We start from the raw sequence: 72089 nt of genomic DNA, 5'->3' as shown, positions 1-72089 counted from the left end.
AGATAGTATCTCTATTGGCTAGCGTAATAGTGACATCAATGGGTTCTAACTCAGCAGGTGCAATCTCATATTTGATTTCATCATACAGAGAACGGGGTATTGCCCTAACACTAGCTCCCATATCACATAAACCATGGTAACAGTGATCTCCTATCTTTACAGAAACAACAGGCAGGCCAACTACAGGCCCGTATTTGTCTTTCACGTGAGGTTTAGCAATTCTAGCGGAGTCCTCACATAATTTGGTAACATGCCCATCTATGTCTTCAGCTAAGAGATCTTTGATAATAGCAACACTAGGTTCAACTCTAATCACCTCAGGGGGTGCAAGTGGTCTAATGTAACCCCTACGTATCACAGTTGGAGCTTTAGAATAATCCTTTATCCTAGCAGGGTATGGTGGTTTCTCAGTGTAAGCACAAGGAATAACAGGATCACTAAAAGCAATGACTTTCTCCTCAACTAGATTGGTTTTGGCTATGTTGCTTTCTAATGGAGGATGATATTTAAACCACTTCTCTTTGGGAAGATCAACATGAGCAGCAAAAGATTCACATAGAGAAGCTACTATCTCAGAGTCAAGTCCATACTTTGCGGTAAAATCTCTAGAAGTGTTTGTCTCAACAAAAGCATTAACGCAATCAAACTAGAAATTCATACCTGACTCCTTACCTTCCTCCAGCTCGCAATCTTCAGAGTTGCGTTTGATTCTTTCCAATAAATTCCACTTGTGATCAATATCCTTCTTCATAAAAGAACCGGTACAAGAAGTGTCAAGCATGGTACGATCTTGGTGAGAAAGCCGAGCATAAAAATTTTGAGTGATAATTTATCTCGAGAGCTCATGATTGGGGCCTGAATATAGCATTGAAGCCTCCCCCAAGCTTGAGCTATGCTTTCCCTGTCACGAGGCCAAAAGTTATAAATAAAGTTCCGATCACGATGTACTAAATGCATAGGATAGAACTTTTGATGAAATTCCAATTTCAACCAATTGCAGCCCCATGATCCAGTATCATCACATAGCCTATACCATGTCAACGCCTTATCCTTCAAAGATAAAGGAAAGACTTTCTTCTTTACCTCATCCTCGGGCAAACCTGCAAGCTTAAATAAACCACAAACTTCATCTACATAGATCAGATGGAAGTCTGGATGTGAAGATCCATCTCCTGTGAAAGGATTAGCCAGCAGTTTCTCAAGCATACCCGAAGGGATTTCATACAAGATAATTTCAGTAGGTACCTCAGGTTGAGGAACAACTCCTCGTGCTTCCGTTCGTGGTGAAGATACCCCGAACAAACTCCTCAAAGGAACAGTCTCCACAGTGACAAGTGACAATAAATTTCAGCATAGTATAATAATGTTTCCTTACCAATTTCCACTTACCAAAGGCGCTTCACTCGCCGGCAATGGCGCCATAAAAGAGTCTTGATGACCCACAAGTATAGGGGATCAATCGTAGTCCTTTCGATAAGTAAGAGTGTCGAACCCAACGAGGAGCAAAAGGCTGTGCCAAACGGATTTCAGCAAGGTAATAACTGAAGCACTGAAAGTAGCGGTAACAAGTGATGGTGTAGCAAGGTGAAACGTAACAAGTGAAAAGTAACAAGTAACAAGTAGTAGAAACAGTGCAGCAAGTGGCCCAATCCCTTTTGTAGCAAGGGACAAGCCTGAACAAAGTCTTACAGGAGGAAAAACGCTCCCGAGGACACACATGAATTTCTGTCATGCTAGTTTCATCATGTTCATATGATTCACGTTCCTCACGAAGCAACGAATAGAATCGGGTTTAAGCTTCTGTCACTCCAGCAACCCATCATCTACTTACTACTTCCCAATACCTTCCTCTAGGCCCAAATATGGTGAAGTGTTATGTAGTCGATGTTCACATAACACCACTAGAGGAAAAGACAACATACAACATACCAAAATACCGAACGAATATCAAATTCACATGACTATTATCAGCATGACTTATCCCATGTCCTCAGGAACAAAAGTAAATACTCACAAAGCATAATCATAATCATGATCAGAGGTGTAATGAATAGCATCAAGTATCTGAACATAAACTCTTCCACCAAGTAATCCAACTAGCATCAACTACAAAGAGTAATCAACACTACTAGCAACCTTACAAGTACCAATCGGAGTTGCGTGACGAAGATTGGTTACAAGAGATGAACTAGGGATTGGAGAGGAGATGATGCTGATGAAGATGTTGATGAAGATGCCTCCCCTCCGACGAGAGGAGTGTTGGTGATGACGATGGCGACGATTTCCCCCTCCGGGAGAGAAGTTTCCCCGGTAGGATCGTCCTGCCGGAGCTCTAGATTGGATGTGCTCAAGTTCCGCCTCGTGGCGGCGGCGAAACCATGAAAAAGCTCCCGAATGATTTTTTCTGGACCAAGACCCTTCATATAGCAAAAGAGGGGGGCTAGTGGGCCGTCAGGGAGCCCATAAGCCCCCACTCCGCCACCAGGGGGTGGCGGTGGCAGGGCTTGTGGCACCCTGGCAGCCCCCCTCTGGTACTTCTTTCGCCCAGTATTTTTTATATAATCCCAAAAAAATCCACGTAACTTTTCAGGGCATTTGGAGATGTGCAGAATAGTGGACTAAGATTTGCTCCTTTTCCAGTCCAGAATTCCAGCTGCCTGAATTCTCCTTCTCCAAATAAACCTTGCAAAATAAGAGAGAAAAGGCATAAATATGGTACCACAAAGTAATATAACAACCCATAAAGCAATAAATATCAACATGAAAGCATGATGCAAAAATGGACGTATCACCCCTCTAATAAATTTGGCAACTCCTACAACAATACTGATGGAAATTACAATAGAGTACCATCTGATCTAGAGAGTAATATCAAAGAGTTTATCAAATCGCAAAAGATTTTCAATGCGTCCATAGAGGAAAAACTACTCAAAATTGACGATTTGGCTAGGAGCGTTGATAGAATGTCTAGTGATATTGATGCCTTGAAAGTTAGATGTGCTCCTCCCAAAATCAATATGGATGAAACTTTAAAAGCTATGCGTGTTTCCATGAGTGAGAGAAAAGAAAGAACCGCCCAAATTCATGCTAGACATGAATGGCTTAAAAGGGCGTGTTCTCGTGATAAGAATCACGAAGATCTTAAAGTGCTTGGTGTGACTCCCATTGTATCTTTGTTTTCTTGTGTCAAACCTAATGATGATGGGGCTAGATATGAATCCACTTTGGTTGAAAAACGCCCCAATGATTTGGAGTCCATCTATCTTGATGCTAAAAGCATTGAGAGTGGAGTAGAAGATATTAAAACTTTGAGTAGTAATGAAACTACTACTTTGGATTTCAAGGAATTCAATTATGATAGTTTCTCCTTAATTGAATGCATTTCCTTGGTGCAATCCATGCTAATCTCTCCACACGCTTATAGCCAAAACAAGGCCTTTACCGATCATATCATCAATGCTATGATAAAATCTCTTGAAGAGAAACTTGAATTGGAAGTCTCTATCCCTAGAAAGTTCATGATGAGTGGGAACCTACTATCAAAATCAAAATTAAAAACAATGAATGTAATGCGTTGTGTGATTTGGGTGCTAGTGTTTCCGCGATTCCAAAGTCTTTATGTGATGTTCTCGGTTTTAATGAGATTGAAGAGTGTTCTCTGAATTTGCATCTTGCGGATTCTACTGTCAAGAAACCCGTGGGAAGGATCAATGATGTTCTTATTATTGCAAATAGGAACTATGTACCCGTGGATTTCATTGTGCTTGACATTGATTGCAATCCTACATGCCCTATCATTCTTGGTAGACCTTTCCTAAGGACCATCGGTGCTATCATCAATATGAAGGAAGGGAATATTATATTTCAATTTCCTTTGAAGAAGGGAATGGAGCATTTTCCTAGAAAGAAAACAAGATTGCCTAATGAATCCATGATGAGGGCTACTTATGGTTTGAGCACCAAAGACGACGATACGTGATTCTATCGCCTTATGCCTAGCTAAGGACGTTAAACAATAGCGCTTGTTCGGAGGCAACCCAATGAATTTATCTTCTTATTTCTGTTTTGTTGCGTCCACACCATCATAATTCCGTAATGATTGTGTCTTTTGTGTTTCATTTTGTGTTTGAGCCAGGCAAAACCTTTATGACTAGTCTTGCTGATGGTTGTTTGATCCTGCTGGAAAAAGACAGAAACTTTTCGCTCACGAGATTATTTTTAATTTTTATTCATAAAGATATTGTGAGTTGATTCTTTTTGCTGCTGGTTGATATGCCTTTTTCCCAGGCATTCATAATTTTTCAAATTTTTTGAGGTACCAGAAGTATACGAAGTATACAGATTGCTACAGACTGGTCTGTTTCTGACAGATTCTGTTTTTGTTGAGTTGGTTGCTTGTTTTGATGAAACTACGGATATTATCGGGGGGTACTACCCATGGAAAAGTGAGAATACAGTAATCTAACATCAATATAAATAGAAATCAAGTTTGCTATAATACATAAAGAGGTGGTAGTTTGTTTTCTTGTGCTAATGGTATCACGAGTTTCTGTTTAAGTTTTGTGTTGTGAAGTTTTCAAGTTTTGGGTGATGTTCTCATGGACAAAGGGATAAAGAGTGGAAAGAGATCAAGCTTGGGCATCCCAAGCCAAATTCAAGGACCCCCAAAAGCCTAAGCTTGTGGATGCCCCGGGAAGGCATCCCCTCTTTCGTCTTCAATCCATCGGTAACATTACTTGGAGCTATATTTTTATTCACCACATGATATGTGTTTTGCTTGGAGCGTCTTGTATCATAGGAGTATTTTATTTTTGTTGTGTCACAATCATCCTTTCTGCACACCTTTTGACAGAGACATGCACTCATCGTGAATTTGCTAGAATGCTCATTGTGCTTCACTTATATCTTTTGAGCTAGACAATTTTGCTCTATGTGCTTCACTTAGATCTTTTAGAGCACGGCGGTGCGTGACTTGGTAGTTGGTTTGTGCTATGAAAGTAGTCCCAAAGGTGATAGGTACCCAAAGAGGATACAAAAACTTCCATCTTCATGTGCATTGAGTATAAAGAGAAGTTTGATTCTTCTCAATCAGTTTTGAGACGTGGATTCGGTAATATTAAGAGTTATGTTAGTAGGATGTTGTGAATCTAGAAATACTTGTGTTGAAGTTAGTGATTCCCGTAACATGCACGTATGGTGAACCGCTATGTTAGGAAGTCGTAGCATAATTGATCTATTGATTGTCATCCTTTGTGTTGCGGTCGGGATCGCGCAATGGTTAACACCTACCAACCCTTCCCCTAGGAGTATCCGTTTAGCACTTTGTTTCGATTACTAATAAAAACTTTCGCAACAAGTATGTGAGTTCTTTATGACTAATGTGAGTCCATGGTATAGATGCACTTTCACATTCCACCATTTCTAACCTCTCTAGTACCGTGCAATTTTCGCCGGTGCACAAACCCACCATATGCCTCCCTCCAAACATCCACCATACCTACCTACTATGGCATTTTCATAGCCATTCCAAGATATATTGCCATGCAACTCCCACCGTTCCGTCTCATGACTTGTTCCATCATTGTCATATTGCTTTGCATGATCGTAAGATAGCTAGCATGATGTTTTCATGGCTTGTCCGTTTTTTGATGTCATTGCTACGCTAGATCATTGCACGAAGGCATTCATATAGAGCCATCATCGGTCTAAGTGTTGAGTTGTAAGTAAATAAAAGTGTGATGGTCGTCATTATTAGAGCATTGTCCCATGTGAGGAAAAAAAGAGTCCAAAGATGCCCACCAAAAAAAATAGGCCAAAGAGCCCAAAATAAATATAAATGAGAGTAAAGAGAGAAGGGACAATACTACTATCTCCTTTCCACACTTGTGCTTCATAATAAGCACCATGTTCTTCATGATTGATAGCCTCTCGTTTTGTAACCACCATATACTAGTGGGAATCTTTATTTTATAACTTGGCTTGTATATTCCAATGATGGGCTTCTTCAAAATTGCCCTAGGTCTTTGTGAGCAAGCAAGTTGGATGCACACCCACTAGTTCTCCTTTTTGAGCTTTCACATACTTATAGCTCTAGTGCATCCTTTGTATGGCAATCCCTACTCATTCACATTGATTTCTATTAATGGGCATCTCCATGGCCCTTTTAATACGCCGAGTCAATGTGACCATCTCCTCCTTTTTGTCTCACAACCACCACCACACTCTATTCCACCTATAGTGCTATATCCATGGCTCACGTTCATGTATGGCGTGAGAGTTGAAAAAGGTTTGAGAAAGTAAGAGTGCAAAAACAATTACTTGGCCAATACCGGGGTTGTGCATGATTTAAATTAGTTGTGTGAGGATGATGGAGCATAGCTAGACTATATGATTTTGTAGGGATAACTTTCTTTGGCCTTGTTATTTTGAAAGTTCATGATTAACTTTCTAGTTTGCTTGAAGTATTATTGTTTTCATGTCAATAGCAAATTGTTGTTTTGAATCTTACGGATCTGAACATTCATGTCACATGAAAGAAGTTACAAACGACAACTATGCTAGGTAGCATTCCACATCAAAAAATCAGTCTTTATCACTTCCCTACTCGAGGACGAGCAGGAGTTAAGCTTGGGGATGCTTGATACGTCTCCAACGTATCTATAATTTTTGATGGTTCCATGCGATTATCTTGTCAAACTTTGGATGTTTTGTATGCCTTTTATATCTTTTTTGGGACTAACTTATTAACTCAGTGCCAAGTGCCAGCTCCTATTTTTTCTGTGTTTTTGACCCTTTTCAGAGGAGGATTTTAAACGGTGTCCAAACGGAATAAAACTTCCGAAAAGAGTTTTTCCGGAATAGAAGATACACACGAGACTTGAGAATCAAGACAGGGGCCACCAGGGGACCCCACAAGCACCCTAGGCCCGGCCAGGGGGGCGCCTAGCAGGCTTGTGGGCCCTTTGTGGCTCATCTGCCCTACCTCTTCTGCCTATAAATTAAGAAAAATTCCAAAACTGCGCGAGAGATCCACGAAAATACTTTTGTGCCACCGCAAGCTTCTGTCTCCGCAAGATCCCATCTGGGGCACGTTCTGGTGCCCTGCTGGAGGGGGGATTCCGATACCGAGGGTTTTTCATCAACACCATGACCTCTCCGATGATGCGTGAGTAGTTCACCATAGACCTTTGGGTCCATAGCTAGTAGCTAGATGGCTTCTTCTCTCTCTTGGATCTTCAATACAAAGTTCTCCATGATCTTCATGGAGATCTATCCGATGTAATCTTCTTTTGCGGTGTGTTTGTCGAGATCCGATGAATTGATAATTTATGATCAGATTATCTACGAATCTTATTTGAGTTTCTTCTGATCTCTTTTATGCATGATTTCATATCCTTGTAATTCTCTTCGAGTTGTGGGTTTTGTTTGGCCAACTTGATCTATGATTCTTGCAATGGGATAAGTGCTTGGTTTTGGGTTCATACCGTGCGGTAACCTCTCCAAGTGACAGAAGGGGCAGCGAGGCACGCATCATGTTGTTCCATCAAGGGTAAAAAGATGGGGTTTTCATCATTGGTTTGAGTTTATCCCCCTACATCATGTCATCTTGCTTAAGGGTTACTCTGTTCGTCATGAACTCAATACACTAGATGCATGCTGGATAGCGGTCGATGTGTGGAGTAATACTAGTAGATGTAGAAAGTATCGGTCTACTTGTCTCGGACGTGATGCCTATATGTATGATCATTGCCTTAGATATCGTCATGACTTTGTGCGGTTCTATCAATGGTTCGACAGTAATTTGTTCACCCACCGTATTATTTGCTATTTTGAGAGAAGCCTCTAGTGAACACTATGGCCCGCGGGTCTACTTCACACCATATTTCCAGCCTTACACTTTTACTTCGTTGCACTTTCCGCCTTCACATCTCACTTTGCAATCAATCTTGAAGGGATTAACAACCCCTTTGTAGCGTTGGGTGCAAGCTCTTTTGTGTTTGCGCACGTACTATGGACTTGGCGCGATTCTCCTACTCGATTGATACCTTGGTTCTCAAACTGAGGGAAATACCAACTGCTCCTGTGCTGCATCACCCTTTCCTCTTCAAGGGAAAAACCAACACAAGCTCAAGAGGCAGCAGTGCTCGTAGGATGATGAACTCTTTCCCACCCCTTCAGATGTGGGTGGTGAAGCAAAACGAACTAATCACTTCCGCAGGAGAGGTCTCCAGATGAAAGTCATCATCTGAAGAAGTTGTTGGAGACCTGAGGAAATTGCTTCACTAGACACAAGCTAAAATAGGATGAAATGAACTAACATTTCACACGTCCTCAGGTTTACTATTGTGATGAAATTCTTATCTAATGAATTTGGTATCATATTATTCAAGTTTGAAGCATATGAGATTGTAAGTTGTACTAATTGATATGCAGGATGACAAATCGAAGAAAACAGAGTGGGTTCTTGACAGTGGTTGCACAAATCACATCACTAGTGATAAAATATTTTTTGATGAATAGGCCACTAACTCCATCACCACTGAAGCAAATCACTTACGCTGATAAAGGTAAAAGCAAGGTATTGGGACTTGGTAAAGTGGCTATCTCCAAGGACCAGCACATAGACAAACTCATGCTTGCCGAATCCCTTGGGTTTAACCTTATGTCAGTCTCAATGATTTGTGATCTTGATATGATTGTCATCTTTGGAAAATATAGATGTGTAGTCATCACGGAATATGATAAATCCAAATCTTCGTAGACTTTAGGAGAGTAGAATTGTATATTGTTGATTTTTTCCATAGGTCCTCAACCAGCCACATGTTTACTAGCAAAACCCTGAGAAGACTGGCTATGGCACCGATGACTTGGTCATGCACGCATGAGGAATTTGCACACACTGGCGAAGAAGAAGCATTTCATTGGCATCGAATCCGTCAAATTCCTCAAGGACCATCTCTGCGGTGCTTGTGAGCCTGGAAAAATAACCAAATCCAAACACCCCTCGAAGACTATCGAAACTACTATTCGTCCGTTTGAATTGCTTCACATGGATCTGTTTGGACCTACTCATTATGCTACTCTAACTAATGCAACATCTTTATATGGATTTGTCATCGTTGATGACTATTCTTGTTATACTTGGGTACACATCATTCTGTATAAACGTGAAGTGCAGGAAGTCTTCAAACGATTTTCCTCAAGGGCCTCGACAATCTTTGGCGTTAAGATCAAACACATTAGGAGTGATAATGGGACGGAATTAGAAAAATACTAGTCTTGATGATTATCTTGATGAACTTGGTATTACTCATGAATTGTGTGCTCCTTATACTCCTCAACAGAATGGCACCGTTGAATGCAAGAATAGGACTCTGTTTGAAATGGCACGGACCATGCTTGAAGAATATCAGACTCCTCGTCATTTCTGGCCTGAAGCAATCAACACTGCTAGCCACATCATCAACAGGGTATATCTTCACAAATTCCTCAAGAAAACCTCATATGAACTTCTCACTGACAAGAAACCCAATGTAAGTTACTTCAAAGTCTTCGGTGCAAAATGCTGGATTAGAGATCCTCACCATAGCTCAAAATTTACACCTAAAGCACATTAGGGTTTTATGCTTGGTTATGGAAAGGACTCGCACACCTACAGAGTCTTCAACACCTATCACAACAAGGTTGTTGAAACTGTAGATGTGCTGTTCAATGAAACTATCGGCTCGCAAAGAGAGCAAGTGCCTCCTGTGCCAGATAAATTGACTCCCGAGGAAGCCATCAAGCTTAAGGCTACTGAAGATATCATTCCTACTAAGGATAAACCCCTTGTTGAAGAAGTCTTTCCCAACACTCATGAAACTCAAGCACATGCACCTAAGGAAAATGCTACACATCAAATTCCTCAGCCCAACCAAAGTCTTCAACCATCTCATCCAAGGATTGCAAATGAAGTGGAACTTGACAAAATCCTCGATGACATCAATGCGCCAGGTCCTCTCACTCGCTCAAAAGCTTCACATTCAGTTAACTTTTGTGGGCATTCATCTTTTGTGTCTATCACGGAACCCTCAAAAGTTGTTGAAGCCTTCATGGAACCTGAGTGGATTCAAGCCATGCAAGATGAACTTCTTGAGTTCAAGCTAAGTGACGTGTGGGAACTCGTCAAAAGACCAGATCCTCGGAAGCACAATATCATCGGCACCAAGTGGATCTACCGAAACAAGCAAGATGAGGATGGTTAGGTTGTGAGGAACAAGGCACGGCTTGTAGCCCAAGGCTACACACAGGTTGAAGGAATTGACATTGATGAAACTTTTGCACCTGTTGCTAGACTTGAAGCTATTCGAATATTACTTGCTTATGCTAACCGTCACAATATTACCCTATATCAAATGGATGTGAAAAGTGCATTCCTCAATGCTATGCTTGAGGAAGAAGTATATGTTGGTCAACCCCAAGTTTTGAAGACCGGAAGCATCCTGACAAAGTCTTCAAACTCAAAAAGGCACTCTATGGCCTCAAGCAAGCCCCTCGGGCATGGTATGATACATTAAAGGAATTCCTCATGAAGAAAGGCTTCAAACCCGGTTCACTTGATCCCACCCTTTTCAAAAAATGCAATGACAATGAACTATTTGTGTGCCAAATATATTTTGACGACATTATTTTTTGTTGTATTGACAAACGTTACAGTGATGAATTTGCCTACATGATGGGTGAAGAATATCAAATGTCCATGATGGGGGAGCTGAAATTCTTCTTAGGTTTGCAAATTCATCAACAACGCAATGTCATCTTCATATGTCAGGAGAAATACCTCAAGGATGTTCTGAGGAAATTCGGCATGCATGAATGCACAGGCGTCAAGATACCTATGCCTACCACGGCCACCTCTGCACTGACGAAAATGGTATAGATTTTGATCAGCAGGTATATCGCTCTATGATTGACTCTTTAGTGTACCTATGTGCATCTAGGCCAGATATTATGCTTAGTGTTTGCATGTGCGCATGTTTTCAAGAAAAACCGAAGGAATCACACCATAATGCTATGAAACATATTATTCGATATCTAGCTCACACTCCAATCCTAGGATTATGGTACCCCAAGGGCTCAAACCTTCACCTCGTTGGATATTCTGATTCTGATTATGCTCGTGACCGTGTGGATCGCAAGTCAACGTCTGGCACATGTCATTTCCTTGGAAGATCTTTAGTCTGGTAGTCCTCAATGAAGCAGAACTGCGTATCACTCTCCACTACTGAAACTGAATACATTGCTGTCGGATCTTGCTGTGCTTAACTGCTATGGATGAAGCAAACCCTCAGAGACTACGCCATCAACATGAATAATGTGCCTCTCTACTGTGACAATGAGAGTGCAATCAAGATTGCCTACAACCCAGTACAACACTCAAAGACCAAGCACATCTAGATTCGTCAACATTTTCTTCGCGACCATGTACTCAAGGGAAATATCATCATCAACCATGTGAAGAATGATGGCCAACTAGCTGATATCTTCACAAAGCCCTTGGATGAGAGAAGGTTTTTCAAGTTGCGGTGTGAGCTAAATATCCTAGAATCTTCAAATGTATTGTAAACATGCACACATCCTAACACTTATACCAAATTGATGACTTAGATGTGTAACACACAAAGTAACATTTTTCTTCAATCAGTGAAGAAAATAACTCTAAGTGTCAAGAAATTAATGAAAACTTGGGTTCTCAGGGTCCTACGTCAATTGTACGCGGCACCTAAAATCATCATTCTTATACGGTGGGTCACGCCACCACCATACTGACGTGAGAAAAGGTCAGTATAGCCGAGTTAGTGCGTTGGGCACAGCAAAGCTTATCTGGGATAGGTTGTCCGAAGTCAATGAGGAAGTCTCAACACAGCGTGACCCTCGTGTCGATGTTGTTTGCAATCTCTTCAATCGCTTCAAGAGGCTTGACAATGAAAGCTGCCAAGATACCTTTGATCGCCTCACTAACATCTCAAATGAACTGCAAGCATTGGGTGCTAGAGATATCACTGACCATGAAGTTGTGAAGAAACTACTACGATATCTTGATCCATCATTTGATACACTGGTTCTGATGATTCAAGAACGAAGAGAATACAAGATGCTTGATCCTGCTGATATACTTGAGAGACTCAATACTCATGTATTTCAGCAAGAAGAAAAGAAAGATCTGTATGGACCAAGCTACTCAAGACCTCGTGCGCTGAAGACTAAGGCTATTTCCTCATCTGAAGAAGAAGAAGAATCTGATTGCAGTCTTGGTGACCCTGAAGAACTGGGACAGGAACTTTCTATGCCCACGAGGAAATTCCAGAAGTTCACAAAACATGGCCAGTTCGAAAATTCTTCAAGAAAAGACATGAGGAAATCAGAATCTTCATCTGAGGACTACAAGAAAAGAACTTGCCACAAATGCAACAAATCTGGTCACTACATTGTGATTGTCCTCCCTGGGTGAAAGATTCAAGGAAGAAGAAATACAAGGATGAAAGTTCTGATAACTCGAAGAAGAAGAAGAAATCTTCAAAATCCTCATCTTCAAAGTCATGATGGCACAAAACGACTAGTTTCAGAAAGGCTCGGGCACTCATTGGCAAGGAAATGGATTGTGAAGAAGAATCTGAGGAATGTGATAAAGAGGAAGGTTCTGAAGTGGAGTCGGAGCCTGGTGTAGCAAGTCTTGCACTAGCTACCACATTCGTCAGCAAGTCAATCTTCAACCTTGAACAAAATTATAATGCCATCTACACTGCTAATTATGCACATGACTTCGCTCCAACCTATTGCTTTATGGCAAAAGGTTCAAAGGTACCAAACCACACTTCCTCTTCTGATTGTTGTGACTATGAACCTGATGACTATCAAAAACCCAGCTACTATAAACTTGCCAACATTGCCACTAAGCAACAAAGTGCCATTGAAGCTTCAGAAACTGCTAGACAAAAGCGATGATTTGTTGATGAATGAAATGAATCTAACTCAATTCCTCACTAAAGATGTTAAAAGTCTTCAGTCTAGATTTGATAGTCTTCAAGATCGTTATGACACACTCTTGGCTGACCATGAGAAACTTTACTATGAATTTCTTCAAAGGAAGCTTGATCTTGAGAAGTTAAGAATGTCTCATGATGATCTTCGAATGGAAAATGATTCATTGCTTGCTCAACAAATCAGTACCGCTCAGGTTGAATTCATTCCACCATGTCTGAAATGCATCGAGGGTGAAACTGCTAATTCTTCACCAGAATCATCAAATGTTTCTATCTCTACAAATTCTTTAACTGTTCCTGTGGTATCAAATTCTTCACTTGAGGAAACCACAAGTGCTACTGACGAAAAGACAGGGTTGAAGGAATTGTATGTGACATGCATATACAAAAGTTTCAAAGGGCATCAAACTGTAGCGACCCGACACAAGACGAGTCAAGCCTCTGGTGTTTCCGTACCATCCCAAGATCATGCTGGTACACACACAGTACATAATGTATATATTCAAGATTGCAATCACACAGCTTTATTAATCGAAATCTCATAAAGATTACTTTATTACAATAAAGGATTACAATAAAGTGGCTGAAGGCCAACTCATGAGATTATCTAACGAAGACTAAGCGGAAGCATCAGGTAGACGAGTCCATCCGACTCCAAGGGCATGTCGCTGAGCGTAGAACGTAGCCTCACTCCTGGTCGGAAAAGTACTCTGCAACATGATACGTTGCAGCCGTGTAGGTCAGCATATTGAATATGCCGGCAAGTCATCAAAAAGAGGAATAAAATAATCATCAACTATCTCTACATGCATATTTGGCCGGTGGAGCTGAGTTTTGCATAAAGCCAGTTTTATCCTACAACAAGAGGGGTTGAAATCAAAATATTACTACAATGTTTGTTGTTAACGAGATGGTTCCGCCAACCAGTTGTCGTACCCGAATAGTTGTTAACACCCACATCATTATTAAGTTGTGTCGAGAGTTCAGGGGAAATTCAATGCCTTCGGCTCAAGTTGTCCATGACCGTGGACATGGCTAATCGATTAGGTTGGGCACTCTGCAGAGTTTTGCACACGTTCCCCACAAGATTTGATCGCCTCCGGGTTTGTCCTCGCACTTCAGGGTGTTTGAAGACCGGATGATCAAAACATGGTCTTTCAACGGGTCCCTCTGAATCCCTGTCGGTGCCCATCCATTCCTACCGTTCTTCTACATCTGCTAGCACCGCCTGTCCAGAGTCGCCTCGTTGTCCAACCAAGCCAGAGCCCATAATGACTTGTGGCTGTGCAGGTAAGCCTTGAGTCTTGAAGTCTCCGTCCGTCTCTTCGAGCCTGGGTGAAGCTTTCCGCAGGATGACATGGCCTCTCCAGCATCCCGGGCATCCACTGGGTTCTCCACGGAGCCGATCAACCGTCCTTCACCCAGAGTTGCACTGCGTCCGAGGTCTTGAAAATCTTGTCTTAGTCCGGTCTTGGTTATTATATCAACCTCGCATCACTCGTGGTATACACTCATCCGATAACCCGTCTACTCAAGCATAGCATTAAGAAATTGTCGTCCCGGGGCCAAGTATCGGGGTGTTGTGTTCCTACCACATGATACTACAACTTATACTAAAGTTTCCAAGTACCTAGGCAGCATGCAAGTGGGCAAAGAAAGGTGATCTACCATGCATCGAAAACATAGGTAAAATAACATGATCAAAATGACTTGCCTTGATGATAGTTGTCTTGCTCGAGCGCTTCTAAGTAACACGCTTTGCACTCTGGATGATCTACCTATACAAACACAAAGCACACCATAAGCACTTCAATCATGCCACATGTAAAAATAACATCACAAGTAAGGATTTGCGAAAGTCTAAGCAAAAGAATTCAACACGCGCCGGTATGGCAGAAACTTGTTTCTGTTGAAAACACCAGTAAAATACTTTAAAAATTCTGAAACTTCTACCACAGTAAGATTTTATCACTAGAAAACAGTAGCAAAAATAATCAACTCAAAATCATTTTTCAAACTCCTGGAATAGGCAAAACAAGGTTTAAACTAAATCTGCTCTAACTTATATTTAAAAATTTCAAACATAGACAAATTATATGTTTTCAAAAACTACAAGAAATTTTTGAGCTACTGGAAAAAGAATCAATGTCATTGGACTTCGGGATAAAAAGTTGTGGCCAAAACAAAACAGAAAGTTTCTGTTTTTGCAAACAGGCAGAAAATTATAAAACTACTAGTCCTAAAAAGAGGGGTACACGTGGCCTGAGGCTATTGGCTGCGGGGGTGTTTGTTTCATGACTTTGAGCAAACGTCCTAGGCTAAGCAAAGTTCGCTGGTTAATACTTAAGTGAACTAGAAAACCACTGGTTTTCTAAGATAAACCGAAGAGGTACAAAAGATCTAATCTATAGCCATAGGATCAAGATCTAAGGGTTAAAAAGAAACAACATGAAATAACAGAGAGAGAGGGAGGCTACCTTGACTGGCCGTGGTTACTCCGGCGGGAGAAGATGGCCGGCGAGGAGAGGGGAGCTCTGGGGCGGTGGAGACTTCGGGGGAGGAGGCGGCGGCGGGGTCTTCCTCCTCGGGGAGGCTCTCGGGGGGGAGAGGGGGCTCTGGGGTGGCGCTCCCAGGGCGGGGCCGAAGGTGCAGTAGCTTGCACCGGCAGCAGCAGTGGCGAGGGCTTCGGGCGGAGGCGGCGGGGTTGTAGGGTTGGGAACGGGGTGGCTCGAGGAGGGGGAGTATTTATAGGCTGGGAGGGGTGAGTACTATGGAAGGGAGAGGGAGAGAATCGGGAAGAAATCCCGAGGTGGTGCGGCTCGGTTTCGGGTGCAGCAGAGAAGGAAGGGGGAGGGAGGTAGGAGAAGGAAAGTGACGGGGAGGGAGAGATCGGTCGCGGGCCCACTGGCCAGGGAGAGGGAGGGGGAGATGTTGGGGTCGGGCGCCAGGGACATAAGGGATTCGATCCCACGTTACACGGGATCTCGGCCCAAGGCCAATCTAGCGCCCATGCGGGTGCTAAAAAAACAAAAGGTTTCCTAATTCTAAGTTTTTCTCCGAGACAGAAAATAAAACTAAATAAAATGAAAGTAAATCAAAATATTTATATATGGTATTATATATCAAAAAAATCAGAAAAAGAATCTCTACCCGAATAACATTTTTTTAAAGCCAAAATAAAAACTTTTAAAAAATATTTTTTTAGAAATTCCCAATTTGCTTTATTTCTTTTTGCAATTATTTTTGCAAAAGAATTTTGGGTTTTCTTTGCTCAAATATTTCAGAGATTTGCCCGCACTATGGAGGGTCATTTTCCTCCGCTCTCTCTCTTGCGTGCAAGAGAGTTTACTCCGGACATTACTCGTGCGAGGAAAAAAAATAGAAATGCAAATCAAAGACGAAGGAAAATTCACGAGCTAAATTTATTTCAAGCAATATGCATAGATGCTTAGCTACAATGTAAAACATTCCCAATTAGGAAAATTGGGATGTTACACAAACCCTATGTGATGTGTTCAAAAAGCAGATTATGAACAAGAACCCGAGGTAAGAGGGCATTGCCTTCAAGAGGAAATTGAATGCTGATGGATCATTCTGGAAACCTGAGCAGTATCCCAAAACTCCAGGGGTTGCTGCTAAAGGCCCTTCCATTGATCCATCCACTCTCATAGGATTTGCATGTGAAATGTCCTACTCCTCTGATGAGTCATTTGACTCCAACTATAAACTTTTCAAAAATCAAGCTCGTGAAGTATTTACTGGATATGTTGGAACTAACTGCAAGAATGGACCTCCCTTGAGGAAACTCTGGGTTCCCAAAAGTTGCTTGGAAAACCTTCAGGTGAATGTCCTCATGACACCACCTATGAAAAACCAGAACCCCAGATCAAATTCCTCAGGTGGACCAAAGTCTTCACGAGGATCAAATTACTCAATTGGTCAAAATTATGCTCGTAATTGCACTAATGCTTCTAATATCCAGGGAAACTACAAGGGACATGAATACGAACTCTATTATTCAAATCATTATGTTCATAAGTCCTCAAAGAACTTCTCTGCCTATTCATTTGAGTACTCTAACTCCCCTACTGTGAAATAGAAGTGCATTAGCATCAATGCCTCCATTCTCATATGGTGCTCGTAGGATGATGAACTCTTTGCCACTCTTTCAGATGTGGGTGGTGAAGCAAATGAACTAATCACTTCTGCAGGACATGTCTCCAGATGAAAGTCATCATCTGAAGAAGTTGCTCGAGACGTGAGGAAATTGCTTGACTGGACGCAAGCTAAAACATGATGAAATGAACTAACATTTCACACGTCCTCAAATTTGCTATTGTGATGAAATTCTTATCTGAAGAATTTGATATCATATTCTTCAAGTTTGAAGCATATGAGATGGTAAGATGTACTAATTCATATGCATGATGACAAACACAAGAATACAGAGTGGGTTCTTGAAAGTGGTTGCACAAATCACATGACTAGTTATAAAAGTTTATTGATGAATATGCCACTAACTCCATCACCACTGAAGCAAACCACTTACGCTGATAAAGGTAAAAGCAAGGTATTGGGACTTGGTAAAGTGGCTATCTCCAAGGACCAACACATGGACAAAGTCATGCTTGTCAAATCTCTTGGGTTTAACCTTATGTCACTCTCAATTATTTGTGATCTTGATATGATTGTCATTTTTGGAAAATATAGATGTGTAGTCATCATGGAATCTCACAAATCCAAAGTCTTCATAGGCTTTAGGAGAGGAAATTTTTATATTGTTGATTTTCCACAGGTCCTCAACCTGCCACATGTTTACTAGCAAAAACCTTAGAAGGTTGGCTATGGCACCGACGACTTGGTCATGCACGCATGAGGAATTTGCACACACTGGCGAGAAGAAGCATGCCATTGGCATCGAATCCGTCAAATTCCTCAAGGACCATCTCCGCGGTGCTTGTGAGTCTGGAAAATAACCAGATCCAAACACCCCTCGAAGACTATCATAATTAACTACTATTCGTCCGTTTGAATTGCTTCACATGGATCTGTTTGGACCTACTCATTATGCTAATCTACCTAATGCAACATCTTTATATGGCTTTGTCGTTGTTGATGACTATTCTCGCTATACTTGGTTACACATCATTCTGTATAAAAATGAAGTGCAGGAAGTCTTCAAACGATTTTCCTCAAGGGCCTCGACAAACTTCGTCGTCAAGATCAAACACATCAGGAGTGATAATGGGACGGAATTCAAAAATACCAGTCTTGATGATTATCTTGATGAACTTGGTATTACTCACGAATTGTCTGCTCCTTATACTCCTCAACAGAATGGCGTCATTGAATGCAAGAATTGGACTCTGGTTGATATGGCAGGGACTATGCTTGAATAATATGAGACTCCTCGTCATTTCTGGCCTAAAGCAATCAACACTGCTTGCCACATCATCAACGGGGTTTATTTTCACAAATTCCTCAAGAAAACCTCATATGAACTCCTGACTGACAAGAAACCCAATCAAAGTTATTTCAAAGTCTTTGGTGCAAGATGCTGGATTAGAGATCCTCACCATATTTCAAATTTTGCACCTAAAGCACACGAGGGTTTTATGCTTGGGTACAGAAAAGACTCGCACACCTACAGAATCTTCAACACCTATCACAACAAGGTTGTTGAAACTATAGATGTGCAGTTCAATGAAACCAACGGCTCACAAGAGAGCAACTGCGTCCTGTGCAAGATAAATTGACTGCTGAGGAAGCCATCAAGCTCAAGGCTACCAAAGATATCATTTTTACTGAGGAACAACCCCTTGTTGAAGAAGTCGTTACCAACACTGATGAAACTCAAGCAAGTGTACCTGAGGAAAATGCTACAGATCAAATTCCTCAGCCCAACCAAAGTGTTCAACCAGCTCATCCAAGGATTACAAATGAAGTGGAACTTGAAAAAAATCCTTGATGACATAAATGCGCCAGTTCCTCTCACTCACTCAAAAGCTTCACATTTAGTTAACTTTTGTGGGCATTCATCTTTTGTGTCTATCACAAAACCCTCAAAAGTTGCTGAAGCCTTCATGGAACCTGAGTGGATTCAAGCCATGCAAGATGAACTTCTTCAGCTCAAGCTAAGTGACATGTGGGAACTTGTCAAAAGACCAGATCCTCGCAAGCACAATATCATCGGCACCAAGTGGATCTACCAAAACAAGCAAGATGAGGATGGTCAGGTTGTGAGGAACAAGGCATGGCTTGTAGCCCAAGGCTACACACAGGTTGAAGGAATTGACATTGATGAAACTTTTGCACCTGTTTCTAGACTTGAAGCTATTCGAATATTAGTTGTTTACGCTAACCATCACAATATTACTCTATATCAAATGGATGTGAAAAGTACATTCCTCGATGGTAAGCTTGAGGAAGATGTATATGTTGCTCAGCCCCCAGGTTTTGAAGACCCGAAGCATCCTGATAAAGTCTTCAGACTGAAAAAGGCACTATGTGGCCTCAATCAAGCCCCTCGGGCGTGGTATGATACATTAAAGGAATTCCTCATGAAGATAGGCTTCAAACCCGGTTCACTTGATCCTACGCTTTTCACAAAATCCTATGACAATGAACTATTCGTGTGCCAAAATATGTCTACGACATTATTTTTGGTTGTACTGACAAATGTTACAGTGATGAATTTGCCTACATGATGGGTTAAGAATATCAAATATCCATGATGGGAGAGCTGAAATTCTTCTTAGGTCTGCAAATTCGTCAACAACGCAATGGCATCTTCATATCTCAGGAGAAATACCTCAAGGATTTTCTGAGGAAATTCGGCATTCATGAATGCACATGCGTGAAGATACCTATGCCTACCAACGGCCACCTCTGCACTAATGAAAATGGTATAGATTTCGATCACCAGGTATATCGCTCTATGATTGGCTCTTTATTGTACCTATGTGCATCTAGGCCAGATATTATGCTTAGTGTTTGCGTGTGTGCAAGTTGTCAAGAAAAACCAAAGGAATCACACCATAAGGCTGGGAAACATATTCTTCGATATCTAGCTCACACACCAACACTAGGATTATGGTACCCCAAGGGCTCAAACCTTCACCTCATTGGATATTCTGATTCTAATTATGCTGGTGACCGTGTGGATCGCAAGTCAGTGTCAGGCACATGTCATTTCCTCGGAAGATCTTTAGTCTGCTGGTCCTCAAAGAAGCAGAACTGCGTATCACTCTCCACTACTGAAGCTAAATACATTTCTGCCGGATCTTGCTGTGCTCAACTGCTATGAATGAAGCAAACCCTCAGAGACTACGGCATCAACATGAAGAATGTGCCTCTCTACTGCGACAATGAGAGTGAAATCAAGATCGCCTACAACCCAGTACAACACGATTCGTCATCATTTTCTTCGTGACCATGTACTCAAGGGCAATATCAACATCGACCATGTGAAGACTGATGGCCAACTAGCTGATATGCTCACAAAGCCCTTGGATGAGAGAAGGTTTTGCAAGTTGCGGTGTGAGCTAAATATCATAGAATTGTCAAATGTTCTGTAAACATGCACACATCCTAACACTTATACAAAATTGATGACTTAGATGTGCAACACACAAAGTAACGATTTTCTACAATCAATGAAGAAAATCACTCTAAGTGTGAAGAAATTAAGGAAGAATTTGGTTCTCACGGCCCTTCGACAATTGCACGCGGCGCCTAAAATCATCATTCTTATACGGTGGGTCACGCCACCACCAAACTTTGAAATTCTTCAAGTCGGAAATTCTTCAAAGTTAAAATTATTCAATCTGAGACTTTTCACAAATTCCTCAAAATTTTCGAAGTCTTCCAAATTTTGAAATTCTTCAAAACTTTCTGTGATGATCTTCATTTGACTATATATAATATATTGAGTGTTCAATGTCCTCAACATCATTCACTTATTGCTAATTCTTCAAGTTGGTATTTCTTCTAAGTCAATATGATCGGACCCGTCTCCCCTCTTTGCTAAGCTCAACCCAGTCTATTCTCAATTCTTCATGTGCGTTCTCTTTGACACTTGTTCAAAATCCTCACCGAGTCCTTGTCAGGTGAGGACTTTGAAACATAACCCTCAAAATTCAAAAAATTATTTTAACATTACCACAGTAGCCGCACCCACTACTCACGAATGGATAACCACGATCTCCACCTATTTGATCGTGAGTAGCACGTGTCATGCAGAGACGAAAGGGCAAGGGTAGTTTCGTCTGAAATTTTCGCTTCAAACTATTTTCCCGTGAGCTATAAATAGCCCCTTACCCCCTAGTCAAAACTCTTCTCTCCCTCTCGCCTTCTCCCCTCGAGCTCAAAACCTAGCGCCATCGCTAGCATCTTCGTCGCCGGTGAGGAAAAGCTTCACTGCCTCGACCTCGTCGTCGCCGGACTCACGACGATTGCGGAACATCTTCCTCCGCCACCGTCGTAGTTGTCTTCAGTCACCGAGTTAGGGCACTGAAGATCTGAACCGAAGAGCTTCTTCTTTTACTTCCCCGGTTCATCGCGTTCTTCACATAGGATAATTAAAATCCTATTTTATTGCCTCTGTTGATCTATTTATTCTCTTAAGATTTGTGAAATCAGTTTTTCCTCAAAAAACTCTCATCTGTGCACACCCGTGTCTAGAACACTTGATGTATTTCACTAAGCCACCAAATTCTTCACGAGATTCCTCAATTGTGTAAATTTTTGAATCTGCAAAACTCTGGAATCCAAGATGAGAATGCTTAGTAAAATTCCTCAACTTACGAAATTTTTCAATTTCCTCAAAACTGAGAACGCATCTGACCTCTCCAAATTCTTTGCACCTATACTCTGTTCACAGGTAGAAAATGTCAGCTGATGAATCACTAGGTTCTCATCAACTTAACTCATTTGCAACATTTCTTGAAGAAATATTACCCGTGTCCTTAGATTCATCAAGAATACAAATTCCTCAGCAAAAGCCTCAGCTGAAGAAAATTGAGGAAGACATAAAACAGAAGGGTGGCAATAAACTAGAACAAAAACACTGCTTTTTGAGATCCCTGAGAAGATATATGCTGAGTACTGCACACCAGATGAAAAAATTCATGGAAAAGAAACTATGGCAAAACACAAGATAAGGCTTCAAAAGATTGAACGCAGATGGGCAAAGGAGTGGAAGGAATATAGTTATGTCACTCCAAAATATGCCAAGAAGTTTGCCCTCAAACCTCCTTGCAAAAGGTTTCCACACGGAGATCAACAAACAACACATCCCTCAGAGTAGCCACAATCAAGGACTACCCTGATGAAAAAGAAAAGTATTTGTCTAAGTTGCAAAAAAAAGGCTAAAGCTGTTGTCACAAAGCTTAATGAGGATTCTCCTGCTGCAGCTACTGCTACCACTTCTTCTGCTGCTGAGGCTTCTTCTACAGAAAAACCTCAGAAGAAGGCTCTGCTGAAGAAACCAAGTCTCAAGCCAAAAGTCTCATTAGCAGTATCAAAAGAGCAACTCCTCAAAAAGTAGCAACAACAACTGCCAAGTCCTCAATTGCAGCAAAATCTTCACCACCTATACAGTCACAACTCAGTTAGCATCAACCAGGCAATCCAAGTTCCTATGTACCATCTACCACAGACTCAGCTTCAAAATCTTCACCTGGTCTGTTGAAGACCAAGATGACTGCTGGTAGAGGTACCAGGCCAAGTCCAAGCAAGATTGTCAACATTCCTTCTGCATCGGAAGGAAATGAAGAATATGATGATGAAACTCTTCAAGCAATCATCAAGAACAAGCAAGAAAGAGTTGCACAAGCTACTGGGAATACCATTCCCCTCGCACTAGACCCCAAAGTTGTGCTGAATTTCATCGACCTCTGGTATGAGGATCCAAACACACCAATTGATGACTTGAAACTTCCACCTGGACTCAGTCACATGATCACCTCATAAATCAATAAGGTAAAATGGAAGGATCAGCAAGCCAAACAGGCTAGGACTGCGAAGGTTAAAAAGGAGAAATTCTTGAAGCAAAAAATTCTTAACCTAACGCCCGAGATACTTGTTTCTACTCAGGTAGAGTTGAAAACCCTCACTGACGCATATACAAGTCTTCATGAGGATCAAAAGGGTGTCAAAATGAAGTTTGTTAAAGCAACAACTGCTGCAGTCGATGAATACAACAACAGCGTTGGAGCCCCAAAGCAACCAAAAATCCTCAACATATTTGAGCTGAAGAAGAAGCAGAGGCTGATGATGAAATCACTCAGCATATTTCTGCTGAAGAATCTACTAGGCCATACACTGCTCACCAATGCTTGATGAAAATGCTCCTTCACCAAAGTCTTCAAAGGTGAAGAAAGTAACTCTTCCGTTTACATCAGACGTGAAGAAAACAAAAGTTGCTGAGAAGGAAGCGAAAAAGAGAAAGGCTTCAACCAAGGTTGTCAGAATCGCGATTCTGAATCGGATCGGAGCTCCGATGGCAGGATCGCAAATCACAGAATCTTCATTACTAGGATCATAAAAACGCAAATTCTGTGAATCAAAATTATAGAATCACACGGGTTAGTTTGGATCGTAAAGTTGTAGAATCGTATAACAAAATTGCGATTCTGACAACCTTGGCTTCAACAACTTCAGAGTCTTCACAGGCAAAACACATGAAGACTATGCCTACTTCATCATCAGCTCGAGTGGATGTTACTGCCCTCAATGTAGCTCCATCATACATGCTTGTTCCATTTGGTGATGACTACATCATTCCACAACAGGATGAGGAAATGGATGATAATCGCTCTGCTCCATCCACGCCAATGGATGAGGAAATCCAAGCAGATCAAATTCCTCAAGTCACAACACCTCCTCCTCAAAACATAGACATGACTGTTGAAGAACAGGAGCGTGATGAAGACATTGGAAGCAACACACCTATTATCCATGATGAGTTCTCGGAAAAGGCTCGCCTAAACTTGCCAATAACAACTCAAATATCTCAAACTCCTGCAACCACTGAAATTCTGACTGGCTCTGATGAAAAGAGCTCACATGTGAAATGAGCACTAGATCAAGATTCAGCTGCATCAGCTGAAGAAACTGAAAAGGAAGTTCCTGCACCAGGAACTGCATCTTCTCACTCGGCACAGCAGATTCATCAAACTGAAGAACAAGCTCCCGATGAAAATGCCTCATCTCAGGATAGAAATAGTGCTGATGAAACTACAATTATAGTGGTAAATCCTAAAACTGCAATTGTGGTGTCCCAAACTCCTCAAGATGAGCAGCATCATAATCTTCAACCAAAGCCTCATCAACCCTTCTCAAAGAGTCCAAAGTTTAAGAAGCAAGACTTCTATGATGAACATCATTTCTTCACAGGAGAAAATCCTTATGATAGGCTTCGCATTAGGTACAGAAAGTTCTAGACCAGAACTCAACTTAATTACTATACTTCTATGCTTTGTGGGAGAAGGAAGATATTTCATCACACCCATATTCCTCATTGTGACATTGAGAAAATTCCTTGCTTCACCCCAGTACTAAGTGTTCTTCACGATGCAGGGTCGTTGCGGTTCTGCACATACATTGGTGACTAGAATACTGAAATCATTTTTCAGTTCTATGCCACACTGCATATATCTGGTGACCCCAAAGACATCAACTCATGTGTCCTGGACTGGATGATACATCACACTCACTACAAACTCCAGCCACCGAATTGCTTCGAGCTATTCCAATCCCAATTCCTTTAGAAGATGCAGTCAAGTTTTATGATGAACGAGAACTGCCAAATCATCTCACGGAGGCCCTCATGAAACCATTGGCTCCGGGCCAACCTTCAAGGACTAGATTACTTGTGAAGGAATTGAAATATGTGCCCATAACTGTTTACAGAATTTTGGCATATTCTAATTCACCTATCAAAGGGCATGACAAGGAAGAAGATGTTGTTGGGCTCATGAAGAATATCCTGTTCAATGTCATCCATGGCATCAAAATGAACTTTGACGATTTCTTCTTGAGGACTTTGGTTGACAATGCTTTGTCACCATTTGAGCTCAAGGTTTATGCACCTTGGATCATGAGATTCATCAGAAACAAATCTGCCATGTTGAAATGGTTCATGTTCGTTACTTTGATAGATTGATATGTGGGTGGACCAACGCTTTGGTACTTCCCTTACTTGGACAAGCATCCCGCTTATGATTAACCCCTCTCGCAAGCATCCTCAACTACAAAAGAAGAATTAAGACAAAGTCTAACCATAGCATTAAACTAGTGGATCCAAATCAGCCCCTTACGAAGTAACGCATAAACTAGGGTTTAAGCTTGTGTCACTCTAGCAACCCATCATCTACTTACTACTTCCCAATGCCTTCCTCTAGGCCCAAATAATGGTGAAGTGTTATGTAGTCGACGTTCACATAAGACCACTAGAGGAAAAACAACATACAACATATCAAAATACCGAACAAATACCAAATTCACATGACTATTATTAGCATGACTTATCCCATGTCCTAGCATAATAATAATCATGATGAGAGGTGTAATGAGTAGCATCAAGGATCTGAACATAAACTCTTCCACCAAGTAATCCAACTAGCATCAACTACAAAGAGTAATCAACACTACTAGCAACCTTACAAGTACCAATCGGAGTCGCGAGACGGAGATTGGTTACAAGTGATGAACTAGGGTTTGGAGATGAGATGGTGCTGATGAAGATGTTGATGGTGACGAGTCCCCTCCGATGAGAGGAGTGTTGGTGATGACGATGGCGACGATTTCCCCCTCTCGGAGGGAAGTTTCCCCGGCAGGATCGTCCTGCCGGAGCTCTAGATTGGTTCTGCTCAAGTTCCGCCTCGTGGCGGCGGCGAAACCACGAAAAAGCTCCCTTCTTCTGATTTTTTCCTGGATGAAACCCTCCATATAGCAAAAGAGGGGGGCCAGTGGGCCAGTGGGCTGCCCACAAGCCCCCATGGCGCGACCTGGGGGGGTGGCCGCGCCGTGCAGGCTTGTGGGCACCCCCTGGTGCCCCTCCGACACTTCTTCGGCCCAGTATTTTTTATAAATTGGGGAAAAAATCTCCATTGATTTTTAAGGCGTTTGGAGTTGCGCAGAATAGTTATCTCAACTTTGCTCCACTTTCTGGCCAAAATTCCAGTTGCCGGTATTCTCCCTCTTCATGTAAACCTTGCAAAATAAGAGAGAAAAGGCATAAGAATAGTACCATGAAGTGAAATAATAGCCAAAGAAGAGATAAATATCAACATGAAAACATGATGCAAAATGGACGTATCAACTCCCCCAAGCTTAGACCTCGCTTGTCCTCAAGCGAAAGCCGAGCTCAATAAATATGTCCACAATTTTAGGGAGAGAGGTGCCGACAAAACAAGATACGAACATGCATGCATCATGATCATGATGAGAACAACAATACCAACATATAATCTCTCATGCTAAAGTGACAATTCCTTCACAAAGTAAAGCATGGATCAAGAACCTTACCGAGAAGTAACAACCGATAGTCTTTAGTCATTGAAGCAATGGAAATTTATCACAACATCAGAAAGAGTCAAATAAGAGCTTGTATTGCAAATCCACATACTCAATCATTCTTTCGTTCTCTACAATTGCTACAACTCACGTGGTACTCATGAGATCAAAGTTTCAGCTAGACACAAAGAAAGATAGGGGCTTATAGTTTTGCCTCCCAACTGCTTACCTCAAGGGTAATGTCAATAATAATAATTCATGAATGCCTACCTCCAAGTTGACATATGAATATAGATCTTTCCCAAGCATGTGACGGTAGCCAAGACAAAGGCAAAACAAGGAATTGGTGAAGATCACCTTGACTCCTTCAGGGACAAAAAGTAAAGGTACAAGATAGGTCCTTTGCAGAGGGAAGCAGAGGTTGTCATGCGCTTTTGAGGTTTGGATGCGTGTCCTCTTAGTGCGGAGGAACATCACTTTATATTGCCCCGTGTGATAAAGAACTTTATTATGCAGTCTGTCGCTTTTATGTCTTCTTCATCACAGGTTCGTATAAAGCTTATTTTCCACACACTAATAGATCATACATATTAGAGAGAAATTTTTATTGCTTGCACCAATGACAACTTACTTGAGGGATCTTATTCAATCCATAGGTAGGTATGGTGGACACTCATGGCAAAACTGGTTTGAAGGTTTATGGATGCACAAGTATTATCTCTACTTGGTGCGGGAGTTTTGGCTATTGTGAGGTGGAAGCACTCGTCACACACTAAGGGATCTCTAATCATATAACATTGTTCAGAGCTAAGAAAACACGATCCATTATGTTGTCTTCCTTGTCCAACATCTACTTATAGGCATGCAATAGTTTGGTGAGTGTTCACAATCATAGATGGTGTCAGAGATGATATATTTGTATGTGAACCTCTCCTTCCTTATCAATTCCTATTAATTGCAACAATGACCAAGGTCTATGTTTGCCTACCCTCAACAAGTTTCAATCCTCATTCTTTTTATATGTGAAGCCATCACTTCCCATAAGATCATTACATGATCTTTCATGCTTTGTTCTATTCTCACTCTTTTGATCATGGCAAGAGGCAAAGCCATTCAACTAAGATACTCTTTATTATATGGCTCACGAGCAAGAATACATCGGGGGTGACACAAAGCAAAACTCAAGACTAAAACACTAAGACTTTTAATCTACTAGAGAAAGAGAAAACTGAAAAGGAAAACTAAAGCAAAGGTAAAGGCAAAAGATGTGATGGTGATACGATACCGGGGAAACTCCCCCAAGCTTGGCACAAACCAAGGGGATTGCCCATAACAATGCTCAGTTGTCTTCCTTTGGTGGTGGTGGAGGAGTTGTTGCAGCGGTCTTGATTTTGTCTAATTTCCACTTGAGCATAAAATTCTGCTCTCTTAGATCATCATTTTCCTCCTCAAGCTTCAACACCCATTGGCATAATTCCTGCTTACTCTCCTGCAAGAAACAAGAAGGGATAAAAAAGTTCTTAGACTTCTTCGTTGAGTGAGGGAGGCTCGACTTCTTGAACTCCACATGAGTGCGTCTAGGTTGAGGTAGAGGAGCCTCCTCTTCATCGGAACTCATTTGTTCCTTCCCCTTGGGATCATAGTCTTCTTCCTCCTCAGTGGTCCAGCCATATGGTTCCAAGTCCCCATAGACCTTGGGATTAGCAAGGTAATATGCCACATAGCTCTCCCCCTCTGAATCCTGAGAAGACATCTTGACCTAGATCTGCGGCAGAAAACAGGCTCGAAACGAAAAACAGAGGAAATCTGCGTGATGCAGGGGTTAGACCAAACGGAAGTATATATAATGATTTTTTCCAGACCAGAAGGAGTCCCCTGCACGAAAACGGAGTCCGGGAGGCGCACGAGGTGGCCACAAGCCCTTACGGCATGGTCACGGGGTGGCCCCGCGCCGTGCAGGCTTCTCGCCTCCTCGAGCACTTTCCGGACTACTTCCATTTTTTGTATTTTTTCAAATATTCCAAAATGGAGAAAATTTCCTGGAAAAGTTTTGGACTCTGTTTTCTTATCGAATCACATACCTCTTCGTTTTCGGAGTCTGAAATAGGCTGATAAACATCCCTTAGGTATTCCTCCGGAGTTATGGTATTGATGATATTGCTTTCAACATTTATGGGAGTACCTGAGAGATAATGCTTGATTCTCTACCCATTTACAACGCTCGGACAATTACCTTCCGTGTTGTTGATCTTGATAGCACCGGAACAATATACTTCCTCAACAACATAGGGACCTTCCCATTTAGAGAGAAGCTTGCCTGCAAAGAATCTTAAACGAGAGTTATATAGCAAGACATAATCACCTACATTGAACTCACGCTTTTGGATCCTCTTATCATGCCACCTCTTAACCTTCTCTTTGAACAACTTGGCATTCTCATATGCCTGAGTTCTCCATTCATCAAGCGAGCTAATGTCAAATAACCTCTTCTCACCGGCAAGTTTGAAATCAAAGTTGAGCTCTTTGATTGCCCAATAAGCTTTATGCTCTAGCTCAAGAGGTAAATGACATGCTTTACCGTACACAATTTTGTACGGAGACATGCCCATGTGATTCTTATAGGCAGTTCTATAAGCCCACAGTGCATCATCGAGCTTCTTAGACCAATTCTTTCTAGACCTGTTGACAGTGTTTTGCAGAATTAGTTTAATCTCTCTATTGCTTAGCTCTACTTGACCACTGGACTGAGGGTGGTAGGGAGACGCAATTCTATGGTTGACATCGTACTTAGCAAGCGTTTTACGGAAAGCACCATGAATGAAGTGTGAACCACCGTCGGTCATTAGATATCTAGGGACTCCAAATCTAGGGAAGATAACTTCTTTCAGCATCTTTATAGAGGTGCTGTGATCATCACTGCTAGTGGGGATAGCTTCTACCCACTTGGTGACGTAATCAACAGCAACTAAGATGTGAGTATACCATTGGATTTTGGAAAAGGTCCCATATAATCAAAGCCCCAAACATCAAATGGTTCAATGACAAGTGAATAGTTCATAGGCATTTCCTGACGTTTTCTAACATTACCTATTCTTTGACATTCATCACAAGACAAGACAAACTTACGGGCATCCTTGAAGAGAGTGGGCCAATAGAAACCTGATTGCAATACCTTGTGTGCAGTTCTATCTCCCGCATGGTGTCCTCCGTAGGCCTCGAAGTGACACTTCTGTAGGCTCTGTCCCTGTTCATGTTCAGGTACACAATGTCTAATAACACCATCTACTCCTTCCTTATAAAGGTGAGGGTCATCCCAAAAGTAATGTCTCAAGTCAAAGAAGAGTTTCTTCTTTTGCTGGTACGTGAAACTAGGTGGTATGTATTTGGCAACGATATAGTTTGCATAATCAGCATACCACGGTGCACTACATGAAGCATTGATGACATTCAATTGCTCACCGGGAAAGCTATCATCAATAGGTTGTGGGTCATCAAGAACGTTCTCCAACCTAGAAAAGTTATCTGCTACTGGGTTATCAGCACCCTTTCTGTCAACAACGTGCAGATCAAATTTTTGTAGCAAGAGAACCCATCTGATAAGTCTAGGTTTAGCGTCCTTCTTCTCCATGAGGTACTTAATAGCAACATGATCAGCGTGAATAGTGACTTTGGAATCAACTATGTAAGACCTGAACTTTTCACATGCAAACACGACTGCTAAAAATTCCTTCTCCGTAGTAGCATAGTTTCTCTGGGCACTGTCTAGAGTTTTACTAGCGTAGTGAATAACATTCAACTTCTTATCAACTCTTTGCCCTAGCACAACACCAACATCATAATCACTAGCATCACACATGATTTCAAAAGGTAAGTTCCAATCAGGTGGTTGAACAATAGGTGCAGTTATCAAAGCCCTCTTAAGTATTTCGAAGGCTTCCTCACAATCATCATCAAAGACAAAAGGAATATACTTTTGCAAGAGATTGGTAAGAGGCCTATAAATCTTAGAGAAGTCTTTAATGAACCTTCTATAGAAACCAGCATGACCAACGAAACTTCTTATACCTTTGATATCTGTGGGGTATGGCATTTTCTCAATTGCATCATCCTTAGCCTTATCGACTTCAAGACCTCTTTCAGAAATTTTATGTCCTAAGACGATGCCTGCATTAACCATAAAGTGGAACTTCTCCCAATTCAAGACAAGATTGGTGTCTTTACATCTCTGTAAGACTCGATCAAGGTTGCTGAGGCAATCATCAAAGGAAGACCCGTAAACGAAGAAGTCATCCATGAAAACCTCGACAATCTTTTCACAAAAGTCAGAGAATATAGCCATCATACATCTTTGAAAGGTGACAGGTGCATTACACAAGCCGAAATGCATACGTCTATAGGGAAAGGTACCGAAAGGGCAGGTGAAAGTGGTTTTCTCCTGATCAGATTGTGCAACTAGTATTTGGGAGAAACCAGAATAACCGTCTAGAAAGAAAAAGTGTGTGTGTTTGGACAGCCTTTCTAGCATTTGGTCGATGAAAGGTAGATGGTAATGATCTTTCCTAGTCACCTTATTCAACTTCCTAAAATCAATCACCATCCTATAGCCAGTAATAATCCTCTGTGGGATCAACTCATCCTTATCATTAGGGACAACAGTAATGCCTCCCTTCTTAGGAACACAATGCACCAGACTCACCCAATCGCTGTGAGCAATAGGATAGATAATACCTGCTTCTAGGAGCTTTAGTATTTATTTTCTCACTACTTCTTTCATCTTAGGATTCAATCTCCTTTGATGATCACCAACTGGTTTGAATTCAGGATCAGTTTTGATCTTGTGCTGGCATAGAGTGGGACTAATGCCCTTAAGATCATCAAGAGTATATCCTATAGCAGCACGGTGCTTCCTCAAAGTTTTTAGTAACTTATTTTCTTCATGCTCCGAGAGGCTAGCACTAATAAAAACATGATATATCTATTTTTCATCAAGATAAGCATACTTAAGAGTATCAGGCAACTGTTTAAGCTCGAACACAGGATCACCCTTTGGTGGGGGTGGATCCCCAAGAAGTTCAACAGGCAGATTATTCTTAAGGATAGGATATTTTTCTAAGACAACTCTATCTATTTCATCCCTTTCATCCATATGCATATCATTTTCATGCTCAAGCAATTATTGCTCTAAGGGATCAGTAGGGGGCACGACAATAGAGGCTAAGGCAATAGTTTCATCCCTACTAGGCAACTCCTTTTCATGAGGTTGTCTACCAAACTTAGAGAAATTGAACTCATGTGACACACCTTCAAAGCCAACAGTGACAGTTTGCTTCTCACAATCAATATGAGCATTGACGGTATTGAGAAAAGGTCTACCAAATATTATGGGACAAAAGCTATCTTGAGCGGTAGCAAGAACGAGGAAATCAGCAGGATACTTCGTTTTACTACACAAAACTTCGACATCCCTAACAATTCCCAGAGGGCAGATAGTATCTCTATTGGCAAGCTGAATAGTGACATCTATAGGTTCTATCTCAACAGGTGCAATCTCATCTTTGACTTCATCATATAAGGATTGAGGTATTTCACTAACACTAGCACCCAATTCACACAAACCATGATAACAATGACCTCCTATCTTAACAGAAACCACAGGCATGACAACAACAGGCCTATGTTTGTCTCTAACGTGAGGTTTAGCAATTCTAGCAGCATCTTCACAACAGTGAATATTATGTCCCTCAACTTCTTCAGACAAAAGATCTTTGATAATAGCAATTATAGGTTCAACTATAATTTGCTCAGGAGGTGTTCTAATATAGCCTCTACGTATCACAGTTGAAGCTTTATAATGATCCTTTATCCTAACAGGGAAATGTGGTTTCTCAATGTAAGCACTGGGTACCACAGGATCATTATAGGCAATGACTTTCTCTTCAACTGGAGTGGGTTTGACTACATTGAATTCTAAAGGAGGATGATATTTAAACCACTTCTCTTTGGGGAGATCAATATGAGTAGCAAAGGATTCACACAATGAAGCTACTATCTCAGAGTCAAGTCCATACTTAGCGCTAAAGTCACAAAAAGTATTTGTCTCAACAAAGGATTTAACGCAATCAAAAGTGAAATTAATACCTGGGTCCTTACCTTCTTCAAGCTCCCAATCTTCGGAGTTGCGTTTAATTCTCTCCAATAAATTCCATTTGAAGTCAATATCTCTCTTCATAAAAGAACCGGTACAAGAAGTGTCAAGCATGGTGCGATCATCATGAGAAAGCCGAGCATAGAAGTTCTGAATGATAATTTCTCTCGAGAGCTCATGATTGGGGCATGAATATAGCATTGATTTAAGATTCCCCTAAGCTTGAGCGATGATTTCTCTGTCACGAGGCCAAAAATTATAAATATAACTTCGATCACGCTGTACTAAATGCATAGGATTAAACTTTTGATGAAATTCCAATTTCAACCGATTGTAGTCCCATGATCGAGTATCATCACGTAGCCTATACGATGTCAACGCCTTATCCTTCAAAGATAAAAGAAAGACCTTCTTCTTGACCTCATCCTCGGGCACACCTGCAAGCTTAAATAGACCACAAACCTCATCTACATAGATCAGATGCAAGTCTGGATGTGATGTTCCATCTCCTGTAAAAAAGGATTAGCCAGCAGTTTCTCAAGCATACCGGAAGGAAATTCAAAGAAAATATTTTCAGTAGGTGCAGACACTTGAGGAGCAACTCTTTGTGCTTCCGTTCGAGGTGAAGATGCCCCGAACAAGCCCCTCAAAAGATTAGTATCCATAGTGACAAGTGACAACAAATTTCAGCACACTATATGAATGTTTCCTTACCAAGTTCCACTTACCAAAGGCGCTTCACTCCCCGGCAACGGCGCCAGAAAAGAGTCTTGATGACCCACAAGTATAGGGGATCAATCGTAGTCCTTTCGATAAGTAAGAGTGTCGAACCCAACGAGGATCAGAAGGATCTGACAAGTGGTTTTCAGCAAGGAAATATCTGCAAGCACTGAAATTGTCGGTAACAAGTGATTGTGTGGTGAGATGATTCGTAGCAAGCAACAAGTAACAAAAGTAGCAACGGTGCAGCAAAGTTTCACAATCCCTTTTGTAGCAAGGGACAAGCCTGGACAAAGTCTTATAGGAAGAAAAACGCTCCCAAGGACACACGGGAATTTCTGTCATGCTAGTTTCATCATGTTCATATGATTCGCGTTTGTTACTTTGATAGTTTGATATGTGGGTGGACCAGCGCTTGGGTACTGCCCTTACTTGGACAAGCATCCCACCTATGATTAACCCCTCTCTCAAGCATCCGCAACTACAAAATAAGAATTAAGACAGAGTCTAACCATAGCATTAAACTAGTGGATCCAAATCAGCCCCTTACGAAGTAACGCATAAACTAGGGTTTAAGCTTCTGTCACTAGCAACCCATCATCTACTTACTACTTCCCAATGCCTTCCTCTAGGCCCAAATAATGGTGAAGTGTTATGTAGTCGACGTTCACATAACACCACTAGAGGAAAAAGAACATACACCATATCAAAATACCGAACGAATACCAAATTCGCATGACTATTATTAGCATGACTTACCCCATGTCCTCAGGAACAAAAGTAACTACTCACAAAGTATAATCATAATCATGATCAGAGGTGTAATGAGTAGCATAAAGGATCTGAACATAAACTCTTCCACCAAGTAATCCAACTAGCATCAACTACAAAGAGTAATCAACACTACTAGCAACCTTACAAGTACCAATCGGAGTCGCGAGACGGAGATTGGTTACAAGTGATGAACTAGGGTTTGGAGATGAGATGGTGTTGATGAAGATGTTGATGGTGACGAGTCCCCTCCGATGAGAGGAGTGTTGGTGATGACGATGGCGACGATTTCCCCCTCCGGGAGGGAAGTTTCCCCGGCAGGATCGTCCTGTCGGAGCTCTAGATTGGTTCTGCTCAAGTTCCGCCTCGTGGCGGCGGCGAAACCACGAAAAAGCTCCCTTCTTCTGATTTTTTCCTGGACGAAACCCTCCATATAGAAAAAGAGGGGGGCCAGTGGGCCAATGGGCTGCCCACAAGCCCCCATGGCGCGGCCTGGGAGGGTGGCCGCGCCGTGCAGGCTTGTGGGCACCCCGGGGTGCCCCTCCGACACTTATTCAGCCCAGTATTTTTTATAAATTGGGAAAAAATCTCCGTTGATTTTCACGGCGTTTGGAGTTGCGCAGAATAGGTATCTCAACTTTGCTCCACTTTCAGGCTTGAATTCCAGTTGCCGGTTTTCTCCCTCTTCATGTAAACCTTGCAAAATAAGAGATAAAAGGTATAAGAATAGTACCGTGAAGTGAAATAACAGCCAAAGAAGAGATAAATATCAACATGAAAACATGATGCGAAATGGACGTATCAATGACTAATAGAGAGCTTCTCCTCAGCTTCACCAGAAAGTCGATCACAATCACAAGTGGATAAAACGCCAGTTTGGCTCCATTGTGAAAACCCTCAATGAAACTCAAAATATTGTGAAGTAAAATCACTATTATCTTCATGAGGTATTTGATCGCACTTGGGCCATATTGTCTCACCTGAAGACTCCCGAGGAACTTGAAGAACTGGAATTCACTCAAGACTTTGACTAGTCGTTGCCACCAAAGAAGAAATTCAAGAATATTCCAGTTCCTGACTTGGTGGACAACTCATTTTCTTCATTGCGCACTTCAGATTCAGATGAAGAACTTGAGGATAATGCAACTGGTCCAACAAACAAGTTTGACTCCAAGGATGCTCACGCCACTACAACAACTCAGAAGTGAAATTCTTCACAGGCGTTAGTCCTCAGTTTTGTCCCTTTTCGTCACTCGATGACAAAGGGGGAGAAATCTGAGAGTTAGTCTTCAAGCGGGTCTAATTTATGGGCTTATAAACTTTATTAAGTTACAAACTCTTGGTTCTACTGAAGTTTTTGATGTAATGAGTTGTAACTTAAGCCCGATGGTGTTCTGATACTTTTGAACGGTTTTCCTCGCATGCTTATTCCTCAAGTTAATTAATGCATGCATGCTGAAATTTGCAAGACACCTTTTTTCATCATGCATTTCAAATTCCTCATACTATATGTCAAATGCATGCATGAATTACAAGATACAGGGGGAGATCTCCATGATATATATCATCAATGTGCATTTGCTGTTCAAAGCAAAATCCTCAAAACATGCACATCATCAGGGGGAGTTTCTCTGTATCTTACCTTCAAATTCCTCAAACTTAGTACTTCCATTTCATATTATTATCTCTGTTGAAAACTTAACCTATTTCTCATCAACCACCAAAAAGGGGGAGATTGTATGTGCATCTAGTGCCCCATAGTGATTTTGGTGATTTGAAGACTTATAGGTTAATAGACTGATATGTTTGTGAGTGTACACATGCTCTATAAGTCGCTGAGGAGTTTGAGTTGTTCGATGAATATCGGCCCCTAAATATGTATGTCTTCGGGTGAAGACTTTGGTCTTTTCTTGAAGACTTTGATCGCAAAGAAATTGCGAGGAAACTAATATTCCTCATGAAGATATTGAAGATGAGGAATTCAGTGTGTCCTGAAGAAAACATTCTGAAGACTTTGAAGTTTGAAAATTTACTCTTTATGTTTCATTTTCTTCATACTTGTGTCAGAGGAACACCGTACTATTAAAGGGGGTCGAGGTAAAACTATGGAATGAATTTCCTCATGATGCTCAACCCAAGCCTAAATCTACCAAAGCCTCAGAGTGAGGAATATGAGAGACATGGGGACATTCATAGTTGAAAGTTCCGACCGTTGCAGCATGATGATGAGATGATCTGTATACTTCTCGCTGGTCGTTGGTTACCCCAAGTGGAAGGTTGAGATGTAGTCAGAAACAAGTTTTCCCTTACACGGAGCCTGTAAGGTTGATCGAACCAGGAGGATTCCTAGGATCAACAAGTAGGTGTCTCCCACCCTGGCGCTATTAGAAGACGTGGACCTGCACACACAATAAATAACTTTCCTCCCAACAAGTACAGAGAGGTCGTCAATCTCTACGACCTTGTAGTTTGCAAAGGATCAAAACACAAGCAGGAATAGTAATATAGATTGCGACGGAAAAGTAAATGAAAACGGTAAATGATGGAGGTCTAAGCAATGGTGGTGATATGGACCGGAGTCACATGATGTTCACTAGTGACGTCTCACTCCAAAAAGACGTTAAACAACTATGGTTGGGTAAACAAATTATAGTTGGGCAATTGACAAAATTATGAACGCACCGCAATGCTAATTATGCTACTTGAAAGTTAGAGGCTCAATAGTAATGGGTAGTACGCCAAGACAAGTAGAATGTTTATTCATCAGCATCTAGTTACTAATCATCCACCTTGAGATACCTATCCAGAACATCTCGCTGGTATTAAGTTGCGAGCCCCACCCAAAGTGTAAACTCAAAGCAACAGACAACTGCATTAACGAACTATGAGTAAGGTAAACAATCCTTGCAACCGCGGTCACAAGCACCGTTGTTTTATCCCTTTTGGCAACAACACACCCCCTAGTCTCATGTTTCTGTCACTCAAGCTAGACATCGAGGTGCATGAACTCACAATCATGCATAACGCTCCCTCTTGGAGTTACAATCTACTAATCGGGCAAAGCAATAAATAGCAATGGAGAACATGCATGAATCACTAAGGAACATCATATAAAAGGATAATCAAATATATAACCCATAACAATCTGAACATAATCTCATAATCCATCGGATCCCAATAAACCGAGCATAGCAATAGCAAGAGAATTACATAGATGCCTTGATCATGTAGGGCAGCTCACAAGGACTAACCATTGAACCACAAGATTGGAGAGAAGACATCACATAGCTACTGGTCATGGACTCATGGTCCAAGGAGGACTACTCACGTCACATTCAGGAAGTGTCCATGGCGATGGAGAAGCTCCCGGAGGTCAATCCTCCCTCCGGGAGGGTGCCGGGAAGAGGTCTTTTGACGCTCCCGATCTCGGATGCGCTGAAGCGGTGGACCGATGGAGAAATTCACGATTCTGGATATGATGGAAGGGTTTTCTCACGAAGGAGTAAATATAGGCCAAAGGAGGGCATCAGAGGAGGTGGGACCCACCTAGGCAGCCTGTTGGCGCGGCCAAGGGCCAGGCCGCGCTCGGAGGTCGCCTGAGCACGCCCTGGCCCCCCTCTGGCCCTTCTTCGGTGATTTGGAAGCTTCCGTTACGCTGATTTTTTATCTATTTTTCTCGAGATTTTTTGGACTTCGGAAAATTGAGTAAAATCCCCTGCAAAATAGACATCAGCAGAGAGAAACTGGCACTAGGTGCACTGAGTTAGTCGGTTAGTGCAAATATGTGTAAAAGGATACAAAAGTGTAGCAGAACATATAACAATGTCACCCAAAAGATCATGGAACAAGCATAAATTAAATATACGGTTAGGACGTATCACCGCGCCACGCGCCACTTGTCATAGATCTTATCCACCCAATGGTCATATTATTAAAAGGAATTTCTGTCAAATCATGTCAGGATTCTCCCAAGCTATAAATAGCCCCCCAACCACTAGCTGGTTGGCTGCTCCGAGAGAAACTGACACTTGTCATTTAGAGAAACCCAAATTCCTTAGAGCCTTTGAGAGAAAATCATCAAGTGAGGAAATACCCCAAACACCAAACCCAAACCAAAACCCAAGTGATTGAGCATCACCGAAGAAGTTATTCCTGTGTGGAACCGATGCTTGTTACCTTTGAGGACTATGGATCCTCCAAATGGTTAGGCGTCATGGTCTAGAGCATCCAGCATTCAATTCTGGATCGTCGGGTGACCGAGTTTGTGAGGGTTTGGAAGTCTGCCCTGAAGACTTACCATGAGTGTTGGGCAATGACTGTGTGTCCTTAGCTCAAGGAGAATACGGTAGGGACTGTGTGTCCTTTGGTTTCAATACCAAGCCGCTCCAAACTAGACGTACAACTGTCACAACAGTTGGAACTGGGTCATCAACAAATGTCTTCATCGAGCTACTGGTTCGATTTCTTTAACTCTCTCATTTCCTCAAATTGTATGTTGAAGACTTTCATCTGTACTATTTGAAGAATTTGACTGAAGACTTTCTCTGAATTTCCTCAACCCCAGTTTCTTCACCTAAGTTAATCTTCACGTGCTTATCCTATACTTGTGACCTGTGCAAACCGAATCTCTGATATCTCGTTGAGTACTTTACAGTAGACGTTTTGGCACTCGTGAGTTGATTCTATTCCGCTGCATTCAGTTCATAACTAAGGACTTTCCTCAACAAGAATTTCCTCAGTGATGACATTATAAAAATCGCCTATTCACCCCCCTTTAGTTGATATAATGCACTTTCATATTGCCCCTTGTGATGGCAACGTTTATTATGCAGTACGTCGCTTTTATTTCCTCACCATCTCAAGTTTGTACAAAGCTTATTTTCCCTTCCAATAAAAGATCATACATATTTAGGAGCAATGTTTATTGCTTTTTGCACCGATGACAACTTACTTGAAGGATCTTATTCAATCCATAGGTAGATATGGTGGACTCTCATGGCAAGAAACTAGTTTCAAGAATTTGGATGCACAAGTAGTATCTCTACTTAGTACGAAGTTTTGGCTAGAAAAATGTTCTAAACAAGCACCACATGTTAGAGGATCCATGACAATATAACTGCTATGTGAATATAAACAAACATAACCATTAATTTGTCTTCCTTGTCCAATGTCAACTACTTGATCAAGTTTGAAAATAATTAATGGGGCTCACAATCATAGAAGATGTCCAAGATAGTATATCTATATGTGAAACCTCTCTTCCTTCAGTGTTCTTTCATGAATCGTTTAAATGACCAATGTTATGTTTGCTAACTTCCAATAAATTTTACCGCTTATACTTCTAGTATGTGAAGTCACTATTCCCCATGGGATAAGCATATGAAGCATATATATAATTTCACATTTATGATATTCAATTCATTGAACGTTTTACTCTTAGGATATAAGTGAAGCACAAGAGTAAACATCAAACTACTCTCAAAAGATATAAGTGAAGGTCAATGAGTAGTCAAACAATTAAGTAGCTATATGAGGACTCTCTCTCACTAACGATTTTTAGATCTTGATATTTTCTTCAAACAGCAAACAAAACAAAAATAGCACTCCAAGAATAGCATATATCGTTTGAACGAATAAAAATTTAGGCTCAACATAGGCTAATTGATAGTTCACGAAGAGGGGTGGGATGCATAGCATCCCCAAGGTTAGATGCTTGATAATTCTTGGAATATTGTCTTAGGGTGCCTTGGACATCCCCAAGCTTGAGATTTTGTATCCCGTTCAATCCTCTCATGTCCCAGTTTCACCTATGTCTCAAAAACTTCATCCACACAAAACTTGAAAAGAAATCGTGAGATAGGTCAGTACACATAAGAATAAATCAACACTTCTTGTACTGCCAAGACAAGTTGCATAATAATTTACAAACATTATCTACTGTATACTATCATTTCCACAATCTATATCTACCAATATAAGGCATGAAAACTATAGAAGAAGTAGATAAATAAACAATACATTATGTAGAAATTTATTAAAAGAGTGTACTTCTTTATCTCCAAAAATTATGAAAATTTAGTACATGATAAATAATTTGTATGAAGCTTCTATGTAATTTTTTAGAAACTTTCCACGTTCGAGTGAAATTACATAATTCAAATACTACATCAACAGTTTCTGTTTTTATACAGCACAAATCACACATGCAATTCAAGCATTCTGAAGGCAATTGTTGGAACTTTTTATTGTAAAGCAAGATTATAAATAACATCAAGCAAATACTAACAAAATAAAATGACGCTCCAAGAAAAACTTATACTCCCTCCGTCCGAAAAAGAATGTCGTCAACGTAGTTTAATTGTAATTTTACAATAAAACCCTATCCTTTTAGATCTCATGCTAATCAATCCAGGTCTCTTCTTCCACCCCTGTCAACCGCAGGCACCGCGGGCCCTAGCCACCGTCTCCCCCGTCGCCCACGGGCCCAGCCAGCTAAGGGCTCAGCCGGCGACGAAGGCTCACCTGCGCTGCGGCTCCACGGCTAACGGGAGGCACCTCGTATTCGTCCTGCTCGCGTCCTCGGCACTTCCTCGCGCCCGCCGCGGCAACCCACTTCGATGTGGGAGTTGGACATGCGTCGTCCGCTTCGGCCGCCGGTGCGATGTCTTCCGCCACTCCAGCCTTTTCAGTTGTTGTCGTCTTCCTCCGCCTCTACTGCTTCTCAGCTTCTGCTAGTGGTAGTGCCGACCGTGATCTTCATACAGGCAGCCCCAATCTTCTTTTTTGTCCAAGAGACCCCGTCTCTGCTCCTGGTGAAAGTTACCAGTGTCCCCGGCCTGAAATTGTTGTCATATGGACAAATTGGTGTGAGATTGTGTAGCATCATTGTAACTCATATTGATGTGAATTAGAGCATCATCGCAGCATCATAGTATTTGTGAATCTTCTTTGTAGTGAAATTACTCTGTATCATGGCAGCATCCCCAAGTTTAAGAAATCCCAGAAACATTTAACTGTTTCTGTGAGTTTCAGTTAACTATTTTTCAGAAAAAAAACATAATTTACCAAGTTTAATCTAGATTTTTCTCTTCATGTTGTTGATGCATTCAAATTCTGTAAATTCAGATAATGTACCACATGGGGGAGGTTAAATGGAGATTTTCGATCTCCAATTTTGACAGTAAAATTCAGTGAATCTTTACAAACTGAAAATTGTGGACTTGGATCTGATCTCCAACTTTGACAGTAAATTTCAATACAAATTGAACGCAACATCGATTCTTAAGCAGTGTCATGAAGAATTTAGACAGGCAAACCATCCAGCTACAAACCCGCCAAGACAGCTTATGGAAAAATGACTTAAGATATTCAGTCAAAATTCATTTAAATTCGCTTAATATTATTTCCATCAAATGAATAGTGGAAATGACAAAAAGCTCAAGATCTGTTTAAGATTATTTCCATCAAATTTGTTTGAGATGTAATTTGACATAACAACCGACACTTTAAGTTACTCCTCTTCAGAATATTGTGAACATGGTGTAGTTTCGCAATTCACATCCTACTACTCCATAATTCAGATCCATTGTGCACTCTTCAGTCAACTTAAATTCAGAATCACAAGCACAAGCAAGTTCAGTCAAAATCTGTAGTCAAGCAACTTCAGTCAAAATCTTTCAGTTTTGACAGCAACAAATCTGAAAGATTTCAGTTTTCAACAATGACAGAGTGACAAACACTGCATCAAACCATAGTAGTTGACACAGTGACAAATCTAAAAGTTCTCAGTTCGAACATTATTGCTCAAGCATGTTCCTACCTGCTGGGGGAGCAGTAGTAGACGAAGGGCAGGCCCCGGGGGCACCATCTGAACCTGGGGCACCTCGAGGAGCAGCAGAGTGACCCCCTTCCGCGCCAGCTCCGTGGCCGGCTCCAGGTCAATCCGCGTCGCCGCCCCCTCTGCTCCCCATGGTCAGAGAGGCAGTCAACAATTGGTTCGTCAGATGCGAAGACACAACACGACCAAGCATTGGAAGCAATCCCGTCCCTCATGGCGTCGTTGGAGCAGGATCTCTGGGAAATCAAGGACCTTTTTTAGGGAGGTGGAAGTTGCGGGGGAGGCGAGCGGGAGATGCACGAGCAGGAGGGAGCGACGGAGGAGGCAACTGCGGAGGGGAGCTGCGCAAGGGAGCTGGCGGCATGGTGGAGCTGCGCGGCGTCGCCGATGCCGCGGGGGAGCGGTGCGGCGGAACGACGTGGTGGAGCCGCCGCGAGGGGAACGGTGTCGTAAGGGATGATGGACTGCGGGTTCGGTTGGAGTTTCTTCGAGGATTTTTCTGTAAAAAAGCCATGAGGACAATTTTTTCCAGACGGAGGGAGTATTATGTAATGAATAAAAATATAGCTCCAAGTAAGATATACCGATAGTATCGATGAGGAAAGAGGTGGTGCTTTCCGGGGCATCCCTAAGCTTAGAAGCTTGGGTCTTCCTTGAATATTACCTTGGGGTGCCTTGGGCATCCCCATTCTTAGGGTATTTCCACTCCTTATTCTCCTCATATCGGTATCTCACCCACAACTTGAAAACTTCAATCACACAAAACTTAACGGAACTTCGCGAGATGGGTTACTATAATAAAGATAGATCATTCACTTAGGTACTATCAAGACAAGATTCATAATTTTTACAACATGATACCTACTGTATTGTATTATTCCCATAATTTATATCACTCAATATAAGCTATATAGAAACACTAAAACAAGCAAACTATGCATGCAAAATAGAATCTGTCAAAAACCGAACAGTGTGTGAAGATCTGACTAAACACCATACTTACGTAACTCCAAAAATTCTGAAAAAATAGTAAAACGCATACAACTTGGATATAAAAACTTTTTAAAAATTTCATTGTTTTTTAACTTTCTAGTAAAATGACATAATTCATATACTGGAGGCAAAAGTTTCTATTTTTGCCCAGATTCAAACTAACAAGTTTCCACACTACCCCAAAGGCTTTACTTGGCACTTTATTGAAATAAAATACACAAAACATGATTAATAAAGTAGATTAATCGTGTTAACACACAAGAACATAATGTAAAAGTGGTGGGTTGTCTCCCAACAAGTGCTTTTCTTTAAAGCCTTTTTAGCTAGGCATGATGATTTCAATGATGCTCACGTAAAAATATTGAATTTGAACACAATGGGAGCATCATGAAGCATATGACAAGCACATTTAAGTCTAAAAATCTTACTATGCATAGGTATTTTGTGAGCAAACAATTTTTGGGAACAAGAATCAACTAACATAGGGAGCAAAAACACGCATATCTTCTAGATTTTCAACACATAGGGAGAAAACTTGATATTATTGCAATTCCTACAAGGATATGTTCCTCCCTAATAATTGAAAAATCCCAAAATTATAAATTTTGGAATGTTAATATAATTATTAGATTGATTGTTTGTTTGTTTGCTGAGTGACTGAAACTTGTGTGAAATTTGAAACTTTTTGAAACTTTTGAATGAGAGGGAATAAAATGACTTTCCCTTTCTCCGGTGAATTCAAATTCAAGCTTTTAAAAGAAAAGAGAGAAGATGACATGACTTCTTCAATTATAAAGAATTTGAACGGAGATATTTGCATTGAATTCTTTTGCATTTCCATTTCTTCCTCCTCGCACGAAAGGCCCGGGAAATACTCTCTTGCACGCAAGAGAGAGACCGGAGGAAAATGACCCTCCAAAGTGCGGGCAAATTTCTGAATTATTTGAGCCAAGAAACCCAAAGATTATTTGCAAAAAGAAATAAGGCAATTTAGTGAATTTCTGAAAAAACATTTTTTTAAGTTTTTATTTTTGCTTTGGAAAAATGTTATTCGGGTAGAGAATATTTTTCTAATTTTTTTGGTATATAATACCCTATATTAATATTTTGATTTATTACCTTTTTCGCTTTTACTTTCTGTTTCGGAAAAAGGTTTAAATTAGGGAAAAAAATTTCTTTACAAACCACCGCCGCCGAGCGCGTCTTAGCCTGGGCCGAAATCTCCTGCCCCGGGATCCCGAATCCCTTTAAAACCAGCCAACCGACCCCCTCTCCCCGCCCCTTCTCTCTCTGGCCGAAGGGCCCCACCTACCCGAGCCTAGCACCACGTCGGCCTCCCTTCTACCTCCTTCCAATTCCCAGCCCGAGACCGACTCCTCCCCAGGGAACTCGCGATTTCCTACCCCGAGTCCTCTCTCTCCCTTCCATAGCTCTCCCTCCCATGGCCTATATATAGAGCCCACCTCCGGCCGACCCCGTTCCCACCCTCGCCGCCACCCCGACCCGTCCCCTCACCTCCCGAGCCACCTCGCCGGTGCAGAAAAGCTGCTGCCCACCTTCGTCTACGCCTCCTGGAGCAGCGCCCAGCGCCCCCTCTTCGCTCCGCCCGACCCCTCCCCCGCCGGAGGACTGCCACGCCGCCTCCCCGACCCTCCACCACCCCGGAGCTCCCCCTCCCTCGCCGGCAGCCACGCCCTCGCCGGAGTACCAGCCTCCAGCACGGTAGTTCTTCTCTCCCCCTCTGTTGCTTTCTTTTTCTTGTTTTGTAGCCGTTGGATCTAAGAGGTATGGCCTAGATTAGATCCCTAGTTACCTCTTCCGTCTATATGAGAAAACCAGCGGTTTTTTACTTCCACTTATGATTTAACCAGCGAGTTTGCTTAGCTTAGGCCGTTTGCTCCAAACCATGAAACAAACGCCCTCCGCAGCCAATAGCAACCTGCCACGTGTACCCCTCTGTTAGTACTAGTTAGCTGCAGTTTTCTGTCTAAATTGCAAAAACAGAAAGTTTCAATCTTGTTTGGGCCACAACTTTTTATTCCGAAGTCCAATGACATTGATTCTTTTTCCAGTAGCTCACAAATTGCCTGTAGTTTTTAAAAACATATAATTTGCCTATGTTTGAAATTTTCAAATTTAAGTTAGATCAGATTTAGTTTAAACCTTGTTTTGCCTATTCCAGGAGTTGAAAAATAGCTTTTAATTTGATTCCTTTTGGTACTGATCACAAGTGATCTTATGTATCAGTGGTAAAAATTTCAGATTTGTTTGAGTATTTTAGCTTACATCTTAGTTCCTTGTTATTATTTTCTGTTAGACAAAAACTTTTTAGTGTTTGACGTAGTAGAAGATTCTCTAGTCTTATTTGAAGTTTCTTTCGGAATCCCTATTCGCTCTCTCTTTTGTTTTGATTGCTAGAATGATTGCTAGTATGAGTGCTTATGTGAATGATATGTTTGTTATATAGATTTCATCGGAGAGTGACGAGTAGTCTATCAAGTTATTTTTCTCGAGGAATTCTTCTTCGTCAACATCACAGGCAAGTCACTTTGATCATACTATCACCTATGTTTTATGCATCGTAGTTCTACCATCCTATGCCCAATTGCATGCTGAGTAGGTACTTGGAAATTCTAGTATCATGTGGTAGGCACACAACAACCCCGATACTTGGCCCCGGGACGACAAATTTCATATTTCTATGCTTGAGTAGACGGGATTTCGGTTGAGTGCATAACACGAGTGATGCGAGGTTGATTAAATAATCAAGACCGGTTAAGTCAAGATTTTCAAGACCTCGGACGCAATGCAACTCTGGGTGAAGGACGGTTGATCGGCTCCCTGGAGAACCCAGTGGATGACCCGGGATGCTGGAGAGGCCATGACATCCTGCGGAAAGCTTCACCCAGGCTCAAAGAGATGGATGGATATTTTCAAGACCCAAGGCTTACCTACACAGCCAAAACTCATTATGGGCTCTGGCTTGGTTGGACAACGCGGCCACTCTGGACAGGCGGTGCTAGCAGATGTAGAAGAACGGTAGGAATGGATGGGCACCGACAGGGATTCACAGGGATCCGTTGAAAGACCATGTTTTGATCATCCGGTCTTCAAACACCCTGAGTGCGAGGACATACTCGGAGGCGATCAAATCTTGTGGGGAACGCGTGCAAAACTCTGCAGAGTACTCAAACCTAATCGATTAGCCGTGTCCACGGTCATGGACAACTTGAGCCAAAGGAACTGAAGTTATCTGGATTTCTCAACACCATTATATATATTTGATGAGGGTAATTATTGACAACTCGGGTACGAGAACTGGTTGGCGGAACCATCTCGTTAACAACCAACAATGTAGTAACATTTTGCTTTTAGCCCTCTCTTGATGTAGGACAAAACTTGCTTTTCGCTAAAAACTTATAGCCCCACCTGCCATATATGCATATAGTATAGATGATTACTTTTCACCCCTCTCTTATGTGACTTGCCGGCATATTCAATATGCTGACCTACACGGCTGCAACGTCTTATGTTGCAGATATTTTTCTTCGACGAGTAAGAGTACGATTCAGGGTTACGGTCTACACTCAACTTGCCGTTGGTGTTTATTGGGACCCCACTCCCTTGACTGCTTCCGCTGAGATATTTAAGGTATATATCAGTTTTACGCTATTTACATGTGATTGCACTTTGATATATAAATTGATGTACTGTGTGTGCCAGCATACTGATCCAGGGATGGCACAGAAACACAAAGGCTTGACTCGTTTTGAGTCGGGTCGCTACAATAATAATTTTAGGTAGCATCATGAAGGAATTCAACAATATAACTATCACATAAAGCATTATCTTCATGATGCACAAACATAGAATTTTATTTACTCTCCTCATAACTAATTTTCTCCCCATTCATAGTAGTGGCAGTAAACTCAACAAAATAACTATCATGAGACAATTGACTGACATGACAAAACTGAATATTAAAATCATGATGACAAGTTTCGTGGTTATCATTACTCTTTATAGCATACATGCATCATTGTAATCATCATAAATAGGAGGCATGCCATCATCATAATAAATTTGCTCATTAAAATTGGGGGACTAACAAGATCATCCTCATTATGCATAGCATCCCCAAGCTTGGAATACACATCAATTGCAGCAAATATATTCTCAAATATTTCATTCAAATCAATCATAGCATCCCCAAGCTTGTGGGTTTGCATATCATTAGCATAATCATCAATAGCATGAATATCACCAATAGTGTAACAATTAATATCATCACAATTTTCCAAGTTGGTGCCAAAAACATTTTCAATATTATAAGGAGTATCATTATCTTCCCAATCATCCTCATCACAACGAGTAGTAGGCATACCAAAATAATCATCAAGTGTATCATCATCCACACTATCTTCTTATTCATTCTCAATGATTATAGGAACAACATTATTTGGGAGAGATACCTTTTACCTCTACTTTTCCTTCTTTTCTTCTTCTTCACCACCTTATGTGTGGGTCTAAGTGATTTTTTCGAGCTTATTAAAGAGATTGGTTTGATGGAAAGCTCTTCCTTGCAACCTGATTCATCACGAGAAACAATAGGGGGTATTGGGAGACCTTTACCCTTTCATTTGTGTTCCTTTTATCTTCTATTGGTTTCTCATTCTTTCTATAGTTGGCGATATAAGCATTCTCATTGAAATTCACTATGCAATACATATAGATTTCTTGTAGATTAGTTTCATTACCATTAGTGATAAGGAATATATCAAACCAATCATTTTTATGTGACAATTCTTCCTGCCCCCAAAATAAACAAAGTTCATTATAGAGTTCATGGGAGATCAAATTATCACAATATTTGGAAACGGTTCAATCATAAAAAACTTGCACAGGAACATAAGATGACCAACTCTATTGCAAAGTTCACACGTAATGGGATGAAGAGAGCATAATTCTGTGGCACTTTCATTTGTCACTTTAAACCACCAATTAGTTTGATCATGTTTATGCTTCTTGCAAAATCTATCGTCCTTATATGGCATGTCTTTGCAAATTTTATTCACTCCACCAAAAATAACATGCTTATAGGAAACCTTATATCATGACTAGTGCAATCATCATTAGCATCATGGATATTAAGAGAACTTGTACTAACAACATTGCAATCATGCTCATCACTCATGGAACTCACATGAGCAAAATTTTCCAAACCAACTTTTTCACGGAAGACTTTAAAATGATGAAACCATTTAGGCAACGTCGACTCCATTTTTTAAGTTTTATTTTATAAAACCAAACTAGTGAAAAACAACAAACTAAACGATTTAATTTCAATATCTAAAGATATACCTTCAAGCACTCACCTCCCCGGCAACAGTGCTAGAAAATAGCTCGATGTCTACTACACAACTTTATTCTTGTAGACTCATGTTGGGCCTCCAAGCGCAAAGTTTTATAGGACAATAGCAATTTTCCCTCAAGTGGATGACCTAAGGTTTATCAATCAGTGGGAGGTGTAGGATGACGATGGTCTCTCTCAAGCAACCCTGCAATCAAATACAAGAAATCTCTTGTGTCCCCAACACACCCAATACAATGGTAAATTGTATAGGTGCACTAGTTCGACAAAGAGATGGTAATACAAGTGCAATATGGATGGTAGATTGATACGTCTCCAACGTATATATAATTTGTGATGGTTTCATGCTATTATCTTGTCAAACTTTGGATGTTTTGTATGCTGTTTATATCTTTTTTGGGACTAACTTATAAACTCAGTGCCAAGTGTCAGTTCCTGTTTTTTCCGTGTTTTTGACCCTTTTCGGAGGAGGATTTGAAACGGAGTCCAAATGGAATAAAACTTCCGAAAAGAGTTTTTCGGAAACAGAAGAAGATCGAGAGACTTGAGAACCAAGGCAGGGGGTCACCACGGAACCCACAAGCCCCCTAGCCGCGGCCAGGGTAGGGGGGCGCGCCTCCCAAGCTTGTGGGCCCCCTGGGCCTCCTCTAACCTAGGTCTTTGGCCTATATATTCCCTCAAATCCCAGAAAAAATCAGGGGAGCCACGAAAACACTTTTTCGCCGCCGCAAACTTCCGTTTTCGCGAGATTTCATCTAGAGACCTTTCCGGTGCCCTGCCGAAGGGGGTTTCGGAGACGGAGGGCTTCTTCATCAACACCATTGCCTCTCCGATGATGCATGAGTAGTTCACCACAGACCTTCGGCTCCATAGCTAGTAGCTAGATGGCTTCTTCTCTCTCTTGGATCTTCAATACAAAGTTCTCCATGATCTTCATGGAGATCTATCTGATGTAACCTTCTTTTGCGGTGTGTTTGCCGAGATCTGATGAATTGTGGATTTATGATCAGATTATCTATGAATATTATTTGAGTCATCTCTGATTTCTTATATGCATGATTTCGTATCCTTGTAATTCTCTTCGAGTTGTGGGTTTTGTTTGGCCAACTAGATCTATAATTCTTGCAATGGGAGAAGTGCTTGGTTTTGGGTTCATACCGTGCGGTGACCTCTCCTAGTGACAGAAGGGGCAGCGAGGCACGCATCGTGTTGTTGCCATCAAGGGTAAAAAGATGGGGTTTTCATCATTGGTTTGAGTTTATCCCTCTAAATCATGTCATCTTGCTTAAGGCGTTACTCTGTTCGTCATGAACTCAATACACTAGATGCATGCTGGATAGCGGTCGATGTGTGGAGTAATAGTAGTAGATGCAGAAACTATCGGTCTACTTGTCTCGGACGTGATGCCTATATGTATGATCATTGCCTTAGATATCATCATGACTTTGCGCGGTTCTATCAATTGCTCGACAGTAATTTGTGCACTCACCGTATTATTTTCTATTTTGAGAGAAGCCTCTAGTGAACACTATGGCCCCGGGTCTACTTCACACCATATTTTCAGCCTTACACTTTTACTTTGCTGCACTTTCCGCTTTCAGATCTCACTTTGCAAACAATCTTGAAGGGATTGACAACCCCTTTATAGCATTGGGTGCAAGCTCTTTTGTGTTTGTGCAGGTACTCTGGACTTGATGTGATTCTCCTACTGGATTGATACCTTGGTTCTCAAACAGAGGGAAATACTTACTGCTCCTGTGCTGCATCACCCTTTCCTCTTCAAGGGAAAAACCAACGCAAGACAAGTCTCCATCAACGTGCCAATTTCTGGCGCTGTTGTTTGAGAAGTAGCATATATATATATAGGTTTTTGTAATCTAAGAAATATAAGAAGATCAAGGTAAGAAGTGGCAAACAACGAACAAAATGTTGTATTAATGCATGGAAATAAGGCCTAGGGTACATACTTTCACTACTGCAATCTCTCAACAATGGTAACATAGTTGGATCCCTCAACGTGCAACAAAGAATCACTCCTAAGTTCCTATCTAGTGGAGAACAATAAGATGAAATTGGTGTAGGTAGTAGAACCACCTCAAAGTTATTCTTCCTGATCAATCTATTCAAGGGTTCTTACTAAGATAACATCAAGCTATCCTTTCCGTTCAATCTATCAAAGAGTTCATACTAAGGTAACATCAAGCTATCCTTTCCATTCGATCTATCTAAGAGTTCGTACTAGAATAACACCAATGATACATATCAATTGACCCTAATGTCACCTAGATACTCCAATGTCACCTCAAGTATCCGTGGGTAAATTATGCGACATGCATCAAACAATTTCAGAGCTATCATATTCAATCCAACACAAAGAATGTGCAAGGAGCACCCCAATATTTCTATCAGAGAACATGGTATAAAAACGTGCAATCAACCCTATGCATAGATCCCCAAGGTCACCGGAAACCGCAAGTTGATGCCTCAACATATATCAAGTGAATTAATAGTATACCCCAATGTCACTACAGGTATCCCACACAAGACGTACAACAAGTGTTGTCATACCAATATGCTCAATCCAACATGACGAGATCTTAAAGGAAAAGACTCAATTCATCACAACTAGATGGTAAGGGAAATACATCATATGATCCAACTATTTTAACAAAGCCCGTGTTCTTGAGATCGTGCCATCTTAAGAAGACGAGAGAGAGAGGGAGAGAGAGATTGAACACATAGCTAATGGTATATACCCTAAGCCTCGAGGGTGAACTACTCCCTCCTCGTCATGTCCTCCGCCGGGATGATGAAGATGGCCACCGGTGATGGTTTTCCTTCTCTCGCAGGGTACCAGAAACGCTCTAGATTGGTTTTTCGACGATACAGAGAGTTGTGGCGGCGGAGTGGAAGTTTTCTCTTTACTTTTGGGGTTTCTGGGATTTATAGGATTTTTGAGCGTTGGAATCACGCGCAACGGAGCTACATGGGCCCCACAAGCCATCAGGGCGTGACTATGGCCCAGGACGCGCCCTGCTGGCTTGTGCCCCCGTGGCAGCCCTCCTCTGGTGGTTCTTCGCTCGAACGTTGCTCATATGTTCCAAAAAAAATCATAAAAAAGATTCGGGCGATTCCGAGAACTTTCATTTTCTGCACAAAAAACAACACCACGGTAATTCTCGTGAAAACAACGTCAGTCCGGGATAGTTCTAAATAAATCATATAAAGTGCATCAATACCATATAAAGTTATTTTAAACATAGACAAATATGGCATGGATACTTCATAAATTATATGTACGTTGGAGACGTATCACATGCAGAAAACAACTACTGACACTGGGCACTGCGTCAATAGGTTAGTGCTAGAAAATAAAATAAAATGGTAAATAAATACCCCAGAAGTATTCTATAATGATAATATATCATCATGGAACAGTCAAAAATTATAGATACGTTGGAGACGTATCAATATGCTAGTGAGAGTTTTTCATTATAGAACTTGGCTTGTATATTCCGATGATGGGCTTCCTCAAATGCACAATGTCTTCAGAGCAAGCAAGTCGGATTCACACCCACTTAGCTTGAGTTGATCTTGCATACACCTATAGTTCTAGTGTATCCGTTGCATGACAATCTCTACTCCTCGCATTGATATCGACTAATGCGCATCTCCATAGCCCGTTGATCCGACTAGTTGATGCGAGACTTTCTTGTCCATGATTACTCCTTTGAAACATACCACCGTATTCTATTCCACATATATGCTATGTCCTTGGTAACCACACATGTATTGAGTGAGGAATAAAAAACTGAAGCGCGTTAGGAAGTTCGATCCAATTGCGTGGCTTAACACCGTGGTGCTTGATATTTCTATTTATGTCGTGACGACGGAGCCATGCCATGATAATATGATAAAATAAATGGGGGTAAATATTGTTTAAGGATCATATATTTTGAAAATTTAAGATTATGTTACTTATATTCATGTATATTACTACGTTGATGTTTGTCAATTCTTCATTTCTCAATAATCATACGTGCAAAATTTTATATTTTGGGTAGCATGTGACATCAAAAATTCTGTTTTTATCATTTGCCTACTCAAGGACGAGTAGGAATTAAGCTTGGGGATGTTGATACGTCTCTAATGTCCCTATAATTTATGATTGTTTCATGTTATTATATTATCATTCTAGGATACTTTTTAAGCATTTACTTGATGATTTATAATATTTTGAGCACTAACCTATTAACCCAGTGCCAAGTGTCAGTTGCTCTTTTCTGCATGTTTCAGCCTATCAAGAATAATGTACAAACGAAGTCCAAATACCCCAAAAAAATTGATGAATTTTTCTGGACAAAATAAGGACCTCCAAGCTTTGGAAGGGGACGTGAGGCCACACGGGGTGGCACCAAGCTGACAGGGCGTGCCCAGGTGGGTGCCCGCGCGCTGATGGCTTGGGGCCACCTCCCTCGGCCTCTAGCCTTCATATATGTCCTATATATTCAAAAATATCCTAAAAACCCTAGGGATCCACATGAAACATTTTTTTCATCGTCACAAGTCTTCGTTCCGCCATGTGCCCATCTGGAGCCATGTACAGGTGCCCTACTAGAGGGGAGATCAATCACGGAGGGCCTCTACATCAACCTTGCTGCTCCCATGGTGATGTGTGCGAAGTTGACCTTAGACCTACTAGTCCATAGTTAGTACCTATATGGTTATCTCTCTCTCTATGTTCTTCAGTGCCAAGATCATCGCGGTTCGTGTGGTGATTTATCTTATGTAATCACTCTTGTACGGTGAATCTGTTGGGATCCGATGAATTGTGATTTCATTTTTAGATTATTCATGATATTATATTGAGTTCCTTGGTGGTATTTCAAATATATATATATATATATATATATATATATATATATATATATGCATGAGTATGACAGCTTCGTAATTCTCTCCTATCTATTCATTTGGTTTGGTGAACTAGATTAATTTATCTTCATTGGGAAAGGTGTGTTGTAGTGGGTTCAATCTTATGGTGCCCAATCCTAGTGACAGAAAGGGACATGAGACATATTGTCTTGCTGCCACTAAGGGTAAAACGATGGGATCCATTCATATTAATTGGATTTACTTTGTCTACATCATGTCATTATTCTCCAAGCATTATTCTGTTTTCACTTAATACTCTAGATGCATGATAGATAGCGGCTGATGGGTAGAGTAATAGTAGTAGATGTAGGCAGGAGTCACTCTACTTGCTTACGGACATGATGCCTATATGTAATGATCATTGCCATGAATAAATATTGCATAACTATGTGCTTTTATCTCAATTGCCCAACATTAATTTGTTTACCCATTGTATGCTTTCTACAAGACAGAAGCCTCTAGCAAAAACTATGGCCCCTGGTCTATTCACAAATATAAATACAAAAGCTCAAAATACCTTGCTAAAATTATTTACTTTTTATTTATTATCTATTTTACATTTATCTAACTATTCAACTACAGTACTTATTAGCTTACCAACAAGTATGTGGGTGCCTTTTTGCAGTCCATACTCGATTTCGCGAAGAGATGAAGACCTTAGAATTAAAGGATGGAGAAAAACAATTAATGCGAGCAGGGAACTACTTGGAAGAAACATGGTGCATGATACGTATCCAACGTATCTATACTTCTTGACCATTCCATGATATTATATTATCATTCTAGGATACTTCTTAAGCATTTACTTGCTAATTTGTATTATTACTGAGCACTAACATATTAACCCAATGCCAAGTACCACTTGTTGTTTTCTGCATGTTTTTAATTTATGGAATACTGTACTAGACAAAGTACAAATACCTAAAAACTTTTTGTTGATTTTTCTGGATAAAATAAGGACCTGGAAGCTTCGGAAGGAGACCGGAGGCCACACGGGGTGGCGCCAAGCCAACAGGGCACACCGCGGGGGGTGGTCATGCCTTGATGGCTTGGGGCCACCTCCCTCATCCTCTACCCTCCTCTCTATCATATAAATTCATGAATATCGTAAAAACCCTAAGGAGCCGCCCAAAACATTTTTTCCGCCGCCGCAAGTCTCTGTTCTGCCGCGTGCCCATGTGGATCCCTCTTTCGTTGCCCTATCAGAGGGGGGATCAATCATGGAGGGCCTCTACATCAACCTTGCTGCTCCCATGGTGATGTGTGAGTAGTTCACCATAGACCTACAGGTCCATAGTTAGTACCTAGATGGCTATCTCTCTCTATGTTCTTCATTGCCAAGATAGTCGTGATCCCCCCGGTGATCTATCTTATGTAGTCACTCTTATGCAGTGCATTTGTTGGGATCCGATGAATTGTCGGTTCATGTTCAGATTATTCATGAGATTATATTGAATTCCTTGTCGGGCTTTCATATATATGCATGACAATGATAGCTTCATAATTCTCCCCGATCTATTACTTTTGTTTGGCCAACTAGAATGATTTATCTTCGGCGAGAGGGGTGCGTTGTAGTGGGTTCAATCTTGCGTTTCTCAATCCCAATGATAGACAGGGACATCCACGTATTGTATTGCTTCCACTAAGGGTAAAACGATGGGATTCATACATATTAATTGTATTTAATTTGTCTACATCATGTCATTATCCTCCAAGCATTACTTTGTTTTCACTTAATACTCTATATGCATACTTGATAGCGGTCGGTGGGTGGAGTAATAGTAGTAGATGCTCACAGGAGTCAGTATACTTGCTTACAACGTGATGCCCATATGTAATGATCGTCGCCATGAATAAATTTCGCATAAGTATGCACTTTTGTATCAATTGCCCAACAATAATTTGTTTACCCACTGTATGCTTTCTATGAGAGAGAAGCATCTAGCGAAAACTATGGCCCCTGGGTCTATTCACAAATATTGATACAAAAACCCAAAATACCTTCCCGCCATTATTTATTATTTATTTATTTCTATTTTATATTTATCAAGCTATCCAACTACACTACTTATTGCTTGCGAGTAACGAGTTTAAGGGAATTGACAATTCTCTTGCCCGCATTGGGTGCAAGTGTGTGTTCTTTTGTGTGTAGGCGCTGAAGATGGGAAATTGCGTGGTCCTCATGTTGGTCAGATAACCTTGGTTATCATTGAGGGAAATATGTATCTATACCGTGTTGCATCATCCCGTCCTCTTTCGGGAAAAACCCAACACAGATCAGAAGTATCAGGAAGGATTTCTAGCGTCGTTGCCGTGGAGTATCACCAATTTCCTATCAAGTACCTTCTCACAAATTATCTTTCACTTGTTCTAATTTTTATTTTCTATTATATTTTTCTTCCTATAAAAATCAAAAATACATAAATATTTATCTTTGTTAGTTTACTTGTTTGCTTACTATACTTGCTAGTTTACTTGATTTGCTTGCTTGGTCACCATGTCTCAAGATAACACTTAGTTGTGTGACTTCTCGAATACTAATAACAATGATTTTATCAGCACTCCCATTCCACACACCACTAGTGCAGAGTTTTGTGATATTAATGCTGCATTGTTGAATTTTGTGATGAAAGAACAATGTTCCGGAAGTTGTAATGAGGGACAAACTGCGCATCTTAATACTTTTGTTGAATTGCGTGATATGCAAAAGAACAAGGATATGGATAATGATGTTGTAAAACTAAAATTATTACCTTTTTCACTATGATATAAATCAAAAGCTTGGTGTTCATATTTAACACGTAATAGTATTGGAACATGGGATAAATGTATAGATGCTTTCATTATCAAGTATTTCCCTCCTACTAATATCATCTCCCTTAGGAACCAAATTATGAATTTTAAGCAACATGATTAAGAAAATGTTGCACAAGCTTGAGAGAATATGAAATTTATGATTAAAAATTGCCCTAATCATGGTTTGAACTTATGGATGATTATACACAATTTCTATGTTGGACTAAACTTTCTGTCTAGAAATCTCCTAGATTCTGTCATAGGTGGTACCTCCATGGAGGTGACATTAGGAGAGCCTACCAAACTTCTGGGCAACATCATGACAAACTATTCTCAATGGCATACCGAAAGATCCCCAACTCGTAATAAGGTAACTTTTGTTGAAGAAGTCACTTATTTGAGTGAGAAAATGGATTCTCTTACGAATATGGTTGCTAACAAACATCCTCATGTTGATCCCAATGATATTCCATTCTCTAACTTGATTTAGCAAAATGATGATGCTATTGATGTGAACTTTATCTTGCGAAACAATTTCAACAACAATGTGTATATAGGAAATTTCAATGATGGACCGTATCCCGGTAATTCATCTAATAACTGTGGTAATTGTTATGGAAATTCTTCTAAAAGTAAGACTACGTTATCCTCTGATCTTGAGAGCACAATTGAAGAATTTATTAGTTCTCAAAAGATTTTTAATACTATGGTAGAAGAAAAGTTGCATAAAGTTGATGATATGGCTAGGAACATGGATATAATTGCTCTTGATGTGGAAACTCTTAAAAATAAAAAAAAATCCACCAAGGCATGATATCAACGATTCCATTAAATCTATTCAAATATCTATTAATGAAAGTAAGGAGAGGACTGTTAGGCTGAGAGCTAAGCGAGAATTCTTAGAAAAGGCTCTTCCACCTAGTTTTTACCGTAATCATGCTGAAGATTTTAAAATGCTTGGTACTTCTCCCACAGAATCTTTGGTTACTAATTCGAAAATAGATAATAAAGGGACTGGAGATTGCTATCCCACAGACAACAATGCCAGAAGTTGACACGTTGACAGAGGTTGGGCTTGCGTTGGTTCTTCCCTTGAAGAGGAAAGGGTGATGCAGCACAGGAGCAGTAAGTATTTCCCTCAGTTTGAGAACCAAGGTATCGATCCAGAACGAGGGTCTCGTCAAGTCCAGAGTACCTGCACAAACACAAACATGCTTGCACCCAATGCTTCAAAGGGGTTGTCAGTCCCTTCAAGATTGTTTGCAAAGTGAGATCTGAAGGCGGAAAGTGCAACGAAGTAAAAAGTGTAAGGCTGAAAATATGGTATGGAGTAGACCCTAGGGGCTATAGTATTCACTAGAGGCTTCTCTCAAAATAGCAAGTATTACGGTGGGTGAACAAATTACTGTCGAGCAATTGATAGAACCGCGCAAAGTCATGACGATATCTAAGGCAATGATCATGCATATACGCATCACGTCCGAGACAAGTAGACCGATACTTTCCGAATCTACTACTATTACTCCACACATCGACCGCTATCCAGCATGCATCTAGTGTATTGAGTTCATGAAGAACAAAGTAACGCTTTAAGCAAGATGACATGATGTAGAGGGATAATATAAAACCAACGATGAAAACCCCATCTTTTTACCCTTCATGGCAACAACACGATGCGTGCCTCGCTACCCCTTCTTTCACTCGATGAGGTCACCGCATGGTATGAACCCAAAACCAAGCACTTCTCCCATTGCAAGAATCATAGATCTAGTTGGCCAGACAAAACCCGCAACTCGAAGAGAATTACAAGGATATGAAATCATGCATAAGAGAGATGAGAAGAAACTCAAATAAGATTCATAGATAATCTGATCATAAATCCACAATTCATTGGATCTCGACAAACACACCGCAAACAAAGATTACATCGGATAGATCTCCATGAAGATCATGGAGAACTTTGTATTGACGATCCAAGAGAGAGAAGAAGCCATCTAGCTACTAGCTATGGACCCGTAGGTCTATGGTGAACTACTCACGCATCATCGGAGAGGTCATGGTGTTGATGAAGAAGCCCTCCGTGTCCAAATCCCCCCTCCGGCAGGGCACCAGGACATGCCCCAGATGGGATCTTGCGAAGACAGAAGCTTGCGGCGGCGGAAAAGCGATTGCGATGATCTCTTGATTTTTTTTGGAATTTATGGGATTATATAGGCGAAAGACCTAGGTCAGGGGACCTCCAGGGGGTCCACAAGCCTGGATGGCGCGGCCCCCTGGCCGCGGGGTGGGGGCTTGTGGGGCCCCTCGGGCTCCCCTGCCTTGGCTCCCAAGTTCCCCGATCTTCTTCCGTTCCAAAAAAAATCTTTTCGGGGATTTTCTTCCGTTTGGACTCCGTTTCAAAGTCTCCTCTGAAAGGGGTCAAAAACATGGAAAAAACAGGAAGTGGCACTTAGCACTGAGTTAATAAGTTAGTCCCAAAAAATATATGAAAGGCATGCAAAACATCGAAAGTTTGACAAGATAATAGCATGAAACCATCAAAAATTATAGATACGTTGGAGACGTATCAAGCATCCCCAAGCTTAACTCCTGCTCGTCCTTGAGTAGGGAAGTGATAAAGAATGAATTTTTGATGTGGAATGCTACCTAGCATAGTTGTCCTTTGCAACTTCTTTCACGTGACATGAATGTTCAGATCCGTAAGATTCAAAACAATAGTTTGCTATTGACATGAAAACAGTAATACTTCAAGCAAACTAGCAAAGTAATCATGAACTTTCAAAATAACATGGCCAAAGAAAGTTATCCCTACAAAATCATATAGTCTGGCTATGCTCCATCATCCTCACACAACTAATGTAAATCATGCACAACCCCGAAATTGGCCAAGTAATTGTTTTCGCACTCTTACTTTCTCAAACCTTTTATAACTATCACGCAATACATGAGCGTGAGCCATGGATATAGCACTATAGGTGGAATAGAGTGTGGTGGTGGTTGTGAGACAAAAAGGAGGAGATGGTCATATTGACTCGGCGTATCAAAAGGCTATGGAGATGCCCATTAATAGATATCAATATGAATGAGTAGGGATTGCCATACAAGAGATGCACTAGAGCTATAAGTATGTGAAAGCTCAAGAAGAAAACTAGTGGGTGTGGATCCAACTTTCTTGCTCACGAAGACCTAGGGCAATTTTGAGGAAGCCCATCATTGGAATATCCAAGCCAAGTGATATAATGAAGATTCCCGCTAGCAGATGGTAGTGACAAAGCAAGAAGCTCTCAATCATGAAGAACATGGTGCTAACATGAAGCACAAGTGTGGAAAAAGATAGTAGCATTGCCCTTCTCTCTTTTTCTCTCATTTATCTTTTTTTATTTGGGCTCCTAGGCCTCTTTTTTTTCTTTTCTTTTCTTTTCTCTTTTTTTTGGGCTCTTTGGCCTCTCTTTTTTATTTCCTCACATGGGACAATGCTCTAATAATGATGATCATCACACTTTTATTTACTCACACCTCAAAGATCACAATGATGATGACTCCATAGGAAATGTTTTTGGCAGTGTACCGGGATGTGCAACGATCTAGCATGGTGTATGACGTTGAAACATCTCGCTAGCTATCTTACGATCATGCAATGGCAATATGAGAGTGACGGCACAAGTCATGAGACGGAACGGTGGGAGTTGCATGGCAATATATCTCGGAATGGCTATGAAAATGCCATAGTAGGTAGGTATGGTGGCTGTTTTGAGGAAGGAATTTGGTGGGTTTGTGCACCGGCGAGAATTGTGCAGCACTAGAGAGGCTAGCAATGGTGGAAGGGGAAAGTGCATCTATACCATCGGCTCACCTTAGTCATGAAGAAATCACATACTTATTGCGAAAGTTTTTATTAGTAATTGAAACAAAGTGCTAAACGCATACTCCGAGGGGAAGGGTTGGTAGGTGTAAACCATCGCGCGATCCCGACCTCAACACAAAGGATGACAATCAATAGATCAATTATGCTCCGACTTCCTACCATAGCGGTTCACCATACGTGCATGCTACGGGAATCACTATCTTCAACACAAGTATCTCTAGATTCACAACACCCTATTAACATAACTCTCAATATTACTGAATCCACATCTCAAAACTAATTGAGAGGAATCAAAACTTCTCTTTCTACTCAATGCACATGAAGATGGAGGTTTTTGCATCCTCTTTGGGTACCTAGCACTTTTGGGATTACTTTCATAGCATAAGCCAACTACCAAGTCACGCACCGTCGTGGTCTAAAGATATAAGTGAAGCACTAGAGCAAAAGTATCTAGCTCAAAAGATATAAGTGAAGCACTATGAGCAAAAATATCTAGCTCAAAAGATATAAGTGAAATACTATGAGCATTCTAGCAAAATCACGATGAGTGCATGTATCTCTCTCAAAAAGGTGTGCAGCAAGGATGATTGTGACACAACAAAAATAAAAGACTCCTAATATACAAGACGCTCCAAGCAAAACACATATCATGTGGTGAATAAAAATATAGCTCCAAGTAATGTTACCGATGGATTGAAGACAAAAGTGTTAGGGAACGTCGCATGGGAAACAAAAATTTTCCTACGCGCATGAAGACCTATCATGGTGATGTCCATCTACAAGAGGGGATTTCAGATCTACGTACTCTTGTCGATCGCACAGCAGAAGCGTTAATAAACGCGGTTGATGTAGTGGAACGTCCTCACGTCCCTCGATCCACCCCGCGAACCGTCCCACGAACCATCCCGCGATCCGTCCCACGATCCGCTCCGATCTAGTGCTGAACGGACGGCACCTCCGCGTTCAGCACACGTACAGCTCGACGATGATCTCAGCCTTCTTGATCCAGCAAGAGAGACGGAGAGGTAGATGAGTTCTCCGGCAGCATGACAGTGCTCCGGAGGTTGGTGGTGATCTAATCTCAGCAGGGCTATGCCCGAGCTCCGTAGAAACGCGATCTAGAGGAAAAGTCATGGAGGTATGTGGTCGGGCTGCCGTGGCAAAGTTGTCTCAAATCAGCCCTAAAACCTCCGTATATATAGGTGGGAGGGGAGAGGCCTTGCCTTGCGGATCAAGGAGCCCCAAGGGGTTCGGCCGAAGGGGGGAGGACGAGTCCTCCTTCCAATCCTAGTCCAACTAGGATTGGAAGGTGGAGTCCTTCCCTTCCTTCCCACTTCCCCTTTTTTCACTTTGATTTCTTTTATTCCTGCGCAGGGGCCTCTTTGGGCTTGCCCACCAGCCCACTAAAGGCTGGTGTGGCACCCCTAAGGCCTATGGGCCTCCCCGGGGTGGGCTGCCCCCCCGGTGAACATCCGAAACCCATTCGTCATTCCCGGTACATTCCCGGTTACTCCGAAAACCTTCGGTAATCAAATGAGGTCATACTATATATCAATATTCGTCTCCGGACCATTCTGGAAACCCTCGTGACGTCCGTGATCTCATCCGGGACTCCGAACAACATTCGGTAACCAACAATATAACTCAAATACGCATAAAACAACGTCGAACCTTAAGTGTGCAGACCCTGCGGGTTCGAGAACTACGTAGACATGACCCGAGGGACTCCTCGGTCAATATCCAATAACGGGACCTGGATGCCCATATTGGATCCTACATATTCTATGAAGATCTTATCGTTTGAACCTCAGTGCCAAGGATTCTTATAATCCCGTATGTCATTCCCTTTGTCCTTCGGTATGTTACTTGCCCGAGATTCGATCGTCGGTATCCGCATACCTATTTCAATCTCGTTTATCGGCAAGTCTCTTTACTCGTTCCGTAATACAAGATCCCGCAACTTACACTAAGTCACATTTCTTGCAAGGCTTGTGTGTGATGTTATATTACCGAGTGGGCCCCGAGATACCTCTCCGTCACACGGAGTGACAAATCCCAGTCTTGATCCATACTAACTCAACGGACACCTTCAGAGATACCTGTAGAGCATCTTTATAGCCACCCAGTTACGTTGTGACATTTGATACACACAAGGTATTCCTCCGGTGCCAGTGAGTTATATGATCTCATGGTCATAGGAACAAATACTTGACACGCAGAAAAACGGTAGCAACAAAATGACGCGATCAACATGCTACGTTCATTAGTTTGGGTCTAGTCCATCACATGATTCTCCTATAGATGTGATCCCGTTATCAACTGACAACACTTGCCTATGGTCAGGAAACCTTGACCATCTTTGATCAACGAGCTAGTCAACTAGAGGCTTACTAGGGACAGTGTTTTGTCTATGTATCCACAAAAGTATTGTGTTTCCAATCAATACAATTATAGCATGGATAATAAACGATTATTATGAACAAAGAAATATAATAATAACTAATTTATTATTGCCTCTAGGGCATATTTCAGCAGTCTCCCACTTGCACTAGAGTCAATAATCTAGTTCAGATCACCATGTGATTCTAACGAATCCAACACCCATATAGTTCTGGGGTTTGATCACGTCTTGCTCATGAGAGAGGTTTTAGTCAGCGGTTCTGAAAACTTTCAGATCCGTGTGTTCTTTACAAATCTTTATGTCATCTTATAGATGCTGCTACTACGTGCTATTCGGAAATACTCCAAATATCTACTCTACTATACGAATCCGTTTCACTACACATAGTTATTCGGATTATTGTCAAAGCTTGCATCGACGTAACCCTTTACGACGAACTCTTTTAACCACCTCCATAATCGAGAAAAATTCCTTAGTCCATTAGTTACTAAGGATAACTTTGACCTCTGTTTAGTGATTCAATCCTGGATCACTCTCTGTACCTCTTAACAGTCTTGAGGCAAGGCACACATCAGGTGCGGTACTCAACATCGCATACTTTAGAGTCTACGGCTAAGGCATAGAAGACGACCTTCGTCTATTCTCTTTATTCTACCGTGGTCGGGTTTTGAGTCTTACTCAAATTCACACCTTACAACACAGTCAAGAACTCCTTCTTTGCTGATCTATTTTGAACTCCTTCAAAAACGTGTCAAGGCATGCATCTTGTTGAAACTTCTATTAAGCGTTTCGATCTATCTCCATAGATCTTGATGCTCAACGTTCAATTAGCTCAATCCAGGTATTCCTTTGAAAAAATCCTTTCAAACAACCTATTATGCTTTACAGAAATTCTACATTACTTCCGATCCACAATATGTCAACCACATATACTTATCAGAAATTCTATAGCGCTCCCACTCACTTCTTTGGAAATACAAGTTTCTCATAAACCTTGTACAAACCCAAAATCTTTGATGATCTCATCAAAGTGTATATTCCAACTCCGAGATGCTTGCACCAGTCCATTGAAGGATTGCTGGAGCTTGCATACTTGTTAGTACCCTTAGGATCGACAAATTATTCTGATTGTATCTCATACAATCTTTCCTCAAGGAAACCGTCGAGGAAACAATGTTTTCACCTCATATGTGCAATATTTCAAAAATGATGCAGCAACTACTAACATAATTCCAACAGACTTTTTAGCATCGCTATGAGTCACATCATAGTCAACTCTTTGATCTTGTCGAAAACATCTTTGCGACAAGTCGAGCTTTTCTTAATAGTGACTTATCACCATCATCGTCTGTCTTCCTTTTAAACATCCATCTTTACTTAATAGTCTTACTACCATCAAGCAGTTCTTCCAAAGTCTACACTTTGTTCTCACACATGGATTCTCTCTCGGATTTCATGGCCTCCAGCCATTTGTCGGAACTCGGGCCCACCATTGCTTATCCATAACTCGTAGGTTCATTGTTGGTCAACAACATGACCTCCAAGACAGGGTTACCGTACCACTCTGTAGCAGTAAGTGACCTCTGTCGACCTATGAGGTTTGTAGTAACTTGATCCGAAGCTCTAATGATCACTATCATCAGCTTCCACTTCAATTGGTGTAGGCACCATAGGAACAACTTCCTGCTGTTAGAGCATATATCTCCATATGTGGTTTTGGTAATTGATGACAATTCCTATGGACTAATGGTTTCCTTAAGTTATATTTATAGGATTTGTCCATAGGCACTTCTTGAAGTCCATCTGTTGGGTTCAAGGAGTTTATATGATGACCAAGATGGTATTCAAGGTATTATCCAAAGAAAGAGTAAATCAAGAGACCTAGTCATAGAGACACTAGGTTGATCAAGATCTCAGACAAAGAGTAAATCAAGATGATCAACACACAAAGCGTATAAGATGTACCGAGAAGGATCAAGTGATCCCATGGTATGGTAAGCATTGTCCATTACGTGTTTGTGTACTAACCCATGGTCTTTGTGAGAGTCCTATGTGGGGGTTAGGTGTGCTTCCATGGGCTTGCGTCAAAAGGAAGATCTCATACAACCCATGAAGGATGACGTCAAGTGGCGATCGTCATCAAGATTGTGGTGTGCAAGTTCAAGTGGATCAGCATGAATATATCATTGAAACTATTGTTAATGATCATGTGTTGATAAGGACAAGCTCATGTGCTAACAAGGACAAGATCAAGATAAGCATTCCTGAGCACTACATGCTTGATACTTGTGGATGTTCACATGGTGGACAAATGAAGATGAATACATAAGCTAGGCTTTCCACATTGTGTATGGGAGACCTACTTGAAGACTTCATCATGTCTTGCTTTCAACTTGAGCCAAGAAGGAACAACAACTTCAAGCTCAAGTGGAAGGGCTAAATCAAAGGTATCAGTTCCTTTGACGTTAGTTGTGCGGAGTGATGATCAGCGAATAAAAGTATACACTCAAGTATGGATCATCAGTACCCTTTTATGATTCTTGAGTCCTTAGGGATCCTGCACTATTAAGAGGGGATCACAGGTTTTGCGATGAACTTGCTCAAACTACATCTCCACTGTTCTGCTCAATACCACATATTCTCTACTTTGCTCCTATCTCATAACAGGTCTACTGCCTCGGACTTCCGGCTCCCTCCGGACGTCTGAGGGCCGGTCAAGGGTCGGACGACCGACAGGCTACGGAAATCCGGAGCTCTGCACCAGAAGAAATTGAGCTCTATAACTCGGATTTCCGGCTCACTCCGGACATCCGAGGGCCGGACGACCGACCAGCTTCAGAAATTCGGAGCCGTGCACCAGAAGAACATGAGCTCTATAACTCGGATTTCCGGCTCCCTCCGGACGTCCGTCCCCTTTCGGAAATCCGGAACCTCCCACCAGAAGAAGTTGAGTGGAATAACTCGGATTTCCGGTCTTCTCCGGACGTCCGGTGGCTGTTCAATTCACAGTGTTTTTAGTCATATCTACAGCCCTCGGACGACCGACCCCTGTCGGACGTCCGACCCCTTACGGATGCCCGGACTTCCGGACCCTGTGTGACTTAAAGTGTCCCCAACGGCTGTTTTTCTCTCCCCACTATAAATACCCCCCTCCCACTTCGTGAGAGGGTAGTCCAACACAGCCTTATCCTCAGAAGAACACATTTCTATCTCACACACATTTGCTCACACCAAATCTTAGATCCCAAGAGCATTTGTGAGCCCCTTTGAGAGTTGTTCCAATCAAAAGATAGATCGTCTCCCTCTCCTCCTCTCAACCAAAGCTATTTGAGATTTGAGCAAGTTTTGAGCATTCCCCTGATCTTGTTACTCTTGGAGGTTGGAGACTCCTAGGCGGTCGGAGTTCTTCGGAGAGGAGTCAATCCGTGTGATTTCCCCCGGAAAAGTTTGTGAGGGTTTGGAAGCCACCTCAAAGGCTTACCACTAGTGGTTGAGAAACGCCTTCGTGGTGTTATCTCAAAGGGAGAATAGGGTGAGCCTTCGTGGCGTTGGTGTGCCTTCGTGGTAACATCCACCTCTCTAACAGTGACTAGCTTCCCTCCAAGGAAGTGAACATCGGGATACATCTTCGTCTCAGTGACCTTGGTTATCCTTAACCCTAACTCCTTACTTGTGGTTTACTTGTGTTACTTGAGCATACATACATTGCATATTGTTTGTGCTCATTATATTGTGTTGGCTATTTCTTGTACAAGATTAATCATTCAAGCATACCTTCTATATCCACACGTTCATACTTGCAGCTTTTGATATATCGTGTGATATAGTGTGATCTAGTATCTTGTGTTGTTCACCTACTTGTCGTGTGATATAGATCAAGTAAGTTTGTGTAACTTTCTTGTGCTTGTTAGTAACTGTATTGTGTCCATCTTGGTAGATCGTGTTGTTGATACACGCTGCAGTGCCTAGTGCATTTAGGATTTGTGCTTGACAAGTACCCTCTTAATTTATTTCCGCATTAGTTTCAAGCCAAATCCGAAGAAGTTTTTAAAATAGCCTATTCACCCCCCTCTAGGCGTCATCGAGGTCTTTTCAATTGGTATCAGAGCTAGGTCTCTCTTTAATTAGGTTTCACGACCTGGAGAGTATCGATGTCGACTATTGGATTAGTGCACAATGGCACCTTTGACTTTGATGGCACAAATTATACCCTATGGAGAATTCGTATGCTTCATCACTTTTGGGCCATGGGCCTAAATACTTTACGAATTGTTCTTGTAGGGATTGCCGACAAAAGGGATGATGCATCTTCATCTACTAATGAAATGTATCTTGACTGTGAGGCTTTTCTTGCCATTCATCGAACCATAAGTCCTGAAGTATTTAAGTCTATCTCGACTTGCAAGTCAGCTCATGAAGTTTGGACTAAACTTTAAGATATATATGGTGGGTCCAATCTTGATGAAGACGATATTATGATCAAGGAGTTGGTGCATGAGCTCTTCATTATTTTCGATCATAAAGAGTCCACCACTACTTCCATATCCGATTGCTTGCACACCTCAGCATCTTCAATATCACAAGGTAATGACATGGTGAGTGAAGAAATATATGTTGATGAAAATGCCATAGCCTCTATGGACATGAGCATATCTAGCACCACACATAGTGTAAATTATTGTGCTGATAGGTCATGCATTTCACCTAAAGATCCCTCGACAAATGTCTGTGGTGATATGCCTGCTCTCCCATGTCCTCTTGATCAAAATATCTTGTTTCCCCTAGTTGTTCTATGACTAATCATTTAGGGGAAATCAAGAAATATGAAGTACTTTTGACTAATGAAGAATCTGATTCACCAAAAGAATCATCATCAACTCCTCCAGTTCACATGTGCCTCATGGAAAGAGGTAATAATGAGGTATCATCTTCCCTGTGCAATAACGATGATATTTGCGATGAGGATGATGATGATGACTTGACTGAAAATATCTATGTGATGAGTAAAATTCTTCATAAAGCTAAAAATAACGCTCTTCAAAGGTTCCAGGATGTTCTTGCTTACTTTGAAAATTGTAATGATTCACTTAATCATGAACAAGCTAAAAGTGAACAACTTGAACATGAACTTGAGAAGAGTCTTCAAGCATGTAGAGACTTAAGATCTTCAAAAGGAGAGATTGAAGTTACTCATGATAAACTTAAAAGGGATTTTGAGGTCCTTCTCCTTGAATGCAAGAATGTCAAGGGAGAGCTCGTCAAAACCTCTAAGATCTATGAGGAGCTTCAATCTACTCATGAGAAGTCTCTAATCGCTACTTACTCCTCTCATATTGTTGATGATACTTGTACATCTAACCCTATCTCTTTTGAAGTATCAACATTGAAGGAGAATGTTGAGCTACGTGCTCAACTTGATTTACTAACTAGCAATTATGGGAAGTTGGAAGAAAACTATGTAATGCTCACAAGCTCTCATGCCGATCTTCTAACATCCCATAATGTGCAAAAGTTAGCTCATGAGGCTATCATCACCAAGGTAACATCAAGTGAGCCTCATGTGGACAATGGCACTACTTCTAGTCAAAGTACTATATTTCTATGTGCTAGTCCTCGTAATTCGTCTACTCATAATGTCGCTACCTCGTGTGATGAATTACTTTCCTTGCCTTGTTGCTCTAACATTGAAGCTTACACTTCCTCTAGTACTTTCATTAATACTAACCGTGCAGAGGAAATCGAAGAGCTCAAGGCCCAAGTCACTTCTTTGAAGAAAGACTTGGAACAGTGTCATGAAGGGATGTCCACACTCAACAACGTCTTGTGTGAGCAAACATCTCCGCATGACAAAAATGATGTTGGAGTAAACTCAAACAAGAACAAGAGGGGCCTAGAACAAGTCAATAATTTGGCCAAAATCATTTGCTTCAAGTGCAAAGTTAAAGGGCACCATGTTAGATCTTGCCCTCTGAAGACGAAGTCTCAAAGTCACAAGCAACAAGGGAAGCGGCCACAAACTCAATCACATATTCAACTACAAGTTGAAGGAAGGCCTCTTCCCAATAAGACCCAAGCCAACACTCCCCGAGGTGAGAAATCAACTGGGAAGAAAGCAAAGGGTAGATGTTGCTACTTATGTCGTGATAAGGGTCACGTCGCTTCGTCTTGCACAAGAGGTAACTTATCCAACCCAATCACTATTGATGATATCTATTCCCTTGGGAAGGATAAGGTTGGCAATGTGTTTTCCAAGTTTGTTGGTACTCAAAATGGTATCAAGAAAAGAACCATTTGGGTTGCCAAGCCTATTGTGATTAACCTCTTAGGACCCAACGTAGTTGGGGACCAACAAGCTCAAACTTGATCAATAGGTGACTATGGAGGACATTAGAGACTTGGATACATAATGAAGAATTAAGGGGTCTTCGTCATTCATATTATCTCAAGCCAAGTCATTTGGATTATTGAGCTTCTGTCTTATATCCAATGTGCCTCCTTACGGTAACTTATACTTAAACTGTTTACATTGTTAGGTGCTTGCCCCTTTGCATGATGTGGTTTTGTACCTTGCATGCGTTTGTATATGTTGTGCTTCCAACTTGCTTATCTTGAGTAATCGAGTATGTGTATGTTGGTTTTCATATCATGTACATGTGGGTCTTGTATTGAGCCTTTTGCATCTTGTTTGTATTTTTGTTAGCTCTTGTAAGAGATTAATGGATTATCCCATTGTGGGGGAGTGATGTGCTTTGCACACCTCACGATCCTATAAATGTGTATACATGGGGAATACCACTTACTTTTGATACTTCAAGATTATCTAGTTTCTATGTGGTATGTCTTACTCATGAGAAATTCAAATTCTATATGGTCCATTAAGTATCTCTTGTTGGTTTTAATTTGCCACTTGTTAATGTTGTTGGTTTATCACATTATGGGGGAGTAATATGCTATGTGAATATTACAAACCTAGAAAATGTGTACATTTGACGTGTTGCCACTTAGTGTTGATATTGTAAATTATCTTGTTCCTAGGTGGCATGTTAGCTCTACAAGTGTCATTTGCTTGCGTTTTATGGGTAAAGATGATCTTGGATATATTTGTGATCTACCAATGAGTATCACTTCGAAAATACTTCTTGTCCTTGACAATTGGTATTCCCATCATGTGATAGGAATTGCTAATCATCTTTACATTGGATTTTGCGTAACATGTCTAGTGCTTTTATAGATATAGAGAAAGTGATGATCCCATCGTGTGCGTTTTGTATTTAAATGCAAATTCTATATAATGCACGTCCCTTGGGGGAGCTATCCTATTTTCTTTAGAACACTCTCTTTATTCACCCATCATAAAATCTTTTGATCCCCATCAAGTGTGTGTTGCTGGGAGGCAAGTCTTGCTCTTTATGATGCTTTGTGCCATCATGAAAATTTGTCAAGGGCTTGGTTTTTTGGAACCTAGGTCTGTTTTGGAAACTAGATACCTCGTGTTTGTTTTCCTTCAATTGGTTTCTTGTTGCATTCTATTTGGCATGTGTCAATGGATATCTCATTCCTTGAGGTATCTTTTAATTGATATCCTTAAAGTGATAGTTCTTTTTGTTTTAGGATCTTATTATCACTTGATACCTTGTCTTTTGGTGACTTATCAACTTTGTGTTGAGTTGATTCTTGAGAGTCTTGAGCATGCGTATCTAGCTACTATATACAACTTCTTTTGCTTGCTTTCCTTTGACCCAATATATAGGGGAAACTCCACCTTGTCATAAATTTGCTAAAGTGTGCATGAAATTCAAATTCATATCTATATGCACATATGTATGTGGAGTTTGTCCTATGTATTGCTGGTTTTCTAACTCTTTGGTCCCAATGAGTTTGGGCACCATTTTGTTTGTTTTGTTGTTCCAGGAACAACTGGAGATGGATTGGATGCTCGGCTCACCTATAAGGAAGATGTTGAGACCATGTGATTATTGGAGCCAAGTTAGGATGATCAAAGAACAACTATCTACTACATCAATCCAATGTTGTCTCGGTAACAAGTATCCACTTCATGCATTCTTTTCTTGCAAAGGACCCAACCTGTCTTTTCTTTCCGAGCTTGCATCATGGCATGAATATCTTGATTCGTTCTTGTAGTACTTGTTTGCTTTCTCAAAGCATCCGAACGATGATGTCTTACTACTAGTTGGGATGTCTTTGATGTTCGTATGTTGGAAGTTCATATTGTACAATAAGAAAATATTAGGCCATGTGCTATTCTTCCAAGCAAAAGATCTCATTGATATGTTTATGACTTCCTTTTGGATATCTAGTTTGTTCCTTCTTGTAACCATTTTGTGTGTACATCCTTCTTTGTGGATATATATCATCATGATTGTCTTCTACTTAGAATCTTTTACACATGAGAGAAGTTACATCACTAATTGATATCCTCTTTTCTTTCACGATCATCGTTGCATTTCCTTTTTCAGTTTTTGGTGGCTTCGTGAAAGGTTCTATTTTGAGTGAGTATCTTATTTTCCTACATCTTGATGCACTCTTTGGCCGTGAAGATTAGTTTTCCTCATGCTTGTCTTGATGAGGGTTTTGCCATTTCAATTAGTATCTCTCCTCTTGACAAGGTTCTTACTTTCTATCTTCACAATGGGTTGTCACAAGCGTTGGTTCTTACTTTGTTTATTAGTAAGCTTGTGAACCCATTTTGTAGTATGTGTGTGTGGGAATGATATGTCTTGCACTTTGTATCTCATTTCATCAAGACTATGTTGATGAGTAATGCTCATCCTTATCTTAGTCTTCTCAAGTGCTTTGCCATGACTCACACACATTACTTTGGTTGAGCCTATTCTTAAGCTGCTTCTTTTACATGTTGCTCAACCATTTGTTTTGTGCAATTGATATGCTTATTGTCTCATCTATCTTCTTGCACTCGTTGTGTGTTTTTATTAATTTTGGGGGAGCAACGATCCTATTTTGTGCACCTGTATCAAATACAACAATCTCGTATTTGTGCACAAATCATGGGGAGCTTCTCTAGTTTTTGATAAAACACTCTGTTGCCTTTATCATAATATCTTTTATTCATGTGGTTCGAAGGACCATATGATTGTTTGTTCCATCTAGAATCTTTTGATTGCTTGCCTCTATTTGTGTATGTCTTTCTGGCATACGATCCTTTTATTTGCAATCTTTGGGTCCTCAATATAGTTTGTTTTCCTCCAAGTACTTAACAATGTATTTGTGTATTTCTCTGCACTCATTTGCTGAGAAGTACACAATTTTTGGAGGACCACCTACTATATTGGCTTTCTAAACTTTTTGTCCATTTTGGCAATCGATGCCAATGGGGAAGAAGTTTAGAGAGTTTACTTTGGATATGTTTAGAGGGTTTTGCTTTTATTGCGTAAGCATTTACATCTTGCACGCATGCATTATTACCTTGTATGTGTGCGCTTGGTTATGCTTATTTCCTTATATAAACTCTCTTGAAGTGATTGTCTTCAATTACCAAAATGGGGGAGATTGTTAGAGCATATATCTGCATATGTGGTTTTGGTAATTGATGACAATCCCTATGGACTAATGGTTGCCTTAAGTTATATTTATAGGATTTGTCCTTAGGCACTTCTTGAAGTCCATCTATTGGGTTCAAGGAGTTTATATGATGACCAAGATGGTATTCAAGGTATTATCCAAAGAATGGTCATAG

At 41.1% G+C, this 72089-nt stretch overlaps 1 long non-coding RNA gene across 1 annotated transcript; it reads right to left on the bottom strand.

Annotated features, from left to right (window-relative positions):
• Nucleotides 1–40507: 40507 nt before the first annotated feature.
• LOC123410048 lies at nt 40508–42279 on the bottom strand. The gene is made up of 2 exons (XR_006612962.1): nt 41996–42279; nt 40508–41012 (listed from the first exon to the last, which is right to left on the bottom strand). It is a non-coding gene; the product is annotated as an uncharacterized LOC123410048 (long non-coding RNA).
• Between the last annotated feature and the right edge of the window lie 29810 nt (nt 42280–72089).

This window comes from Hordeum vulgare, chromosome 7H (genome assembly GCF_904849725.1).
Source record: "Hordeum vulgare subsp. vulgare chromosome 7H, MorexV3_pseudomolecules_assembly, whole genome shotgun sequence".
Classification (NCBI taxonomy): domain Eukaryota; kingdom Viridiplantae; phylum Streptophyta; class Magnoliopsida; order Poales; family Poaceae; genus Hordeum; species Hordeum vulgare.
This window is presented reverse-complemented; position numbering and strand designations above follow the sequence as displayed.